Consider the following 66,416-nt stretch of genomic DNA (forward strand, 5'->3'; position numbering starts at 1 on the left):
TGTTAGACTGGTTAGCAGGAAGGTAGGTGACACAGAAGGGAGCAATAACCTCACCACTAAGGACAGTCTGGTCTGGCCATTCATGTCAGGAGATGTCAAGTTCAATTGTCATGCTTGTGCCAACTGGAAAATGGTCATCGGGATACCAACCAGAGGGACTCCACCATGGCTATGAGCGGGGCTGTGAGCACAGGCATAACAAGGGTGGTTAATCTTGGCAGCTATACTCTCAATAAATGTAAATATGTGTTTGAACCCCAACTCCCAGCAATTGGCTCAGGTGTGGTTGTGACTGCCAGTTTTTGACCCACATCTGGGATGCCATTATCTACAGGTGGGGAAGTAGTTTCTTGGGGACCCCATTTCTTACTAAGTTCTTTCATGGCTTTCTGCACCCAGGAGTACACTGGGTTGGTGCAAATAGCCCTATTTTTATTTGTAATTAATAACACGGCTTTCTCTCCTCTACAGAAAATATACTCATAACTTTGCAGTATGAGCAGAGAGACAGGTTTGACTACAAGAGTAGGGCATTGTACCTTACAGTTAGTAACTGCACGCGGTTGATCTCTGAACAAAATGGTTGGGGTACAGTAAAGTAACATGCTTAGGATAAGTGCTGTAATTTCAACTCGAGTCCATCTCAGTGTGTTGCCTGCCATGATGCGGCACAGTCCTCGTCTGCTTCTGGCGCACCCTTGTCGCGGTCAGGTGGTTTAGTGTTGCTCCCACAAAGTCCGTTGTCATCTGCTTCACTTCCTCCTGTTTCCTGGTCAAGGGAAGTGCGGCTTGATCCTGTGATGTCAGCTTCTTCTGGCCCTGATTCCGCAGGGCTGTCTGTCACATCCTCCCTGGCGATGGCGCAATGGGAGCAATGGATCCAGGAATCTCGACCTGCTACCTTGAGAGCAGTGTGTGAGACTAGAAGAACTTGGTATGGGCCTTTCCACCGTTCCTTGATGCCATCTGCTGTCCAGGCCCTCACATCTTGTCCTAGTCTGGGGAAGGTGGGGTTTTTGGCTACCCTGTTGTCATCTGCTTCTCATCCTGGTCCGAAGAAGGTGGAGGTTTTGGCTACCTCGTTGTCATCTGGTGGAACGGCACGCTTACATCGGGTATGATGGATCTAGGCTTCCTTTTCTTATATGGCCCTTCTCACAAGGGCTGAACTAGAACTTTTTAATGCTTTAACATCTAAAGGCAGTCCTTGAAAGGACAGAGTGTGTCTGTGGAGAGAGTTCTGGAGCTGTAAGACAAAGAAAAAGTAAGTTCTGCTTCTCCAAGCACTAAATCTGTAGCCGTGGAGTGTTTGACCGAGTAAATTGGGAAGTGTGCATTTAGGCAGGTATTCCTTCTAGCTTTTTGCTGCATGAGTGGTGAGCAGTACCAGCCGAGGGCCCTTCTACCTGGGCTCTAGGCAATTCTTTCTTTGATGTCCTTTCACGTAGACCCAATCTCTAACTTCCAGGCTGTCACACTGCTCATGATTGGGTGCAATGGATGCGCTTCTTCAAACTGTGAATAAAAGTTTTTAACACATCTCACTAATTTCTTACAATTGTCTGTGGTCAATGAATGAGCGCAGGCAGAGTCCTCAGATTCGGGAGGTGAGGACAAAAATTCCATTGGCCTGCCGGTGACAATTTCATATGGAGACAAGTGGTGTTTTCTAGTAGGAGTTACAAAGTTTCTTAGTGACTGTGGTAGCGTCTGCTCTCTTGCAAGGGGATGCCTTTACCTCATCCAGAAAACAGGCACACAATTTCTTAACAGATATCCAACCCTTTGACATTTGAATAAAAATCAATTTGCAGATGTAAAAACAAACCCTCAGAGAGACCTCTAGATCCCTGCACAACCTTCACAAGATGTCCTGCATTGTGGGACTGACAGGTGATGCAACAGAGACAGATGGCCAGACAGATGGCCTGTCCCTCCTTGCCGGCATGCGAAAAGGAATGAAGCATGTCAGGCAAGAGAAAATAGAGTGACCTAGGCGCTACCAAGTGGCGTCCTGGGGAGCGCCAAAGAGAGTCGGGCTGTAAGGAACAACCTGCGCGACTCCACTTGGATTCGTTATGTTTGGGGCCGAATCTTGGGCTATGCGGAGGTCCCAAAGATTAACAAGATATTTGTGCTGCAGCCTTTTGCAGCTGCGTCAGCATGGGAATTTGAGTGAGACACATCTTGTTCATATGTATGAGCTGCACATTAAATAATAGCAATGGAAGATGGCAGGAGAACTGCTTTTAACAAATCTGAAATATATTTCTATTTTCAATGGGGGTTCCTGCAGAAGTCATGAACGCTCTCTTTTCTTATAATTGACCAAAATCATGAACTACTGTAAAATCATATCGTGAATCAATGAACAGTCTTTTGATTTTAGAGCAATGAGCTCAGCTACTTGAGCGGAGAGACTAGCTGATTCAAGGCACTCATAAGCAGTTGCAACAGCATAGTCAGAAAGACATCGGCATATGCTCAGAGATTAAACTTATACAGCAAGAGCATAAACAAAGGAGCAATACAGTATATACTTGTATCAATGGAACAAAGCACACCTTCTTAAGCAACTCACTAATTTGAACTTTCCAGTTAGGGGTACATCCTGACCCATAAATGATTTATGGTTATCAGTTCTACACACAGAACAACTCCTCTCACTCCCTGTGCAACTCTCACTTGGCCTTTATTAGTTCACTATGCTTTGCAACATTTTTTATTACACTCTGGTTTTCTACAAGCCTTTACTCTAGCTTTCTCTAACCTGGTGTCCCCCTCCACTTTCTGTCTACTTGCTTCTCATCGGTGACTTTCAGCAAAAGTTTACACTTACTTTAACCATATAAAAATCCCCAGTTAATCATAACAATTTCAGCCCATATACTATCTCTTCACAAACATTCAGTTTTATTTTTATTTATTTATTTATTATTGCATTTATATCCCACCTTTTTTCCTCTTGCAAGGCACTCAAGGCCGCTTACATGATCCTCCTCTCCATTTTATCCTCACAACAACAACCCTGTGAGGTAGGTTAGGCTGAGAGTGTGTGACTGGCCCAAAGTCACCCAGTGAGCTTCCATGGCCGAGTGGGGACTAGAACCCGGATCTCCCAGCTCCCAGTCCAACACTCTTGCCACTACACCACACTGGCTCTCTTTACTCTCTTTACTTGCATTCTTTTGTTCAAAAATATCTTCTTTTCTGGTAAACACACAACTTTAGCCTAAGCTCAGCCCAATATGTTAAAGGGATGTCCCGAAGGGCTTCTGAGAGGAACATTTTGGCTCTACTCTTTCAGTAAGAGCCATCAAATGATGGCAGCGAAACCCACAAATCACCAGTATCACAGACAAAATTTCAACTTGAAATTTACTTAACAAATCTCTTCTTAATAAATTTACAGGACTGTGTTCCATTAGTATGAAAGCATAGTCTGGTTTAAAGGGACCCTACAGACACCATGACTTAAGGGGACGATAATTTTGGGATCCCATTAATTTCATCACCCACTCTCGGTGTCCCGAGAGGGGAAGTTCTTTGGTGTTTAGCATAAAAACAACTGGTGCCAGTATCAACTAAACAAGAGGACTCGTTTTCTCTGATCTTGATTTTTAAGAACGGGGCACTCAATTTCAGTTTCCAACTGTTAGTTGTTGGGGAGGGGTTTTCTACTTGTCTACTTCCTTCTCTTTCTGCACTTGCTATCCCTTCAAACTCTTCTTTTCCTTTCGGCAGGAGAGGGCAGTCCCATCTCCAGTGTCCAGTTTCTTTACAATAGAGACAAGTGTCACTGGGAACACTGGGGGGCTGCTGGCGGAAGCCTCTGTGCGGATTCCTCCCGCCTCTTCCCTGCCCGTGCCCCCTTCCCAATCTCAAGGGCGCCAATTACTCAGGGCGGTGGCGAGCATTGTTGCGCTTTCTTGGGACTCCTTCTTTTGCTCTGCCTTACATTTCTCCTCTTTCTGCTCCTCTCTACCATTAAACACATGAGTTACTAAGCTCAGAATCTCTGACACGGACTTTCCTTGTCAACCATGACAGGTGAAATACTCTTTAATGTCTGGGGCACTTTGATCTACAAACATGCTGATCACCAGAGGTTTCCTCTGCTTGGCCTCAGGGTCCATTCCGCTGTACACATGGATGGACTGAGACAGTCTGGAAAAGAACTCTCCGGGGGTCTCATTTTGACCCTGTTGGTGGGTTTTAACCTTTGACCAGTTTACTGTTTGCTGACCCAGCGTTCCTAAAATTTCAAAAACTAAATCTCTGAAGTCAGCAATGTTTCTGTCGCCTTTAGTGGTGCTGTAATCCCATCCTGGCTCGTCCACTGGCCAGGCAGTTAAATTGACAATGGGTTTCTTTGCCAATGTAATTTTTCTGTAACTTTTTGTCTCATGTTTGCAACTTCATCAGGGCCTAACAAAGCTTCCATTAGTTGGATTATGTCCACCACAACGGACGGTGGGTGTGAAAAATCGTTCTCATCTGAGAAATGACTTTGTCTGGGTTTTCTCTTAAACTGGGAGTGTTTTGCCAAAGCAAAATATTTTGGGGGTTAAAAGGAATGTGGTGGCAGGTAGTTACAAGATTGGTTGTGGCAGGTTGGGTGGGTTAGCCATCAGTGGCCGGGGTACCTGCAGTAACCACGGGTGTGGTAGTGTTTAAAAGAGGGTACTGGCCATTGGCAGGTGAGGTACAAAAAGCCAGTGAGCCAGTGGGTGAAGGGGTAGGAGTTAAGGTTTCCCCCTTTTGCCTCCGTTTATATGCCTCCTTTGCCATAAATACCAATAATCCATTTGGTCAGGAAATTTATCTTCTATGACTAGTCTTAAGTCTCTTAATTTTTGTTGGTTAAAGGATCCTATACTTGGCCAAGAATGAGATGTGACATTCTTCAGAACACAAAATACACATATGTTTCTTTGACAAACCAGCAGTAGCAGATATATTCCTGAAAGACTTCATCATCATATGTAGAGGACTGCCCAACGGGGCAGAACACGTGTTCCCCATTTTGGTTTTGAGAGTCCAACTCACAATTTTACTTTTTAGAGCTCAGGGAGTCCAATCTCCGTTTTGTTTTTCTTTCTGGGAGTCCAACCCCCAGTTTTGATTTCCATAGTCTAACTTGGAAATCTGATTCTGACCAGAATCTGTTCTGGGAGTCTAACTCCCAGTTTTGATTTTTCTGGGGGTCTAACCCCCAGTTTTGATTTTTCTGGGGATCTAAACCCCAGTTTTGATTTTAACTTTTATAGGGACATCTCTTTCTAGGATTCTGACAGTCTTTCAAAAACAGGCCTGGAAAATACACAACATATACTTTTATTCACCTGGTTTACTTGTGACCCATCTTACCCTTTATCTTGGACCCATCCCTTATCCAAATCTCCCTGACCCTCCAGAAACAAGATCCTTCAGGTGAACTCACCTAGTTGTGCCTGGGCATTGATTCCGGGTGGAGGAGAAGAGGGACACAAGGCAGATGGGTCCTGCCGCGGTCGCACATTGTTGTAGGAGTGGAACGTGCTCACAAGTTTGTTGTCGAGCTGGACAATGGATCACACTAGACACGGGTAAGACTCTGGATCTGAAAGTGCCTTATTGCATGGCCAGCAAGGCGCTCTGTCAGCAAAGGGGCAGAGAGCCCCGATTGTTCAGTGTGGTGGGCTTTTATACAGTGAACTATGTCACATATAGGGAAGAACTCTTTGTTGTTAAGTCATGTCTGACTCTTCGTGACCCCATGGACCATAGCACGCCATTGCATAGCAGCAACGTATGGCTGTGAGAGCTGGACTATAAGGAAGGCTGAGCGCCGAAGAATTGATGCCTTCGAACTGTGGTGCTGGAGAAGACTCTTACGACTCCCCTGGTCTGCAAGGAGGTCAAATCAGTCCATCCTAAAGGAAATCAACCCTGAGTGCTCATTGGAAGGACAGATACTGAAGCTGAAGCTCCAATATTTTGGCCACCTAATGTGAAGAGAAAACTCCCTGGAAAAGACCCTGATGCTGGGAAAGACTGAAGGCAAAAGGAGAAGGGGACGGCAGAGGATGAGATGGCTAGATAGCATCACCGATGCAATGACTATGAACTTGAGCACACTCTGGGAGAGAGCGGAGGACAGGAAGGCCTGGCGTGCTATGGTCCATGGGGTCACAAAGAGTCGGACACGACTTAACGACTGAACAACAACAACAACAAATGGAGTATTTGGGCTTATTGATATTAGTATAGAGGGTTGATTGATGTGCTCAGGAAGTTATGTGTTCTCCATTACAGAATTAAGGAATGAATATCTATACTATTTGAGATATATTTTTCCATATGGTCAGTGGCATATAAATCAATTAAACATCAATTATAATTTGTTTATTTTTGAAAAATATATAGGTGGCCTTCCTATGCATGTCTACTCAGTAGTAAGTCCCACTGAATTTAATGGGTTTTACTCCATGTAAGTGGGTATAGGATTGTCATCTAACAGAAAAGAGTATTTCCTAAATATTTCTTGTTAGCAAAGATTTCCAGTCCTAACAGCCTAAAATGAGAGTTTTTATGTAAGTACCAGGCTTCCTATTCAGCTGAGAATAGGCTGTTCAGCTGACAGGTACATGGCCTGGTGAAGTTCTAGATGTCAAAAAGCTACATCATTCTAAAATCATAACATCCTTATACAGTTTCTGCTGTGAGAAGATTACCTGACAGCTAATATTATCTTCTGTCACATAGATTAGAACTCACAGTCTTAGTTATCTCATTGTTATGAAGTATTCCTACCCCCCCCCCCCAAGCCCATACACCTTTTAGGCTAGATAAGATCAATTCTGAATCATACTTTTGAGAAGACAATTCCTTACTCAGAATTTGGTAATTGAACCTAAGCAAATACCAGGGCCTGCCCTACAATGACGTGGCCTAATGTGGGCAAATTACACCACTTTCTCCACCTAAGGGGCCTGCTGCTGCCTGCCCAGCTGGCCGGCCAGCCATTCCCTTTCTTTCTCCCTCCCACGGAACCAAACCATGCCACCACCGCTCCTTCCACGCCTGCCCGCTGGCGGGGAGAGGGGGGAACCGCCGCTGCCCCCCCTCCAGAAGAAGCGGGGGGGCAGCACTGCCGCTTCGCGTGAGGTGGCAGGACGCCTAGGGCCGGGCTTTGTAAATACATTCTTCTGGACATCTATGTATCAAGCTTTTTGAGGAGAATATGTTATACAACATGCCGTGCTCATTAATTGCTAAGCTTTAAGTACATTTGACCTTTAAATACACTTTTGACTTTGAATATCACCGTCTCATACCTGTTCATGATTCAAATAATTCTTTGACCCAAGTGACAGGGCATTACAATCCAACACTCTTTCTCTGGATATCATCCAGGTCTTTGTGCCAATTGTGCTTTGGTGCCAGTTACCCAGAATTCATCGTGAACCTGCTTGTGTCTTTGTGTGTCTTCCATTTAATACAGTTTTACTTTTACTTATTTACTTTTTCAAATTGCTATTTTTCATATAAATTAGGCGTGCTTAGTTGCTCATCAGTTGGCAAATTATAACAAAACATATTGTTTTGAGAGAAGGGTGTTAGCAGTTTCTCAGTAGCCTTACCAGCAGTTCCAATCCAATTTCACTTTAAATCTGTGCCACAGCTAGGATCATTGCCATTCAGCAGCCTGGCAACCCCACTGAAGAGAGAGCCACTAAAACCAGTTGTGTTTTTAAGGCTCCCCTAAAGGCCTGTTGTAGGTTAGAAATCAGGCTGGAGTGCTGTGTCTGAGGAAGGGTTTGATAGCGACCTATTGGATAAGGGATGCGTTGTGTGTCCTGCTAATTTCTGAATTGCATTTGGTGGGAATGAGAAAGAGGGCCTTTTCTGTGGCTGCCCCCAGATTATGGAATTCCCTCCCTCGAGAAGCTCATCTCACCCCCTTGTTCATGGCTGTTGGCCGTTGTCTGAAAGCTCTGCTGCGTAGATGGGCCTTTGGCCTGTCCTACGGGCGTCTAGGCACTGCTCCAATGCCAGAACATGCTGAAAATCCTATGCTTGGCTGGCAGACGCCCCGCAGAGCAGGAGGAGCGGCAGAGGCCATCTTCACCTCTCCGTCCTCCTTTCTGCTGGTATTGCACTAGATGTGCTTTTGAGTGCGTCAAGTGGAGTCACGGGGATGGACGTGGGGACAGGAGCTGGGAGGGTCCAGCATCCTGCTGACCCTCAGCACCTCCCCTCCCTTTCCGCATCCTCACATGAGGCCTGACAGGCGAGGAGGCCGGCGTGGTGCTTTCCACGGTGGCTGCGAGGAATGAGAGATGGGGGTGGGGAACAATCTGGATTTCCCCTCGCAAGGTCATAGCAGTATTTATGCACAACATTTTATGGTCCCTGGGACTCTTTCTCAGGGACCACAGGATTGCTCACTAAAACTATTTGTCTTATGTTCTCACTACTATTCATGTTAACACTTTATCCGCTCTTTTGTTATTTTAAAGCTGCTTGTTCATTGGTTTTATTTTTGAATGTGGTACTGTCGCTGTTATCTTTCATATTCACCTACCTGGACGTAAAGCTCATCATCTGAGGCCTTTCTCCAGGTGGCCCCCGCCAATTGAGGTAAGGGAGCCGGCTACAAGGGAGAGGGCCTTTTCCGTGGTTTCAACCCATTTATCTCCCCAGAGAGGCTTGCCTGGTGCTTACCTTACGGTCTTTTCGGTGCCAGGTGAAGACCTTTTTATTCTCCCAGGCAGTTTAAGAACTGCTTTTAGTACTCTATTCCACCGCTGGTTTTAATCTGGTTTTATGATGCTGTAATGGTTTTCTTTGCTGCTGGTTTTGTCTTGGTTTTATTCTGTGCTGATTTTATCTTTTTGTTTTAATATTTGTACTGTATGTTTTTAATGTATTGTACAGCACTCAGAGAACTTCAGTTATTGGGAGGTTTAAAAGTACAGTAAGGGCGCAATCCTATGGGGATAGGCGCCGCCTCCGAATTCGGAGGCGACTGCCAATCCAATGCAGGGCAGGAGAAGCATGGGGGATCATTTGCGCCGCGTTTCTCTTGCCCTGTATTTGTGGCTAGACAGCCGATTTGGCTGTCTAGCTGCGGGAAGGCAGAGAGGTGGAGGGGGCTGCCGGATGACACACAGGATGTGTTGTGCGGGCATTTCTGCCTTCCCCACCCTGGAACACCCCCCAGAATGCCCCATTTTGGCCAGTCCACGCTCCTCTTCCAGGAACCAACTTCGGAGCGTGGTCTTCGAGGTTGGTTCCCGGAAAACCACATATCCGATGGCTGTCTAGCCACTGACTAGCGGCCATAGGATTGCTCCCTCTGTAAATAAATAATTGTGAATTAATGCATTGATTTTTGAATTTATTATTGTTGCTGGCTGACTGGGAGAGAAGGTGGAATATAAAGTATTTATAACCAAACAGACAAGGGCTTGCAACCCACTTTCTTTCTAGGCAACATATTTTGCCTTTTTGTGCAACAGGCTGAGCTGTACTTGATGCATCAGGTAAAGCGAACATTTGAAGTAGATAGGGCTGTGTGAGCTGTAGTTTTTTTTTTACTTAAGCCATACCTGTGTTGCAGGAATTATTCAACTAGCTATGCGTTTTCATATATGAATTTACATAATTCAATTTACTCAGCATGCTTCAATCTAGAAAATGCCTTGAGCAGTTAAATATGGGACTGGGAGAGAGTGTTCTAAAGAGGGAGGGCAGGTGGAAATATAGGCGCTCTGAACAGGGCAACACCCATGGGAAAAACCTAGTAGATCAAGAGACTTCAGTGCACGTCGCCTTGGCACAGAGTGTTCTCTTTCTAGGAAGCAGCATGGGAATTCTGGCATTGAGTTCCGTTTTAATGGTGCTCGCTCTGTGCTTTCTGATTGTCCAATTTATAAAGCTGCAAATTCGAAGAAAGCGATTTCCTCCTGGACCAATTCCTCTACCTTATATTGGTAGCTTTTGGCAACTGAGGTTTTTACGGCTCACTCGTGAACTCCTGACTGAGGTATTCCTTTTCCAAGAGTTTAAACTGTTGACTGATTATTATTAGGACTGGAGGGGCGACAGTTAAGAGAAGTCAATTGGTGGTTTATTTGGTAAGGTGATAGGGTCACTCTGTGTATGCTAAAGGGTTTTGTGTATGCTCAAGACTTGGTTGATAGGGATGGACGAAAGTCCCTTACCTGGTCCCGCAGCTTGCTTCGCGGTGGGGGGGAGGCGCTCCGTTTCTCCCCCCGAAATTCTTGGCGGGGGGGGAGGCGTCCCATCCCTCCAGCCAAAATTCTGGCCAGGGGAGAGGCACCCCATCCCTCCGGCCACAAATCCTCTTCTCCTGCCGGGTCGCAAATGGCGGCGGCCGTAGCCGCCGCCGTTTGCGTCCCTGCAGTCAGCCGTGATAGGCTATGTAAATGTTTACGTAGCCTATCACGGCTGACTTTGGGGGGGAAAAAAAGCACGTACGCAAATGGTGGCGCCCATGGGTGCCGCCATTTGCATATGTGCTTCCCCCCCCCAAAGTCAGCCGTAATAGGCTACATAAACATTTACGTAGCCTATCATGGTGTTTTTTGACAATCTAGCTATGATAGGCTACGTAAATCTTTATGTAGCCTATCAGGTTTGTTTGTTTTTTTTACACTTGGAAATGGCGGCGGCGGCAGCCGGTCAGAAGACCGGCTGCCGCCGCCGCCGCACCGCCACGCCGCCGCACTGCCGCTGCTGCGCCGCCGCCGAACCGCCGCTGCCGCCAGGGACATTCGACCACGGTAAGTTCCATCCTGGGGGGGCGGGGGGGTGGACCGTTTCTCCACCTATTTCGGGGGGCCGAATGCATTGGCATTCGGCCTCCCGAATATTCGTGGAGAAATTCTCCGACATCCCTAGTTGTCAAGCTGCTCTTTAGTGGTGGCTACTGTGTGGCCACAGCTTCCTCATAATGGCTGCAAAGTTAACTCTTTGCAAAGCCATTGGGGATACATTGAAAGGCTTCCTTCAATTGTTCTTTTCTAGATGCAATATATACAAGTCAAAGGAGCACGTATATTCCATCATAGAACAACAGGGAAAAGTAGCACCACTTTTTTTTAAAGAGTAAAACTGAGTTAAATTTGTTCTGTCTGTTCACAGAATTTGTTCACAGATTGCCAAACATTTTTGTCTGTTTGTTTTTTACTTTCTGGAATTGCGCGTACATTTAGCTGGGGGGAAAAAACCAGAGACCAGAAATACACATTTCCCGCCTATAAGCTAAAGCGTGAAAAAGTGGAGTTTGGGAGACTGGCATTTTAAAGCTTTTTTTCCCTTCACTTTTGGGGAGATTTGCATACATTTGTATTAACTAATGTCCATTTGCAGACATGTGCATTTACTAAAACACATTACTTCATGCCAATGCATGGAAATTTCCCAAAACTGGAAAAAAGGTTAGAAAGCACAAATCCCCCCCCACCCCCATCTATCTTTTCATGCCTTAGCCTATTGGCAGAAATGCGTATATTTGGTCTCTATTGTTTTCTCTTTGCTGTCTAAATTTGCATACAGTTCCAGAAAGAAAGAAAAAACAAACCAAAAAAGAGAGAAGGCTGCATTTCTTTTATTGCCCACACAACTGCAGGGTGGAGTTGGGGTTGGGGAAGTGAATCCTTTTAGTTCCCTTCCCAACCCAAAAACCAGCTTTGATGGCATCTAGCAGAAAAGGCTCCGCACCTTCCATAATTTGGCAGGTTTCTTGTCTAAGGGGGCCATTCTGCTGTTTTCATGGCCATTGCCTACCTATCAATAGAGGGGATTTGTTGTTGTTCAGTCGTTAAGTCGTGTCCAACTCTTCGTGACCCCATGGACCATGGCACGCCAGGCCTTCCTCTCCTCCGCTCTCTCCCGGAGCGTGCTCAAGTCCATATTCATTGCATTGGTGATGCTATCTAGCCATCTCATCCTCTGCCGTCCCCTTCTCCTTTTGCCTTCAATCTTTCCTAGCATCACGGGCTTTTCCAGAGAGTTTTCTCCTCGCATTAGGTGGCCAAAATATTTGAGCTTCAGCTTCAGTATCTGTCCTTCCAATGAGCACTCAGGGTTGATTTCCTTTAGGATTGACTGATTTGACCTCCTTGCAGTCCAGGGGACTCATAAGAGTCTTCTCCAGCACCACAGTTCGAAAGCATCAATTCTTCGGCGCTCAGCCTTCCTTAGAGTCCAGCTCTCATAGCCATATGCTGCTACTGGGAAAACCATAGCTTTGATTAGATGGACCTTTGTCGGCAAGGTGATGTCTCTGCTTCTTACTATGCTGTCTAGGTTTGCCATAGCTTTCCTCCTAAGGAGCATCTTTTAATTTCATGGCTACAGTCACCGTCTGCGGTGATCTTGGAGCCCAAGAAAATAAAATCTGTCACAGTGTCACTGCTGCCATTTCTTCCCCTACTATATGCCAGGAAGTGATGGGGCCAGATGCCATGATCTTCGTTTTTTTAATGCTGAGTTTCAAACCAGCTTTTGCACTCTCCACTTTCACCCTCAACAAGAGGCTCTTTACATCCTCTTCACTTTCTGCCATTAGGGTGGTATCGTCTGCGTATCTGAGGTTGTCGATAATTCCCGGCAATCTTAATTCCGACCTGTGATTCATCCAACCCGGTGTTTCTCATGATGTACTCTGCATATAAGTTAAATAAGCAGGGCGACAATATGCAGCCTTGTCGTACTCCTTTCCCAATGTTGAACCAATCGGTTGTTCCATGTCTGGTTCTTACTGTTGCTTCTTGATCCTTGTACAGGTTTCTCAGGAGACAGGTAAGGTGGTCTGGTACTCCCATCTCTTTAAGAATTTGCCACAGTTTGTTGTGATCCACACAATCAAAGGCTTTAGCATAGTCAATGAAGCAGAAATAGACGTTCTTCTGGAATTCTCGCTTTCTCCATGATGCAGCGAATGTTGGCGATTTGATCTCTAGTTCCTCTGCCTCTTCGAAACCCAGCTTGTACTTCCGGTAGTTCTCGGTTCGCATACTGCTGAAGCCTAGCTTGTAGGATTTTGAGCATCACCTTGCTGGCATGTGAAATGAGCGCAATTGTACGGTAGTTTGAACACTCTTTGGCCTTCCTCTTCTTTGGAATTGGAATGTAAAATGACCTTTTCCAGTCTTGTGGCCATTGTTGAGTGTTCCAAATGTGTTGGCATATTGAGTGCAGTACTTTAACAGCATCATCTTTTAGAATCTTAAATAGCTCAGCTGGAATACTGTCATCTCTGCTAGCTTTGTGGTTAGTAATGCTTCCTAAGACCCACTTGACTTCACTCTCTAGGATGTCCAGCTCAAGTTCGGTGACAGCACTATCATGGCTATCAGGGACATTCAGATCTTTCCTGTATAGTTCTTCTGTGTATTCTTTCCACCTCTTCTTAATCTCATCTGCTTCTGTTAGGTCCCTGCGTTCTTTGTCCTTTATCATGCCCGTCTTTGCACAAAACGTTCCCTTGAGATCTCCGATTTTCTTGAAGAGATCTCTAGTCTTTCCCATTCTGTTGTTTTCCTCGATTTCTTTGCATTGTTCATTTAAGAAGGCCTTCTTGTCTCTCCTTGCTATTCTCTGGAACTCTGCATTCAGTTGGATATATCTTCCCCTTTCTCCCTTGCTTTTCGCTTCCCTTCTTTCCTCAGCTACTTGTAAAGCCTCATCAGACAGCCACTTTGTTTTCTTGCATTTCTTTTTCTTTGGGATGGATTTCGTTGCTGCCTCCTGAACAATGTTACGGACCTCTGTCCATAGTTCCTCAGGCATGCTGTCTATCAGGTCTAATCCCTGAAATCTATTCCTCACCTCCACTGTATATTCATCAGGGATATGATTGAGGTCATACCTGAATGGTTTAGTGGTTTTCCCTACGTTCTTCAATTTCAGCCAACATTTTGTGATAAGAAGCTCATGATCTGAGCCACAGTCAGCTCCAGGTCTTGTTTTTACTGACCGTATAGAGCTTCTCCATCTTTGGCTGCAAAGGACATAATCAATCTGATTTCGATATTGACCATTTGGTGATGTCCATGTGTAGAGTCGCCTCTTGTGCTGTTGGAGTGTTTGCTATGATCAACATGTTCTCTTGGCAGAACTCTATTAGCCTTTGTCCTTCATTTTGTATACCAAGGCCATGCTTGCCTGTTATCCCGGTGATTTCTTGACTTCCGACTTTAGTATTCCAATCCCCTATGATGAAGAGGACATCTTTTTTTGGTGTTAGTTCTAGAAGGTGTTGGAGGTCTTCATAGAACCGATCAACCTCAGCTTCTTTGGCCTCAGTGGTTGGGGCATAGACTTGAATTACTGTGATGTTGAATGGTTTGCCTTGGATTCGTACTGAGATCATTCTATCGTTTTTAAGATTGTACCCCAGTACTGCTTTTCCCACCCTTTTATTGACTATGAGTGCTACTCCATTTCTTCTAAGGGATTCTTGCCCACAGTAGTAGATATAATGGTCACCTGAATTAAATTCGCTCATGCTTGTCCATTTTAGTTCGCTGATTCCCAAGATGTCGATGTTCAATCTTGCCATCTCATGTTTGACCACCTCCAGCTTACCTTGATTCATTGATCTTACATCCCAGGTTCCGAAACAATATTGTTCTTTACAGCATCGGACTTTCTTTTCACCACCAGACACATCCACAGCTGAGTGTCCTTTCGGCTTTGGCCCAGCCACTTCACTCTTTCTGGCGCTACCTGGAAATTCCCTCTGCTCTTCCCCAATAGTATATTGGACACCTTCTGACCTGAGGGGCTCATCTTCCGGCGTCATCTCTTTTAGCCTTGTGATACGTTCCATGGGGTTTTCTTGGCAGGAATACTGGAGTGGGTTGCCATTTCCTTCTCCGGTGGACCACATTTTGTCAGAACTCTCCGCCATGACCTGTCCGTCTTGGGTGGCCCTGCACGGCATAGCTTATGGCTTCACTGAGTTACGCAAGCCCGTTCGCCACAACAAGGCAGTGATCCATGAAGGGGATAGAGGGGATTAGCAGATTGTAAAGACTCACTTTACAGCACAAAACCCCCTCCACCTATCTGTCTGGAATTTGGCTGGCTTTATTCCTACAGAAGGGGCAACAATGCTTGCAAGTGTCATCTCATTCTCTAAAAAAAGTTATAGGCAGGAACCATAGGATATTTTGGATCCCCCCCCCTCCCAAGCCTATAGACGGAGCTATGGCCTCAGGAGAGGGGAATTTGACATCAGGTCCCCCCCACTTCACAGCTGATGCAGAAAGCACCATGGTAGTTGCTTTCCGAATTTGCAACTGTGACCACAGATGACCTTGTAGAGGTAAAAAGGGGGGAATTCTGGTAGGCAGTGAAGAGAGAGGAGAGGCCCGGATCTACAGGATCCTATGGCTTCTGCGTCACTTGTTCCAGCCCAGTGCCGGTAAATGAGTTAGATGGGTTGACTTTTCTGTGAGGAGGAGGAATGGGAGATGAAATTGCCTCCATCCTCTTCTCACTCTGCCTGGGTCTTGCCAGCAGGGCATGGGATACCCAGAGGGTTCCAGTCTCAGAGCCCTCTGTCTCTTGGGAAATCAGCTGTGAATCTAATCATGCCGTTCTCCCCCCGCCCCATTTTCTGAAGTGGTACCATCTCAGGAGCATTGTACCATGTGCTTTTAATGAACAGGTAGGGCCGCGGTGGCTTAGTGGTTAAGACGCTGGAACTGCAGACTGGAAGGTCGGCAGGTCAGCAGTTCGAGACCCGAGTGCTGCGTGACGGAGTGAGCTCCCGTCTTCAGTCCCAGCTCCTGCCAACCTAGCAGTTCAAAAGCAAGAAATTGCAAGTAGATAAATAGGTACCGCCTCGGCGGGAAAGGTAACAGCGTTCTGTGCACCTCGGTGTTCAGTCATGCCGGCCACATGACCACGGAAGCGTCTTCGGACAGCGCTGGCTCTTCGGCTTAGAAACGGGGATGAGCACCGCACCCTAGAGTCGGACACGACTGGTTGGGGACACCTTTACCTTTTTAGATTGGTTCTAAGGGTGGTTTCAGATTACTGACCAAGGGAACTGCTGATCAGCACCAGTGCATTTTTTAGGTTTGATAACAGTTCTTGTGAATATTCTGATACTTTTTTTTGTAGTGTTTTATAGCATTTTATTATATATTTATTGCCTATTTGTATATTTTATATGTTTTTTTAAAACCCATATGCCTCCTTGAGAGACTTTTACCCTCAAAGGGGTCCTGAAATAATTTTAAATAAATAAAGTAATATATTTGCAGTGTGGCAGAAACAAAAGGGAGTGAGAACCATCCCTGCCCGAAGGATGAGGCTGGTGGTCATGTATCTGAAATCACACTTTATTCATAAGCATGTATACATGGGTAATTCGCCAAGGAACTACAAACTGGGGGAACAGGTTACATACTTTATAAAGAAAACCAAATACATACATAGAAAATACTAAGCAAAGGTCTTAGACTATCAAAAGTTAGCATAGGATACCTATATCCAGTCACATAGGGTTTAAGCTGGTCATGCACACATCAGGCATTTATCACATGTACAGGATGCTTCTTTCTATCCATGAATATACCCCTAAGCACAGCTTGAGCTCAAATACTTGCAAATTTTTGCAAGGAAGTTCCTTATCTCATGAAACAACAGGGTTTTGATTGTCCATTGTCCTCATGAGATAGCAGTTAGAGTCAGTTAGAGTCTTTCTTATCTGTGCTTAGGAATGTCTATTCCACTCTCTCACCCAGTTGTTTGTGTCCACATTCTTCATACTTTTCCATCTTGGGGACTTTGGTTCAAGCCTGGTGAAAAGGCCTTTTCTCCCACAGCAGTTAAAAAATGAATGGCATTGGTTAGAAATGCGGGTCAGCAAGGAGTTAGCAAGCTTGTCTGTGGAGTATGGCTGCATAGCCTCAACTCATCTAATTCCACATAATATAAAAATGGACATTTATGGGGATCCAGAAGTTGGAGCAACTTTTTTCTGTTAATGTGTCCTGTTTTGCGGTGATTCATTTCTTCTTTGGCAATGCCTAGCTGCTATCCCCGGGCCGGGCGCAGGTCTAGAGCATCTGTGGTCAACCAAACGGAATGCAGCCTAGCAGCCGTGCCTGGTGTCGCGCCCTGACAGGTACTTGACAATTCTCCCGGTTTTCGCATTCTGATGCGGGCAGCAAAGCAAACCAGGTTTACTGGGCCCCTTGTGGGGAATCCTACATGGCTACGATTGGTTTGGAGGGTTACAGGTTGTGCAGGCCTAGCCAAGAAAAAAAGGACAAGAGTCACGGAAAGGCTGGGTGTGGTTTTTAATATTCTTCTCCTGGGTTTTCCTGTTATTTTGCTACAGGAGGCCAAAACCTACGGGAACATCTTTACTTTGTGGTTTGGCCCAGTTCCTGCGGTCATACTGGTTGGATTCCAAGCAGTGAAGGATGGTCTCACCACCCACCCTGAAGATGTTGTGGGCCGGCCCCAGCTTCCTTTTTTCAAAGCTATGGCAAATAATACAGGTAAGGTTACCCCACTTTCATAGGAAGCCCAGGGCAATGTTGCTCATGTCCTTTATGCAGATGTTCTCATTATACAAGCTGCCTTTACATTAAAGTAAAAACCTGCAGTCCTCCCATTGTGGAGCCTTTCCATGTTTACCGTGGGCTCCCAGACAGTGACCGCATGATTGCTGAGGGGAAGTTTTTAATTTCCAAGGTTCTATAGAACCCAATGAAACAGCGCCATCTAGTGGCTGTTATAATAGCATAACAATCCGACTTAAAAAAAAATAGTTGATTATTTCCGGATCTTTTTGAGATGGGATAACCAGGAAATACCTCTGGATGTGCCCTGGAGGTTGATGAAGTCATGAAAAGGACCCACAAACTTCTGTGAGTGAGCAATCTCAATAGCAGGATAAAGCTCTGTGTGAAGGAGCCCACAGCTGCGGCAGTGTCTGTCTAGTAGTTAAAGTGGAATCCATTTTCAGTCCTCTATCTCTATAAAGTGCAAACATTCGACTTCTTATAAAATTAATATAATGTAGCCTATCAATATGAAACCTGGCATGGAGAATCTCCTTTGTGAGGTGTACAAGCTACCTAGATTTCTGGGGAGTTGGATAAAAATCATTGACTTACATTGACTGAAACCCAGAGCAGAATCACTGCCCCACTGAAATAGGAGCCACCAGCCTCCACTGCATATACCATTTACTGGGACTGATTCTGCAATCCAAATGCTAATAATTAGTAACTGCAGATGTCCATAGCTGATTTTCAATGTTTTCAGGTATTTTGCTGGCAACTACTAGGTCGTGGAAGAATCAGAGACGAGTTTCCCTGATGATCCTGAGGACCCTGGGCTTGGGGAAGAGAAGCTTTGAGTACCGGGTCCAAGAGGAAGCCTACTACCTGGTGGAGATCTTTAGGGATACTAAAGGTATGGCACAGCTGAAAAGAAATGGTGTGTCCTGTTTATTTCCCATTTCAGAAAGAAGCCTGTTCTCAAATACTAAAAAACAAAACAAAAACAAGTGCGTTTAGCTGAAAATGGAGACAAAACTTCCTGGTTTGGAGTCATCAGATTGGCTTCTAATAAGACGCACTAAAAAAACTGCACAAAAGACCATGTCATATACATATTTATGTTCATTTATTACATTAATATCTCATATTTCTTCCAAGTTGCTCAAGGCAGCATACATGATGCTACCTGTGATGAAATGCTATTTTGTTTTGTTGTTTAATTGTATATTTTAATGTTTATTTGCTTGATTTATGTATTCTAACATATCCTTTTCCCAGAAAAAGGTAAATAGGTAAATAGGGGAGAGGGGGAGTTAGAATGTTCAGGTTTAAATGGAGTCTCCTGTTGGCCGTTGCTTTTTCAGTTGGGGAGAGAGGGAATAACAGGCACTTGGTTTTCTTTCAAGGGGGACATAGGGTTTGGCTTTCTAAGGGGTAGGATTAAGGCAATGGGCTCTAGCTTTGGGGGTGGCTAGATTCCCCTGGGAGGTGGAGGGAGGTATATTTATTATTTTGATGTGTTATAATATTAGAAAGGGTAGAGTAGGTAAGGAGTTAATAAAAACTTGAAAAAAGAATTTTTACCACACAAAACTCAAACCGCATTGAAACATCTTATACCATGTAAATAAGGTTTTGTTTTTAATTTGTTCTTTCAAACCACACCATTCTAGGTCTCGTTTGTTACCAGTAAAAGGGTTAAATGGAGCTATGAAAGAAAAAGGCAAAAGTCTAGGAATCGACACCCACACACATAGAAATCGAAGGCTCTCTCCTCACGAGGAGAAAGGTGGTGGCAGTGCCATAATAAAGTGGTTGCTTAGGTTATAGTTGATGTATTCCCTCCACATACACACTCACTCTAAGGTATTACCTCAAGGAAGAAGTTGAGAGATTATAGAGATACTGAAATTCTGGGACTAGACTCAGTACTTGGTGTTGTAAAAATATTTATGAAGAGTGATGATGTTCTAATAATCACAGGTGGGGGAAGGGTCATATTACCCCTCTGTCAATTCTGTCTTCACAACAGCCCTATGAGGTAGATTAGGCTGAGAGATAGCATTAGTGACCAGTGGTGCAGCTAAGAAATTTTAAACCCTAGAAGTAATGGTGCTATGGGGGCCCTTTAGACAATCATGTGTAATACTTCAGTTCTGAATCATGCGTTCCTCATCTCCCCCACCATTCCACGCCCTACAGTGGCTTCTACATTCCTGATAGGTTAGCGGAAAAAACACAAATATGGAAAAGCTCTTTGCCAACCCTGACGAAAAAAGAAATATTCTGAGCACGTGCTGTTTTGTATTTTAAACTCACTGAAATCATAGCGCAACAACAATGACAGCAATAAAATGCAGTTTGCGTCTTCTACCCTGACGATAAACACATTTACTTGGGGAATAAGCAACATTGTGCTGCAAACAAGGGTAATATATTTTAAAAGTAAAAAAAGAATGAAATAAGCTGTTAAAGTGCTGCATTCAATATGCCAACAAATCTGGAACACTCAACAGTGGCCACAAGACTGGAAAAGGTCAGTTTACATTCCAATTCCAAAGAAGGGCAACGCCAAAGAGTGTTCAAACTACCGCACAATTGCGCTCATTTCACATGCCAGCAAGGTGATGCTCAAAATCCTACAAGCTAGGCTTCAGCAGTATGCGAACCGAGAACTACCGGAAGTACAAGCTGGGTTTCGAAGAGGCAGAGGAACTAGAGATCAAATCGCAAACATTCGCTGCATCATGGAGAAAGCAAGAGAATTCCAGAAAAACATCTTTTTCTGCTTCATTGACTACGCTAAAGCCTTTGATTGTGTGGATCACAACAAACTCTGGCAAATTCTTAAAGGGATGGGAGTACCAGACCACCTTACCTGTCTCCTGAGAAACCTGTACGAGGGTCAAGAAGCAACAGTAAGAACCAGACATGGAACAACCGATTGGTTCAAAATTGGGAAAGGAGTACGACAAGGCTGCATATTGTCACCCTGCTTATTTAACTTATATGCAGAGTACATCATGAGAAATGCCGGGTTGGATGAATCAGAGGTCGGAATTAAGATTGCTGGGAGAATTATCAACAACCTCTGATATGCAGACGATACCACCCTAATGGCAGAAAGCGAAGAGGATCTCAAGAGCCTCTTGTTGAGGGTGAAAGAGGAGAGTGCAAAAGCTGGTTTGAAACTCAACATTAAAAAAACGAAGATCATGGCATCTGGCCCTATCACTTCCTGGCATATAGAAGGGGAAGAAATGGAAGCAGTGACAGATTTTACTTTCTTGGGCTCCAAGATCACCGCAGACGGTGACTGTAGCCATGAAATTAAAAGACGCTTGCTCCTTGGGAGGAAAGCTATGGCCAACCTAGACAGCATAGTAAGAAGCAGAGACATCACCTTGCCCACAAAGGTCCGTCTAATCAAAGCTATGGTTTTCCCAGTAGTAATGTATGGCTGTGAGAGCTGGACTATAAGGAAGGCTGAGCGCCGAAGAATTGATGCTTTCGAACTGTGGTGCTGGAGAAGACTCTTACGAGTCCCCTGGACTGCAAGGAGGTCAAATCAGTCCATCCTAAAGGAAATCAACCCTGAGTGCTCATTGGAAGGACAGATAATGAAGCTGAAGCTCCAATATTTTGGCCACCTAATGCGAAGAGAAAACTCACTGGAAAAGACCCTGATGCTGGGAAAGACTGAAGGCAAAAGGAAAAGGGGACGGCAGAGGATGAGATGGCTAGATAGCATCACGGATGCAATGAATATGAACTTGAGCATGCTCCGGGAGAGAGCGCAGGACAGGAAGGCCTGGCGTGCTATGGTCCATGGGGTCACGAAGAGTCGGACACGACTGAACGACTGAACAACAACCATGTACATGCCTGACTAGCTGCCCCTGACTTTAAGAAATTTTTTAAAATAACAAGAAAGGCTGCAGGCAGTGGAGTCTAGTGGCTCCGAACGCTGAGATGTCTTCATTGCCTTTCAAGAACAAGTTCATTTGGCAACATTTGGGCCGCGACATCCTCTCATAAAGGAGCGTGGTAAGAGACATGGAGTGACGTCCCTGGATTAAACTGAGGAATCATCCCTGTTATCTGCACTCACCCAAATCCAGCAGGCATATATGTCGGCACAGTGGTTAGTTGTTGTTGTTCAGTCGTTCAGTCGTGTCCGACTCTTCGTGACCCCATGGACCATAGCACGCCAGGCCTTCCTGTCCTGCACTCTCTCCCGGAGCGTGCTCAAGTTCATATTCGTTGCATCGGTGATGCTATCTAGCCATCTCATCCTCTGCCGTCCCCTTCTCCTTTTGCCTTCAGTCTTTCCCAGCATCAGGGTCTTTTCCAGAGAGTTTTCTCTTCACATTAGGTGGCCACCATATTTGAGCTTCAGCTTCAGTATCTGTCCTTCCAAGGAGCACTCAGGGTTGATTTCCTTTAGGATGGACTGGTTTGACCTCCTTGCAGTCCAGGGGACTCATAAGAGCATCAGACAAAGATTGGGGAGACCCAGGTCCCCATCCCAACTCAACCGTGAAGCTTGCTGGATGGCTTTGGGCCAGGCACTGGCAGTGGTGCAGGGAGAGCTGGATCTTGGGGCCACAGCCCAGGGCCTGCAAGCAGTGCTGCTCTCTGTGAATAACAGCACAAAGGGGGCTGCAGCAATATGTTAATTTCAATAAGGTGATGGCATCATTTCAGAGATATACTCAATTTTATCATGGAGAGAAGAGGAGGAGATATGGAGCTGCTGCTTGCTGCAGCATTCACCCACAGGGCTGGGACGTGCAGTTCTAGTTTCAGTAATTGTCATTATAGCCCTGAAAGGTATATCACTATTATAATGCAGATGTAAGGGTTGCAGATTCAAGAAAGCAGCTTGTCTAAGGCCACTTTGCGAGTTTATGTTTGTCTTCCGGGATCACAGCTCTCACATGTAAATCCTGTACTGTATTTGCAAGATTGGCTCACACTCGGCACCCATCATTCCATTTGTAGGAAAGCCTGTGAATCCGTCTTATGCCATCACTCTTGCCATTTCAAATGTGATCTGTGCTGTGGTCTTTGGACATCGCTTCTCCCATGAGGACAAAACCTTTCATGAGTTGCTGGAAGCCATGGAGTGCATATTCACCTTTGCTGGTTGTCTCATACATCACGTGAGCAATTTTTTTTAAAAAAACCCATTATTTCCCCTAAAATATACAGAAATTAGGATGTTAGTGTTACTGGTCAGTTTGTGCTAAGGAAAGAATCTCTTGTGCGGCATTAGACACAGGACCGCTTTGGTGGTGGCTTGGGATTTCTAGAACTCCCTCGCATGGGATATATATCTGCCTCCCTCAGTACAGGCTTTTAAGCGGGCCTTAAAACCCCATCAGTTTCAGAGTACTTTTAGTTGGGATGCTGGACTGGGTTTTAACAATTTAATTATCTATAGTGTTGGTGGGGATGGACAGATCAGCCTCTTTCCGGTGTACAAGAGTTTTACATGTGTTCATTCATAAGCCTCTTTGGTCAGATTTCTGCATCAATCTGCTGTGTGTGTGTGTGTGTGTGTGTGTTTTTAATGCACAAAAATGTGCATTATTTTAATGCATTTTTTCACAAAATATACATCCCCAAAATACACTTTATAAGCATTTTACCCTAAAATGTTAACTTTTGTATACACTTCACTGTAAAATAGGCATCTTTATATGCATTTTGATTTGGGATGTTGTACGAATCCATTCAGGGGTGAAGGCTGAGCTTTCAGCACCTCAGCCGCCCATGAGCTAGCCGACTCAATTGCATCACGTGAGGCCAACTCGTGGATTTTCGGGGCCTTTTTTCCTTCTAAAATTGCCATTTGCACAAATTGTGACTGTAATTTGTGCAAATTAAGAGAATTGCAGGTGCAGCTTCAGCAAATTAAGCAAATTGCAGCCACAGTATGCACAAAGGAAGCACATTACATCCACAATCTGTGCATCTTAAGCACGCTGGGGATCCTGTGGAAATGGTGATGGTAGAAAAAAACCCTGATTAAGTTCTCAGAGTTTGCTTGTGGCTTGGCTCACAAATGCAAGCTGAGCCAGGGGCTCTGGGGAAATCTGATGAGCCCCACAAGAGTTGGATTTCCTTGCGATGGCCATCCCTAATTTTGGTACATTTTCCAGAGTTGAGAGCTGTTGTGCGAAATTTGGAGAAGTGTGAACACTGAAGGTTAACTGCATTCTGGTCAGCCCATGGGTCTGGGAAACATGAACCTGGCTTGCTTCAAAAGGCAGACTGAACGGCATCTTGGTGGCTTTAAAGCACATTGATCATGGGCAGAGCGATCCTATGGTTTCTGGGAGAGTGACCCAGGGACCATGCAATATTTCAGATTCCCTCTCCGAAGCCACAGATACTCCTTTGACCTCAGGGGGGAGAATCCTATATCGGATCCCTCCCCCTCCCCTGCCCCCTTGCAGCTATTGCAGAAAGAACCATGCCGGCTGCTTTCCAAGGTCACAGTAGCAACGCTGGATGCCCTTGCAGAAGTCAAAAAGAGGGGCGTTCTGATGGGCAGGGAGGGGAGGGGGAGTGGCCAGAATCCAGGAATGTGATCGCTAAATCTGATACAAGAATGTCTTCCTTCTTTGACGCTTACTTGTTCTTTCTGAAGACTTATTCCCCAACTTTCCAGTGCACAACCTATATAAAATAATCCATTAATACAAAAAGTATGTTTAATAAAAACAGAATCAGTTACCATGCAGTGCAATCTGAGGCATGTTTACTCAGAAGTCTGTCCCACTGAGTTCAGTGGGCTTTACTCTTGAGTAACTGTGCCTAGAATTGCAGATTGAGGTGTAATGGCATCTTCATACATACATACATACATATATTCATTTCCCCCTTCTGAAATAGGAACTGACAGCACTTTCTAGTGTTAGGCATAACAAACTCGTGCAGGTGTGATCCTATAAGAAATTATTTCTTAATATCATTGTGCTAAATCGTTGATGTCATTTCTTTATAAAGGAGCCCCCCGCCAAACGTGTTTGCCTGACAGTGGAAGGAAGCAACCTAGCCTCCTTTGAAAGGGAGTTCCAGAGCCTAGGAGTGGCCAATGAGAAGGCCCTACATAGGGTGGCCATATCTCCTACTTCATGGAGGACAGTCCTCTATCTGAATGGTTGTCAAAAGAGAATACTGTGTTTGAGGGCATCTGTTTGACTCTCGGTCTAGTTCACTTCCAGTTTAAAGATAATGAACCATAACGATAGAGAATAGGGGCACTGAAGTTGCTCATCCGCACTAAGTACCAGGTGGTAGACTCAGCAGACACACAGGTCACCTGTGGGGACTGTCCCCACACAGTCCCCACATAGTGGGGACTGTGACACACAGGTCACAGTCCCCACTATGGTGAGATGTATTAGATCTCTATTTAAATCCTAGCAATTCTTTCCAAATTGGTATCTATACATATACATTAAATATGCAAATCCTGTCCCTCTTTTGTCCTCTTTTTTGGTGATGTGTAAATGCCTCCACCTCCACCTAGCCTCCACCTGTTTGCCTCGTAGGCCTGGGAAAATTCTCAAGAAGAACAAGAAGACAATTCATAAGACAGCAGCAACTGCAGCAACCCACGATCTCAAAGGCTTTCTGCAACAGCTGGGCCTTAACTGACCCAAGGTTAAAAGAGAGTGGGCCTGTCAGGCCTGTGTAAGGAGAGATTTCCATCCAAGATGCACCTCCCTGTAGCCATCCTCTCAACCTCCATTGCCAGTGAGACCCAGAACAAGGCCTTCCCAGCTAGCCTGAGCATTCAGGGAGAAATCTCTAGGGTCGTGTTGACGTCAGCTTGTTTCTCAGCACCTGCATCTATTATGTCTCCTTTCCAGATCTATGATCTTTTCCCCTGGCTTCTGTGCCATATCCCAGGACGTCACCAGAAGGTATTGCGCGCCCGTGACTTTGTGCACTCATTCATAAGGAAGGAGATCAAGAAGCACCAGGACTCTGGTGTTCCAGATGAGCTGCAAGACTTCATTGATTTTTACCTTGCTCAGATAGAGAAAGTGAGTGGCTGCTCTGTTTATGACGAGAACTTTTACCATCTTGTCACTTAGTTATGACAGGCAGCAGTAGTGGAGAGATACTGTGGTACAGTGACTCTGAACCAGGAAGTCACTGGCTCAAATACTGGCAATGGGATAAACTCTGTGGGTGCAAGCTGTTATCTCTCAGGGTGCATCAGACAGAGGGGTCCTATCATTAACCGTCAGAAGGCGTGGTGCAGCTATTCCGACATTTCTTTCCTGATGGATTTTCCATGGCAGGAAAAAAGATGGAAAGATCACTGGGGGAATCCCCCAGTGCCACCTTCTGAAATCGGCCTTCCAAGGAGGACTAGAGCCACCACATAACAGGGCCTCCCAGACAGACACCTCAGAAGGATACAGTGTTTGATGGTAATGAAAGCTTCTGAAAGGTCCAGCAGAAGCATCAGGGTCACATTCTCGGTGTCCAGTTCCTGGCACAGATTTTCCACCAAGGTGACCCAAGCATTCTCTGTCCCATAAATGGGCCTGGTGCCATAATGAAATAGAATGAGATAAACTGCCTCATCCAGAAATTCCAGGAACTGAGAAGTCCCTGCATGCTCCAACACCCTGCCCAAGAATGGGATGCTGGAGACTGACCAGAAATGATCCAATGCCGTGGGGTTCAGGGAATTTTTGTTTTAACAGAGGTCTGACCACCAGGGTGGGCATCATGGGTAGGCATGGCTGGGCACTTGCCGAGGGCCCATGCCGCAGCAGGGGTGCCCTGACTAGAGCCCCCTGGAGTTGCTGCTGCTGCTCCTTCTCCTCCCAACCTGCTCATTCATCTGCTTCTCGCTCTGGCCCAGACAACAGTGGCAGGGAAAGGAGGAGCAGCAGCAGATGCCACTGTCTGCTTGCTCCTGGCTCTCTGCCTGTCATGCCAGTGAGCAGAAGCATGATGGGAAAGAGGATGAAGAGCAATCGCAGCTGGTGGCAACGGCGGGGAGAAGGCAGCCTCACCCATGGACGGGACCCATTGAGACTGACTTCCCAAGGGCCCACAAGTGTCTGCTCCTGGCACCGTTCACCACCTGCAGCAATTGGCACTCGGTGTTATGTTTTAAGTAAGGTTTTGTTTCAATCCAGATGTTATTGTTAGCTGCCTTGAGTGCCATTCCTTGGCAGAATGGCGGGACATAAACAAATAATAAATGAATCCAAGGGCTTGCTCAAAAATCTTGTTGCGGCCCACAAGTGTTACTCCGGAATGGCCAGAACCTCGCGAGGGGTGCCATCTGCAGAGCATTTGAGGTGCGATGGATGGGGGTAGCAAGTGGCGGAGGGCTCTGGTGAACAGAAGAGGGTCCTGACACTGAGTGGGTATGATGGGGTTGGGCTATAACTCCCATCTTCCCTTGCAGGATAACATACTCAGAGTGTCGTTTCCTGCAGCAGGAGAGGCCCGCCGGGGCTCTGAGGCCCAGAGGAGTGAATGGCTGAGCCTCTCCTCCGTTCTCCAGAGCCTTCCCCTGCCTGCTATCCCTTTCCCCGGGCAGAGGGTTTTTTCCCCCTTGGGGGAGGGAGAGGATGTAGGAGGTGGAAGAGGGCAGGGTGGGGTGCATGCAGGGTGCAGGGCTGCTCAGAGCGGGCTGAACCATTCCTCCCTGGTGTGATCTGAGCAGGAGTGCTCCCATGACAGAAGCACTCCTGCTGCAAGCAAGCGCCCCATCCTCAACTAACGTGTTTTCTGCTGAAAGATGCACCTTGTGAATGCCGCAAGCCACAGACATTTCACAGCCACATGCAAATGTCATGTGCCGCTTCCCTGTCTGTTCTCCTGCAGACGAAAGACCAGCCGAGACCACCCTATAATGAAAAGAACATGGTACATAGTATATTTGACCTCTTCCTGGGTGGGACAGAGACGTCCAGCACCACCCTCTACTGGGCATTGCTCTATATGGTGCTCCATCCAGACATCCAAGGTGAGAGAAGAACAAGGCGTCCTAATATTGTACCATTTTGGAATCCTGCAACTGATAATGCTATGTGTACAGCTGCTGAACCTTTTGAGTGACAGAGAGAGACTAAAATGCTACCACAAGTTCAAGGGTCTTTACATAGTAAATCATGTTATGTTTGGAAGAATGTGCTGAAGATGTTTTCCATACTAAATTATTTAGACTTTACACTTTGAGCGAGGTAAGGCATTTTCTATTCACTGAGTTTACTTGCGATCCTACTCATATTCATTTGAAAACTGGGACCTCATGCTGCTCTTAAATGTTTTAACACCTCAAGGTGTTAAATGTGGAAATGTGGAAGCTTCCATGATTCCTGTGCCCTACCAGGCTGAAGCTGGCAGGGCAGGAGGAATGGCGGAGGCAATTTTTGCCTCTCTGTCCTCCAAACTCCTTTATTTTTGTTAGATGGGCTTTTCAGCCCATCTAGTGTGGGTAGTAGGGAGGGGGAGGGAAGGAGGCCGGAGGAGGCTCAGAAGAAATCTTATTCTGGCCTCTCCATTCCCCTCCCCTCCTTGCTCACAGGAACACCCCCTTTTCCCCTTCTCCAAGGTTGATTTTGTTACCTTGGAGAGGCAGTCAGTGTGGTTCTCTCCATGCCTGCTGTGAGGTGGCTGTGGTGGGGTGTGTGGAACTTTGACTCCCCTGTCTGAGAGTGCTGTCTCTGACCTTGGAAGGGGTTTTCCAAGCTATCCTATGGTGCCTGGGATGTTCGCCCGGGGACCATAGGAATGCTGTCCAATATAGAGAGTTTTGGCTGTGCTGTAAGTATTATTGTCATTATTGTTTTGTGTTGTGTAATAAGGGATCCAGAAAATGACTAATGCTTATTCCAAGCAGTCACAAAGTGGGAGGTGGGTAGAATATGATAACTGCCATTATATCAAATAAAGCAAAGGAAACTGGGTCAAGGCATTAATGAAAGATTATTGTCTTGGGAATACTAGGTGGTTCGTAGTGCTTCCACCCCCTGTAAAACAGAGCTTCCCCTCTGAGTAGTTCGGCTTCTTCCAGCAGGCAACTGCCTCATTTTCCCCCTTCCTCAGGTAAAAAGACAGTAGAGCTCATGTACACAATGTTGGACTTTTCTCCTGCGCACCAGCATTGTATATATTTAGTTTATATATTTTTATCATGCTCTGCGGCTGACAGAGCTCCCAAAGTGGGTTACATAAAACTAGTAAATCTATAAAACCAATAGCAGTCAATAAAACTTCACAAAGCACAGCAATAAAAAAACAGCATTGCAGCCATATTTTAAAAATGCATGATGAAGTCAATACAGAATTAACATCAAAAGACCGGGGGGGGGGGGGGACACGACATTTCACCTGATGCTGAAAACAAAATAAAGGATGCACCAGATGAACCTGTCTGGGGTGAGAGCCCGATAACGATGGTGCTACAACTGAAAAGTCCATATCTCCAGTCACCACCTACCTTATTTTCATTTGTGGTAGCGGGGAGATGGAGCCGGGCTTAGGAACCTGCATTATATGGCGTCAGACCATTGGTCAAGAAGTTGACTTTCTTGATGAGAAACTTGTACTCCACCACTAAGCTACAAACCTTTCCCTCTGAGGGTGATCTTAACAGCTGTCCAGGTTCATGCAGGAACAAACTGTCTGTTAAGTATCCTGGTCTGAAGCCATTTAGGAAGTTACAGGTTACTTTGAATTGTGCTCAGTGGAGCTGTTCCAAAACTGGGCTTAATGCATTCCATGCAACTGATCCCAGTTAATAAATGCACTGCTGCACTTTGCACTAACGCTCGTTTCCAAATGGTCTTCAAAGACAGCCCTGTGCACAGCTCATTGCAATAACTTAAATGAGCATATAGGCAGCTAGCTACTATATTGTGCGCGTTACCCTTTACAGTTACCTTTCCTTCTGGGTAGGTGGTACTCAGAATGCAGTTTAATGGTTTATTGTGGAAGTGGACAGCTTGTGGCCCTCCAGATGTTTTGGCGTACAACTCCCATCAGCCCTAGTCAGCATAGCCAATAGTGAGGGATGGTGGGCATTGTAGGCCAAAACATTTGCCTACAGGTTGCCTACCTCTGCTTTATTGAATGCCCGTAACTAAAGGCACTGCACACATGAGTCAATATGTCTCTTGGTTGCTACAATTTTTACTAAATAACGAATCTAGCATTAAAAGCTACACAGATATCATGTTTGTTTGTTTCTTTGTTTATTACATTTCTGTACCGCCAAATAGCTGAAGCTCTCCGGGCAGTTCACAACAATTAAAACCATAAAATACTACATAAACTACATTATAAAAGTTTAAACATTTAAAATTACAGTATAAAATAAAAGTAAAAACCAAGATCAAACCTAGCAGCAATGCAAGGATTTAAAATACAGTGACACATTTAAAGCAACAGAACTAAAAGACCAAAATGCCTGTGAAAATAAAAAGGCCACCCAGTGCCAGAAAGAGTATGTAGGCACCAGGTGAGTCTCTCTGGGAAGCAGATTCCACAACTGGGATGCGAAGCAGAAAAGGCCCTCTTCTTGGTAGGTACCCACCTCACTTCCTTTGGCGGGGGCTCCCAGAGAAGGATTGCTAAGTATTATCTTAGTGTCTGGGCAGGTACATATGGGAGGAGACTATCCTTCAGGGAACCTGGCCCAAGCTGTTTAGGGCTTTGAATGCTAATGCCAGCACTCTGAATTGGGCCTGGACATGGGCTGGCAGCCAGTGCAGATGGAAAAGTACTGGCATGATATGATCATGTTGGCCAGTCCATGTTAACAATCTTAGTGCCCTATTTTGGACCAGCTGAGGTTTCCTGACTTTTTCAAAGGCAGCCCCACGTATAGAGCATTGCAGTAATCCAGAGGAGAGGTTATCAGAGCATGGATAACTGTAGCTAGGCTAACTCTGTCCAGCTAAGAACATAGCTGGTATATCAGCCTGAGCTGATAAAAGATGTTCCGTGCTACCAAGTTATCTGACTAAGCTTCTGACACCACAACTGTTGGGGTAATCAAGCCCCCCAAATGTGGAGGCAGATGTCTAGGGGTTGGAGGTGCATGAATGTGATCTTCAGAAGCCTCTCAAATTATGGATGGCTTGGAATGGAGAAACCTATAGGCTACTATTGGGCATTTTATACTGTTTGCTCCCAGAAAGATGGGCCAAGGTGGTCCAAGCGATGTGATATTGCTTACCTCTTAAGATACTGGGTGGGTCCAGGCTATGGTCGTCCACTCAGACCACTTGTGTTGGCACTTTATGGTTGGATCTTCACTGGTGGGTGATGATTAGGTGATGTATCAGGTAATGAGGTGCTTGAATTCACTCTGTTACAAAGCAAGCAAATACTAATATAGATCAAAGCGTGCATTACAGGTCAGCATGGGCCACTTGTTGTCTAGAAATGACATCCCAACCTGTCCAACCAAGCCATTGCAACCTTTGGGCATTACAGATGAACCCTCAGAACCCTACCCCGCTCCAGAATTTCTGAGCATTCAGGGGCATAGTTGGTTTTTCAGGGTGAGCACCTTCATTCTCATCCAACCCTAGCTGTAGTAGTCAGCCCATATACTTCTGTGTATAGCTTGGCAGAGACAGTGTGCTTTCTTGCCCCTTGTAGGGTCACTTCCTTGCTCTGCTTGGAACTGGGAGGCAGGTGCATTTTGGAAGCAACTCACCTGCAGGAGAAAAATCCCAGGCTGCCTTATAAATTTCAGCAAGCCAGAAGTTGTGCCTTCAGGTGCACAAAGTGTGACACAAAGCATGCACTTAGTGTCGCATTTGGAGTCGTGTTAGGGGAGACAGCTTTGGAGGAGGGCTGCATAGTTTTTTTTTAAATTTTAAGTAATTGAAATTCGTCTGTGAGGAGGGTAGAAATATTTTATTTGGCATTCAATTACATGTTTTGATTTAGATGTGTCTACCTGTAGTAATTTGTTCTTGTTAGATGACCCTGTTGTAAATGAACTCCATTCTTTTTTATCACCAGACTCTTGAGATATTACTTGTAGTGTAGACAAAATCTTAAATTGTTCCCCTAATAGTCTGCTCGGGGGGAATTTACAAGTACACTTAAGGCCAGAACTCCTTGCTTTGCACAACCTTTGTTTTTAGAAATATTAAGGAATTGGTGTGTATGTACAGCACACAGCTTTTTGATGAGCTTCATAGGGTTAAACTGTAGTTGTCAAGGGTAGATGCTCCCTTAAACGTTTTTGGTTTGTTGGTCAAGGATGTTATTTTGAAATTGGCTTCTCCGCAAGAAGTTTGCCCTGTACAGAGTGGGTCTCTGAACAGGGATATGAATGAAGATAGTCCTTAGTTGGCCACTCTATCCAATGATTGGGTGGGACAGCGATTAATTGGTTAAGGGACTCTCTAAATCTAGAAGATAACGGCGGAAATCCTGGGCTAAAAGTGGATAAAGTTGTGTCCATACCTATGTCTAATGAAAACCAAGATAAAAATGAAGAAGCTGATGTCACAGGGAATAAGGAAGTGTGTGGTCCAAAAGAATCTAGGTAAGACAATTACTGGTGTGGTGGATAAGTCAAAACATCCTAAAACTGGACATTCTTCAGGAAGAAGAAAAGATGAAATGGGTCTCACCCACCCCTATGAAACCTCCCCCTTACTCTCTAACTATTCATAATTGGATGGTATGAAATAATAGGGACTGAATTAAAGATCATAAAAGGGAGGTGGTGGATGTTCTGTTGATTACATATGGATCTTTGGTCTTACATGATATAAAGATCCATACTTCAACAGTGGTGAATTGGAAACTGGAAACAGATCTTGATATGGGAAGAAACACCATTCCAGATACCAGTTGGAAACTAAGTAAGATTTCTTGTTGTTGAAGGCTGGGGGTCCTACTTCTACACCTCTTCTTAGATTGTCTTTTGGTACTTCATCAGCTATGGAAGACAGTAAATTAAAAAAATTCCCCAGGTGCCAATATGTTACTCCTGAAACTGTTTAAATTTAGGGTAGTTTGGTGGGCTTCACTTTCAGCTAAATCATTTAGATACTTGAATGTAGATGGTTGGCATAGTAGTCAGTGGTACCTAATTTCAAAAAGGGAGATGCTTGTAATCCACAGAATTACAGATCAATTAAGATCTCTTCAGGCATTCTTCCTCCCATGTGGAACGAATGCATGAGGAGAGAAGCACTCTTCCCCATCCCCTCTATCGTCGCATCTCTTGTCCTGTACATGTGGAGGATGGTCGTCTGATCAGGTGAGCCCCCTGTATCCATGGATATAGGACACTAATTTTCCAGGCCTTGGACTATGTGGGGAGCCTCCATGCTCAGACCGTCACCCTCCACATGTACAGGGGAACAGAAACGTGTGAGGAGAGGAGAGGGGCAGGACTGGAGTTCCTGCTTCTGTGCTAAGAGTAGAACTGGGCTTGATTTCAATCTAGGGTACATAAGGTGTTAGTAAACCTGTCAGGGTGGAAACTGAGCCAATAGAGCCCCAGAGCAGTTCTGATTCTGAGGAGGAGCAGCAATCCGTGGGAGAGGAGCTCGCTCATCTCTCACAAGCACAGCAGCTGGCAGAGATTCCTCCTGCCAGCATTCCTGGGATAGATAGTGACCCTGGCAGTGAGAGAGCACTGGAGGGGGGCTTGCTGGACGCTCGGCGCAGATGCAGGGAGCGATGACAGATGGAGGGCGCCGAAAGGAGGTGTAGCGCTCGCTTGGCGCGCAAACAACGGTCGCGTCCCGAGGACCCAAGGGAAAGAGGGAGGATCTCTCCCTAGCCCATAAGTTCAGGGTCTTCCCGTGGTTCTCCTTTAAACGGGGACCAACTGCCTTACCTGGAGCTTAGGCTACTCTGCAATCTTTCCCCAGTGCTGTTCCTTGCTTTGTCGCTAGTGATTAGTATCTGAAAGAGTCATAAAGTAATAAAGGAATAAAGTCTCGGAAAGAATTCCTCGTCGTCTGTGTCCTGAGTTGGCTATTGGTGGGGACTGCAAGAGGTAGCTAGGGCGCTCCTGACAAAACCTTTGGTTTAGATTGGTGACCATGGATGATCATCAGCTCACAAAGAAATGTTGTTTTTTGTTTGTTTGTTTTTAGAAAAAATGATTAAGGGTAATTGGTTTCAGTCCAGTTTGGGTATTGTTAAAGCTTCTTTTCCTAGTTATGAACTGTCCTCTGTACACTTAAATAAGGATAAGATCAAAACGAAGATAATTGTGGCTGATGCAGAGTCTGATCTTTAAAAATCCCAGACAAGCTAGAAGCTCTTTCTGGTTTAAGCTGTTTATGGGTAACTCTGGTCTGGCTGTGTATTTCAGGATTTAATATGTGCCACTTTGACAGGCCTTTGTTGCAGCAGATTCCGGATGTTGCCCTCTGCTTGGTTGGAGGGTAAATATAATCAAATCCCCACAAAGCAATGTTTTTGTTTTTGTGGTACAAGAGAGATACAGTATATTGTCCATTATGTTCTCTACTGTCCTGCTTGTAGTGATCTGAGAAAGGTTCTTGAGGTATCTGATACACCAGTAGGATTATTTTCCTCATATTGTTAAACTTTGTCTGCTGTTTTGAGATGATGACCCTTACATTCCAAGGTACATGGCAAATCTTGCTCTTGCTGCTAGGAAGATCACGGGAATTTTTTGTTGTTTTTTGGGGTGGTGGTGGTAGTGGGAAACAGATTAATTCTGCAGATTGCCCTGTTAAAATATATTTCCCTTTGTTAAGGCCAATGGCTGCATAACAATAACATTTCTGATTCTATGTATAAATAATATGTTTGTTTTTCCTCAGCAAAAGTCCAGAAGGAGATAGATGCCATTCTGACTCCTGGCCAAATGATATACTATGAAAATCGCAAGAATCTTCCCTACACGAACGCTGTGATTCATGAGATCCAGCGCTTCAGCAACATTGTTGCAGTTGGGGTGCCCAGGTACTGTGTGAGGGACACAACAATCCGAGAGTTTTCGATTGAAAAGGTAAACAGATTTCCACTGCACACATCCAGCCCCCCTTCTAACACCTGAGACAGTGGTGCAGAGATGTCAGCTTCACCATCCCTCCTCTGCACTTGGACATAAGGCTGTAAACCAAATACAGGGAGGAATTTTCATGTGAGAGCCAAGGCAGACTTCCACGTCCACTGGACTGCTAATCACAAAAGCTAGGGTAGGCAACCTCAGGCCTGGAGACCAAATTTGGCCCTCCTGGGGTCTCCAGATGGCAGGGCTGGCCCTACCATTAGGCAGGGTGAGGTAGTTGCCTCAGGTGAAAGGTGCTGGGAGGCAGTAGTAAGGTGTTCAAAGAGAGAATTGTGTGCTTTGTGGCCCACTCTGGACCCCCTAAATTAGCTTGCTGCCTTCAAGTTCAGCGGAGAACATTGTCCCATCATTAGTACTGAAGACAGATTCATCTGCCAGTTCAGTCAGATTTTGTACCTAGAATGGGAGGAAGCGCCATCTTGTCCTTTGCCTCAGGCAACAAAATGTCTTGGGCCAGCCCTGCCAACTGGCCCCTCCCTTTTCCCTGGCACCACCCTTTTCCTCCCAGCCACTGATTGGTGGTTTCCTGGCTTTTTACAGTCCTTTGCCCATTCCAAAAAGATCTTTAAGTTACAATATGCTGGCATGCTTCGTATTTTGGGCCCCACGCCCTAAGCCCCATCCACCACTGGAATGAGGTCCCTGCAAGCTTCTCCAAAATGGAATTCGCCCCTCAGGCTGAAAGAGGCACCCCACCCCTGACATGGCCTGACATAGACCATGACATTGTTTGATGTTGTAAGCCACAGAGAGAACTTTTGTTATAGGGCAGCATGTAAACAAATAAAACATATTTAGCTGTCATGACTAATAGCCATTGAGACCAATAATTCTGTTTTCAAGCCAACTAATTAGTGCCTATGAATATACAGTGGAGGTGACGAATAGATTTAAGGGATTAGACTTTATAGACAGAGTGCCTGAGGAACTATGGACGCAGGTCCGTAACATTGTTCAGGAGGCAGTAACTAAATCCATTCCAAAGAAAAAGAAATGCAAGAAAGCAAAGTGGCTGTCTGATGAGGCTTTACAAGTAGCTGAGGAAAGAAGGGAAGTGAAAAGCAAGGGAGAAAGGGGAAGATATACTCAACAGAATGCAGATTTCCAGAGAATAGCAAGGAAAGACAAGAAGGCCTTCTTAAATGAACAATGCAAAGAAATCGAAGAAAACAATAGAATGGGAAAGACTAGAGATCTCTTCAAGAAAATTGAAGATATCAAGGGAACGTTTTGTGCAAAGACGGGCATGATAAAGGACAAAAAAGGCAGGGACCTAAAAGAAGCAGATGAGATTAAGAAGAGGTGGAAAGAATACACAGAAGAACTATACAGGAAAGATCTGAATGTCCCTGATAGCCATGATAGTGCAGTCACTGAACTTGAGCCGGACATCCTAGAGAGTGAAGTCAAGTGGGCCTTAGGAAGCATTAGTAACAACAAAGCTAGCGGAGATGACAGTATTCCAGCTGAGCTATTTAAAATCCTAAAAGATGATGCTGTTAAAGTGCTGCATTCAGTATGCCAACAAATTTGGAACATTCAACAGTGGCCACAGGACTGGAAAAGGTCAGTTTACATTCCAATTCCAAAGAAGGGCAACGCCAAAGAGTGTTCAAACTACCGTACAATTGCGCTCGTTTCACATGCCAGCAAGGTTATGCTCAAAATCCTACAAGCTAGGCTTCAGCAGTATGTGAACCGAGAACTACCGGAAGTACAAGCTGGGTTTCGAAGAGGCAGAGGAACTAGAGATCAAATCGCCAACATTTGCTGGATCATGGAGAAAGCAAGAGAATTCCAGAAAAGCGTCTCTTTCTGCTTCATTCACTACGCTAAAGCCTTTGATTGTGTGGATCACAACAAACTCTGGCAAATTAAAGAGGTGGGAGTACCAGACCACCTTACCTGTCTCCTGAGAAACCTGTACGAGGGTCAAGAAGCAACAGTAAGAAGAACCAGACATGGAACAACCGATTGGTTCAAAATTGGGAAAGGAGTACGACAAGGCTGCATATTGTCACCCTGCTTATTTAACTTATATGCAGAGTACATCATGAGAAATGCAGGGTTGGATGAATCACAAATCGGAATTAAGATTGCCGGGAGAATTATCATCAACCTCAGATACGCAGACGATACCGTTAGTTATCGATTAGTTAGTGATACCACCCTAATGGCAGAAAGCGAAGAGGATCTAAAGAGCCTCTTGTTGAGGGTGAAAGTGGAGAGTGCAAAAGCTGGTTTGAAACTCAACATTAAAAAAACTAAGATCATGGCATCTGGCCCCATCACTTCCAGGCATATAGAAGGGGAAGAAATGGAAGCAGTGACAGATGTTATTTTCTTGGGCTCCAAGATCACCACAGACGGTGACTGTAGCCATGAAATTAAAAGACGCTTGCTCCTTGGGAGGAAAGCTATGGTAAACCTAGACAGCATAGTAAGAAGCAGAAACATCACCTTGATGACAAAGGTCCATCTAATCAAAGCTATTGTTTTCCCAGTAGTAATGTATGGCTGTGAGAGCTGGACTATAAGGAAGGCTGAGCGCTGAAGAATCGATGCCTTCGAACTGTGGTGCTGGAGATGACTCTTACGAGTCCCCTGGACTGCAAGGAGGTCAAATCAGTCCATCCTAAAGGAAATCAACCCTGAGTGCTCATTGGAAGGACAGATACTGAAGCTGAAGCTCCAATATTTTGGCCACCTAATGCGAAGAGAAAACTCCCTGGAAAAGACCCTGATGCTGGGAAAGATTGAAGGCAAAAGGAGAAGGGGACGGCAGAGGATGAGATGGCTAGATAGCATCACCGATGCAATGAATATGGACTTCAGCACACTCTGGGAGAGAGCGGAGTACAGGAAGGCCTGGCATGCTATGGTCCATGGGGTCACGAAGAGTCGGACACAACTGAACGACTGAACAACAACAACAATTAGTGCCTATCACTGTGTGAACTCAAGGCTTTTACATTGCCATCACCCGGCCTTGTTCACAGAATTTTGTGTCATGTCATCTTCCATTCAGAAGCCTCCTGTGTTTTCCCACCACTTCCTTTGTCCCTTTTCTTACTACAGGTAATCTGTTAAGGAAAACAGAGAGCATTGCTGCACAGTGCCTTCTGACTTGTAGTGATATGAGCCCTCTGTCTAGATGCACCCGAAATTATCCATTATGTTGTGAAGAAATATCTAATTTCATTTTTCCTGAGCCTTTAAGAAGGATGCAGACAAACTGGAGAGGGTTCAGAGGAGGGCAACAAAGATGATCAGGGGACTGGAAACAAAGCCCTATGAGGAGAGACTGAAAGAACTGGGCATGTTTAGCCTTGAGAAGAGAAGACTGAGGGGAGATATGAATTTAGGGATGGCGGAGAATTTCTCCATGAATCTCCGGGAGGCCGAATGCGAGCGCATTCGGCCCCCCGAAATTGGTGGTGAAATTCTCCGCCCCCTCCCCCCGGGATGGGACTTACCTCCTTCGAATGTCCCTCTCGGCGGCGGGTCCTGGCGGCGTTTCGGCAGGGGCGGGGGCGGCAGCCAGTCTTCCAACCGGCTGCCTCCGCCGCCATTACAAAGTAAATTAAAAAAAACACACACACGTGATAGGCTACGTAACGATTTACGTAGCCTATCATGGCTAGATTTCCAAAGTCAGCCGTGATAGGCTACGTAAATCATTACGTAGCCTATCACAGGTGACTTTGAAAAAAAAAAAAAAAGCGTGTACGCAAATGGCGGCGCCCATGGGCGCCGCCATTTGCGTATGCACTTTTTTTTTCCATTCAAGATGAAGCTGGACAGCCAGGTGTCAGGAATGCTTTGACTAGATTCCTGCACAGAGCAGGGGGTTGGACCCGATGGCCTTGTAGGCCCCTTCCAACCCTACTATTCTATGATTCTATGATTCTGTTGGTAATCATTTGCCAATATGTCCCTTCCAGTGTTTAAAAAGAGTAATGCCCATTTGGCCACTTTCTCCACAGCATATACATGATTTTATAAATATCTAGTATGCCTCCCATTACTTGTTTTCCCTCTCCCTGTGTAAAAGAAAGAGGTTCCATGCCCCTAGTATTCCCTCCCCTAGGACTATGGTGCATGGAGGTTGGTGGCTCTGATGTCAGTGGGGCGGTCAATCCACTCTTGGTTTCAGTCGGAACTCTAAAGGACCTATCCAAGGTGCTGAACCCAACCCCCAGAATAGGTTCAGCACCTTAGATTGCTCCTTTAGAGTTCTGACTGAAACCTGGAGTGGATTCACCGCCGCATTGAGATCAGAGCCACCAGCCCTCAGTGGCTACAGTATCTTTTTTGGAGATGGAGCAACCAAAACTTCACACAGTACTGCCAACATAGTCCCGCCATATGTTTATTATTGGAGCCACAGTTGTGACTCTAATAGATCAGGTGATCAGTAGAATAAGGGTTCCATAATGTTAAATGGAAATCGGGGGTGGGGGATCATTCTAACATTAATAAAATTGGAAGGGTTTCACCAGTCTTCCTGAAATTTCCATGTTCCAGATAGAAATGTCTGTTTTACATAACCTGAAAATTTCAGGAAGATTGGTTAAAGACTGAGGGAGAAAGGGCAGTTCAGTTCAAGGACAGAAAAATGAAGAAAAATCTCAGTCACGCAAAAGTGTTCCTAAAAACATGTGTTGGCAACCTTTTGTGCCCATCATTTGCGAAAATGATGGCTCCTTATTTTAAAGATTGATGTTTTCCTATTCCCTTTATATTATAGTTGGTGGAATGGAATTTCTTTTTTAATTCAATTTACTTATTTTTAAAATAATTGCTATTTTATAATGAAAGTCTATGGGAGTCTTGTAACATGATGCTCAGAATATCGAGGGTTGGGGAGGAGGGGAATAACTGCCATGTGGAGGAAAAGCAGAAGCAGTGGTGAGTTTCTGGGACCTGTGTGTGTGTGTGTGTGCGTGTGCGTGTGCGCACGCGGACAAGCAATCCCCTCAGCATGACCGGACCCTACCATGTCTGTATACTGCTCTGTGCTCCCACCCATTCCCTTTCTTCCTCTGCTGCCCTTCTCTCCTTAATTGTTTGTGTTACTAAGGTCCCTCTTTGGGTTCAGGTGCTGGGAACAGAGGGCTTAGTGGGAAGCTATGGAATGGGAGTGAAACTTTGGTTCGTAAGCAAGCCTGTCTTTCCCTAAGAGCAGAACATTTTGCTGCCTGAAATCTGAGAAGCAGGCAGTCATGCTGACAAAGCAGTGGTCAAGCCATGGAACAATGGAGCAGTATGAGAAAAGGTTACAATGTCTGTTACTGCCTGCAGCTAGCAGCTCCAGGAGTCCAGGGTGTTCCCATAAGGCCTAGAGTAACATCAGCTGCCTAAAACAACGAGAAACTGGCCCTGTAAGTTTCTTCCTCCCAATATGTCATTCACCAGCCAAGAACCAAATTTTCCAGTTAGCAACTAGGGAAAAGAGCCAGTCAAAAAGCAGAAAATTGAAGGGTGTCAGGGGAATAAAGAAAGCAACAGCACTCTGTGAAAAAGACAGAGCCGCGTTTGTTCCAACCTGGCTTGCTTGCTTTTTACCTCTTGCTTAACTGTGAACTTTGTTAACAGATTTTGGTTTTGCTTCTAGAGGCTTTTTGTGCTCAGCCTGGTTCTTGCCTCCCTTTTGGGAGAAGAAGAATCCTCTTTTCTCTTTTGGAACATGTTTTCCCTTGGCTTTGAGACTATGTTGGGCTATCTTTTCCCAAGCCAGTTTCCCTGAGCCAGGCACCTGGCTGCTGAGCAGCTTGGTGTAGTTTTCGCCCTCTATTTTCATTTGCTGAGTGGCTTCACAACACTTATCATTTTAAAATATTTTCTTCACTCTCTACCTGGATTAATTTTCCCTATCTGGACTTTGCTGAGTTCTACACCTTGGATTCTAGGAGAGGTTTCTTTCAACCTTCCTCGGGGTCCATGAAAGCCTGGTCTTCAGATCTCTGCTTAGGTTGGGTGGCTATACCTTCCTTTTAATCACTTCCACCTTCCCAACTGCTCCCCTCCTTTTCTGTAAAAGTTTGGACCATACTGCTATAACATTGAAAGCTTCAACACTGTTTAACTAGTTTGGACTGCTGAGGTTAAGTAGAGCCAAGTAGCAATTCAAACTGCTGCTGCACCTACTAACATTGTTTTGGGCTTACTAACAGTGGGCCTGGCCTACTAACATGGGTTTTTTTTTAATAGGCCTTAGCAACAGTTAAACTGTAGTGTATTTTGCATGGTGTACACATGTATTTTCTTTGTAATCATTGCATGTTTCACATTTTTCTTCTGTATGTGATGTTCTTTTGCATTTACTTTTCTTTAGAAACCATTTCTATCTTAAGGCTTCTTGTGTTTCATGTTTTCATTCCTTTAACAAGTTTCACTGTTTTCTTGCTTGATATATTTTCAACAGGCCTAGCAACGTAAAGAGTTACAGAGTTGGGGGGAAATCGTCAATCTCTTTGTGACCAGAGGCACTGAGTAAGGGACCCCTGGAGATAATTTAGACTGACCCAACCACATAACGCTATTCCGCCTTCTGAAGAGGTCTGGACCCCAGACTACTGAAGACAAACAAACTGGCAGACCATAATAACAGTTTTTCATGTGCCCATTTGCTTTATGAGGCAGGTGCTCCTGCCATCTACCAAACAGAGGGCCTAACAGAGCATAGAGTTGCTTGGCTGGGTCTGCCGGAAACCCGGCCTCACTACTCCTTGCAGGTCCACATTCTACAGCAACCGCTCTCAGCTGAACTTGATGGAATCCCACCCTCTACCCCCGGGTTTAATTTACTGATCCCCACTGGCTCGGCCTTGCGGGGAACTATAGGGATAGAAGGAGCAGGCATACACAGCACACATAGATTGCTGAGGGTGGCAAATCTAAAAGCAAGTACATTGGGGAGATCTTTGCTTTTCAAAAACCAAGGACATTTAATCATCAAAAAAATCTGCCAGTTTAAAAGACCAGAAGCTATCTCACATTGGTCCAAACTCCACAACACCAGGAAACTGGAAGCTAAGACTGATGCCTTATCTGAAATGCTCCGTGATCAGTCATGGAGTTGTTGTGCAGTGTCACAAATTGTGCTTGCTTACAACTTACCCTCCATGTACCCACACTTTTCCTGGGTCTTTCAGTCCCAAATCCAGACTCAGAGGATGGAGTGCCTGGGACCAGCAAAGATGCTCCATGTTGTCCTGGTCCTGTATTGCCTTATGAAGCATCTGAGCAGAATTTAATTGTCGGCTTTCTCTTTGCAGGACACTCTCATTTTCCCAAACATAGCTTCTGCCTTGTATGACCCCAACGAATGGGAGATGCCGCTGAGCTTCAACCCAAGCCATTTCCTTGACAAGGATGGGAATTTTACCTGTCGGGAAGCCTTCATACCATTTTCTTTAGGTGCCTGCACAGATGATTAAAATCTCCTTTAATTGAAGTTAAAATGTTTTGGTGCTGCTTGTCTGGCCATCCAGTACAACTTTAAATATGCACTTACTGATGGAAGTTGTCATGATGTGGTGCTAGCGGCTTGTAGTCCACACCCAATATTTTGGTGTTTATTTCATGATTGATGTTGTACATCCAGAGGGGTTTTTAGTAGGAAAATAGGTATCACAGTAGGTAGTGCAAAATAAATACCAGCCTTTCTGGTGGACTGTTTCAATACACTTAATGACACTGGGACACATCCAAAAGCAGAATGATGCTGAATGAATATACACAATAAACCTGTTTACACAATAAACCTGTTTAGGTATTCAACTCATGTGATTGCGAGGCCAAGGAGTGGGAGAACAAGGCAGCACTTGCTGGCCTGTCCCCCGTAGGCCCCCCCACACACATTGCGGTGCACATCTATGAAGGGGAACCTGCCCTATGTTTGTAGGGTCCCCTTGTGGTGTGGAGCCCTGCATGAACATGCATAACTCCATGCTACAATCTCTTTCAATTCTTATTAAAACAAAACAAAGCACACAAAACTAGTCTATAATTGGTTTCTAGCTTGCTAAGCAACATCCGCATGATGAGCCTTAACAGGACAAACAAAGGGTCTCACCTAACGAGAAAATCTTGTGGTGATTAAAAATCTAGCATTCAAAGCTCTCTATTTCAGAGTGCGTGTTTATAGATGCAATGGTGTGCTAGTACAAATCTAACGTTTCTGCTCATCTAGGAATAAAAAACATCAGACTACTTACTTCTCTCCTTCCCCTGCAACTCCCCCATATTACCATTTAATTTAATTTTAAAATGTATTCTCCCAACTTGTCTTGTACAGTCTACAGAGGCGATCATGAGCGTCATAAAATACAATTGAACATTGGCCCACTGTCCTGCATTGGGGAGGGGGGCGATGTCTATAGAGCAGGGGTGGGCAATTTTGGGGGGCTCCGGGGGCCAATTTCAACTTTCCAGAGCTCCCCCGGGGGCTGTACCACTGCTATCCACTGCTGAATTTCAGTGGCAGTGGCAGAACGATCAGCAGTTGGTTGCTGAATTTCAGCAGCAAGCTGCAATGGTTCCCCCCAAAAGGGCCAAATTTGGCTTTGACCAGAATGGGATAAGCAGAAACATTAGATTTTACTAGCACACCTTTGCACCTATAACCACGTTCTCTGAACCAAAGAGCTTGTGATGCTGGATTTTGAATTACTACAAGATTTTCTCATTAGATGAGACCTCTTTTTGTCCTCTTATGCCTCATTGCACCGACATTATTTAAGAAGCTAGAGCCAGACAATAGGCTGTTTTAGTTTTGCTTAAATGAGAGCCGAAAGAGACTGGGCCAGGGCTAAAGCCACCCAGCAAGTACGTGGCATTACGTAGGCTTTATTCAGGATGTTCTCCCTCATCATCACCAGCTAACTCATGGCTGAAATGGCAAGATGGACTAGATTTCTCTAAGTAGTTTGGGAACAAGATAAGGGAGCAATCCTATCAATTGCACCTTTGCTGCTCAGAAGCCTCGAGATGTGGAGGCTTTGGAGATTCCTATGCCCTGCTGGCAGGGCAGGAGGAGTGGCAGAGGTGATCTTTGCCTCCCCGTCCTCTGACTTTTCAGCCCGTTTAGTGAGGGTGCTTTGGAGGGTGAGGGAAGGAGGCTGGAAGAAGCTCAGGATAAGTCATATCCTGACCTCTCTGGTCTCCCGCCCACCCACCAGAATGCCCCCTTCCTTCCTTCCTTCCTTCCTTCCTTCCTTCCTTCCTTCCTTCCTTCTCCGAGGTCATTTTCTGATCTTGGAGGGCAGCGGTTCTTTCTACGCAGGCTGCAAGGGGGCTGGGGAGGGGGATTGGATCTCCAACTCCCCCTTCCAAGTTTGGAGTGCTGCCTCCAACCTCGGAAGGTTTTTCTAAGCAATCCTATGGTCCCTGGGAAAGTGTAGAAGTGAAGAGGGAAGAATGCACCGTGAATGACAGTGAAGAAAGGGGAGACAAACTCTGGTGCTCGAGAAAACAAAATGTATTGCCCTCGATGCGTTTCGGAATGCTTCCTTCCTCAGAGCTGCTACAAACTTTTTGATCTCTTGCTCTGAAACGCACGAATGTTCTTACTTCTGGATTCTTGCAAATGCTATAGTTGAAGTCTATTGCTGTCAGGGGGACCATAGGATTGCTCTCTTAAGCAGTTATATGAAGGTACTTTTAACCCACCCCTGTGTGCCCTCCCAAGAAAGGGCAACCACTTCAATAGGAAAGCTTTTTTTGTGAATGGAGGGAAGGCGTATTGTGCCTACCTGCAGAACAGGGCCATGGTTAGAGTCTGTGCCATGCCATGCCAAACCACTGAATGTTTAGCGGCCTCTCTTCCAGGATTTAGTTTTCGGTTTCACCTTCAGGGCTTGGGGCATTCAGGACTCAGGAGTGAGATTGATTTGAACCAAGCCTGGGCTTGTATTATAAAGTGAATTCCTCTCAGGATAGAAAATCTGTTTTATGCCGAACAGAGTCTGAAACGCTTCACTATCTGCCATGCAGCCCTCCAGTTTAAATGTAGCACCATATCAGTAGCGCCCACCCATGCATCTTAACGCAGGGGGATCTACCTAGAGCTGCCGGATAAATGGCAATCATGATCAGCAGAGAGGTCTGGGGCCTTTTTAGAATGAGAACGGAGATTGTGCAAGAGCCAGACAAATGTATGTAAGTTTTTTGAATATTTGTAATGTCTTTCGAACTCAAAAGTTCCCGAAGTGGTAATAAAATTTACTGAGTATATAGAGACTTATTGACTGCCCTAAACTCTCTCTTTCTCCTTCTTTACAGGGCATCGAACATGTTTGGGAGATCATTTGGCGAGGACAGAGTTGTTCCTTTTCTTCTCCAACCTTCTGCGAGCTTTCACGTTCCGGTTACCAGAAGGAACCAAAAACATAAGCACGGAACCTGTTTGGGGTGGAACTTTGCAGCCTCGCTTCTTTGAGATCTGTGCGATGCCTCGATAGATCTTGTGTATTGTATCTGTGCGAGGATGTATTATAGCTGCATGGAGGTGACAGACAGTACTTAGAATCCAAGAATCTGGTTTTGGTTTTTTTGGCATAGCATTTTGTAGCTTCTTCAAAATCCTCAGAATCAAAACTTTCATTGGAAGACAAAGTTTCTAGCCCTCATGGTTGTAGACTGAAGTCCTGAGAACACATAAGCGGTTTCTGCAAATAGGTCTGAGTGTGGGGGCTGCAGCTTCAGCATTAGGCAGTTCACCCCATCCCTGCGTTTTTGGCCACCAGCTCCCAGTCACACACCCAGATCTGGGCAGCTTCTATCCCTTCCTGCCTCACCTGACATCATTCCAGGCCTACATGTACACCACTCCAGCTTTCTCTACAAAAATGGTGGAAAAACACATAAAACTTACTTGGGGGAAGGGGCTGTACACACATAGAGAAGGCTTCCCTCTTCAGAACTTTCCCCCAAGGTGTGGACAGTGAAAGGGGGGAGGGGGCTACAGGGGACATGGTGTCAATGGGTGTGGTCCCACTCCACATGATTTTATTCTGAATACTTGAATAGGGTTAAAAAGATGACTAAAGGCACACTGCTATGCATGTTTAAACAGGAAAATGTCCTACAACTCCCAACATTCCCCAACCAGCATGGCTGGCTGGCAGGATGCTGGGACTTGTAGGACTTTTTTCTGTCCAAACAGGCATAGGATTGTGCCCTAAATGTGAGACAAGAGAATGAAAGAGACTACCACTACCCTCAGTGTCAAAATGTCCCCTGAAGTCCAAGCTCTTTACAGGACCCATTTTCTAGATTTTTCTGTAGACTGAAGCATGCAGTGTGCCCAACCTGAACCCAGTGGCACAACCTGCCCAGCAGGTAACATGTTGGGGAGGGACCAGAGCTCAGAGGTAGAGCACATGCTTTGCATGCGGAAAGTTCCCAACTGAATCCTTGGCCTTCGCAATCAAACAGTCTTTGGTAGCAGGTGAGGTAGAAGACCTCTTCCTGGGACCCTGGAGGATGCTCCAGGATGAGATGGGCAAATACGCTGCCTTGCTAGGAGGCAGCTTCCTGTGTTTTCATCACCTTTCTAATACAGATATTCCATAGAATGGGTGCAAAACCTCATTCAGCCCGCCAAATTCCATTTTGGAGAACCTCTTGGGGTCTGCATTTCAGAGGTGGGTGGGCTGAAGGTAAAAGGGGAGGGCCCTCAAAACACCCAAACTACCAGCATATTTTAGTTCAAAGCTCATGCTGCCAGTAACTAAGCCGTAGGAGAGGACTTTTAGAATAGCTCTGTTCAAACTCATAAATCACTCACAGCTTGAGGATCTAAGCCAGGCATTTCTGAGACTACAATGTCCACCCAATGAAGTGATAAAACACATCAACTGAGCCAGACTAATTCCCAGAAATAATCTACTACAGGGCAGACCCAGAACAGAAAACAACACAACACCACTTGTCGTAGCCTATAGTTCTTGGCTAAGACCGTTCAAAGCAGGGCCAGCCCTAGGATAAACAGCACCTGGGTGATGAGGAGTGCCTTTGGTGCCCCCCCCCCCGAGTCAGTTTTGCAAGGCTACCCAGGGGATTTATGGGGCCTGGTGCAGAGATGTCCATCGAGAATGACATCGCTCAGAACCTCAGTCTCTCAGGTACCATGTTTCGGTTTGCACAAGCCAAAGTTTGAAAAGCCACACTCTGAGCAGTGTCAGTGCACTATGCAACACAGCAGAATTATCACAGGTTTTGCTTATATTTTTTGTTTTGTAGCACTTCCTATCTTTTGGTAAGCATTCTTTATTTTAGAATATCCATGATTTTTATCTTTAAAAATAATTAAGAAAAATTATAAATAAAAAAGGACCCAGCTGACCTCTCACAGTTTAAGGCTTTATTTTCTTCTTCTATGTATTATATTTTTCTTATCTTCTTATCGTAGATATAGATATATATGGAAGTATGTCCTCGATGGACTTGAAAACCATACATCCGATTGTTATGAAACAGGATTTGTTCTACTTCTGTCTGGGATGGTTGAAGGTATAGTGAAAATTTTGATCACCATCTTGAAACAAAATGGTGGCCAATCCATTTTTTTTTACAGATTTACTGCTTCAATACCATTTCATCGATTCCAACCAAACTTTGTATCATGATTCAGCACTGCAGCAAGCAGATTTTAACCATACAAAATTGTGTCTGGCATCTTGGAACAAAACCGCAGCCAGTCAAAATGTTTTCATATTTATAGCTTCAATACCATTTGATTGATTTCAGCCAAACTTGGCATGACAATTCAGCACTGCAGCAAGCAAATTTTAACCATACAAAAAGCACTATAAAATTAATAGCAATTAGTAAACAAAAACTGGAATTGGCAGGAAACTAATATAAATACAGTATGCAGGTAACGCCATGGCAGAGGCCATGCCTAGGGCTTCTAGTGCGCGGGGCTTCACTCAGACGGGGCAGGCGCTCTTCCCAATCCGTGTGAAGCCGAGTCCCTTTCGCTAGTTATTCATATAGTGCTTAAGTATTTGCAGTATTTGAAATTCTAAGTGCTCAGTAAAGCTGCGTTCCACTGATTTTTACCTAACACAGATGACATTCAAGTGGACATTGAAAAAGAAACATATTTTAAAGCTAACTGAAGGAAGACCATTTTTGTATTTAGTACCCAAACAACCTATAGTGCCTTGAAAGAAAGGTTACAGACACTTGCTTTTTTCCACCCGAGCTCACTGCAGACAGCACACTGAAAAAACGCAGCCACTGAGCTCAGTTGGGCACCCCTCCCAGCTCAGCTTGGTGACCTCGGCAGCTGTGCAGCTTGTCCACCCAGAAGGGTACCCTCAGTGAGCTACAACCCATCCTGACCAATGACACTTCCTTCTCACAGGCCTTGGGTGATAGGCCTGTACTGGCTTAGCTGCCCAACCTAAAAAGAATACTCGCCAGCATCAACAGACCTTGCAACAGAGATATGGACACAGGAACCAGATCCTATGGCAGACACAGATGCCAGCTCTGTCCCCATATCTACTCTAGCAACACTATTACAGGATCTAATAATGCCACCCACAACATCAGGGGTTCATACACCCGCTCATCTTCTGCTTTGACATATGCCATCATTCGCCAGCAATGCCCTACCGCATTCTACATGGTTCAAACAGGCCAGTCTCTATGCAAAAGAATAAATGGACACAAATCTGATATCAGGAATGTTCAGAAACCATGTTCAGAAACATTTCAACCAACCTCCCAGGACACTCCGTCAATGACCTTAAGGTGGCCATGCATGAACACAGGAATTGCAAAGACGGCTATCAACATGGAATTGCTGCAGTAAAATTCATTTAAACATTCAACATGATTTCCTGTGGTTTGAATAGGGACAAAGTTTTTTGGTTTTTAAAGCACACTCTGTAGGTCAATAGGCTCACCATTGCAATGATGTCTCTGTTGTCACCTAACAGTGTTTTGTGAATTGCAACTGTTAAGGTAATTATCACTTGTAGTGTACCTGATTAGAGCCTCATGTGGCGCAGAGTGGTAGGCAGCAGTATTGCAACTAGGGATGGCGGAGAATTCAGCATTCGGCCCCCCGAAATCCATGGCGGAACAGCCTGCCCCCCCCGCGGATTCCCCCTGGGACGAGGCTTACCTGGGGCGGATGTTCCAGATGGTGGCGGGTCCGGCGGCGGGTCTGGCGGCAGCGGCAGCTGGTCTTTCGACTGGCTGCCGCAGCCGCCATTTGCATTCTGGTCTTTGCTGTGACAGCTACGTAAGTATTACATAGCCTATCACGGCAAGCCAATAATAATAATAAAAAAATGGCGTACGCAAATGGTGGCGGCTACAGCGGCTGCCATTTGCATTCCCTATTTTTCGCCGTTTTAGTCTACATAAAAATTTATGTAGGCTATTACGGCGAAAAAAAGGGGAACGCAAATAGCGTAGTGGGCGCTATTTGCGTTCCTTTTTCGCTGTTTTAGTCTACGTAAATATTTACGTAAGCTATTACGGCGAAACGAAAGGGAACGCAAATAGCGCCCATTACGCTGTTTGCGTTCCCCCTTTTTTTTGCCGTAATAGCCTATGTGTTAGAAAAAGACTGTCCTCTTATTCATTGGTGATAAAGACCTCTAGGGGCCCTGCCCTGACGCAACTCTGTGGGATATAAAATCTCCTCCTGGGTAGATCTCCATGTGCCTCAACCCCAGCCAGCTGCCCACCCTCTTGTCTACATAGATGGGGAGACGGCGCAACCGCTGTATGAGGCACTGCAAAAAGATAAATTAGATAAATGGAAATGGACTAAAAAGATAAATAAGTCTTTCCTCAGTCTCAAAGCTGCCCTTGTGTTGCCACCTGCCCTAGCCATACCAAATCCCAGTCGACCATTTAGACTCTATGTGCATAAAAATAAAGGGGTAGCCTCGAGAGTACTTTGCCAGCGAAAAGGCCCCTCCTGGAGGCCGGTGGGATATTACTCCAAGGTCCTTGATGTCGTGGCAAGAGGCTGTTCGAGTTGCTTAAGGACAAATGAGGCCGCAAAGAGGGCAGCCAAAGAAAGAATCCAAGAGACATTTCTTGTCTTACCCAGAAGAGAGGAGCCCCCACATACTCCCCTTCCGAGTTACAGATGGCGCAAGAACACAGAGTAAGTCCCCGTGGCGACGGATGGATCCAGATGACAGATGGGAGACTGCTCCTACCGCAGACCCTGCAGGGAGCTATCTTAGAACAAGTGCATCACTCTCTTGGACATCCTGGGGCATCAGCTATGATTGACCATTGCAAGGGGCTGTTCGTCTCTCCTGGCCTAACTGTACGCGCCCATCGATTAGCAGCAACATGTGAGGTTTGCCAAAAAATTAATTCCCCCAGGGCACCCCCTCCACCAAAGGGAGGGCGACCATGGGCGTATTATCCTTTCCAGAGGGTGCAGATTGATTTTGCTGAAATGCCACCGTGTAGGGGTTGCAGATACTTGCTTGTAATAGTGTGTCAAATGACAGGGTGAATAAAAGCGTTCCCATGCAGAAACTGTCAAGCAAAAACTGTAGTTGTTAAGTTGTTACAGGAGGTGGTGCCCCGGTTCTCCCTGCCTGAGGTTATAGAGTCCGATCAGGGCTCACACTTCACCTCAGTTATTACACGGGGGCTGGCACAGGCTCTGGGGGTAGAGTGGCACTCACACTGCCCTTAGAGACCCCAGGCGAGTAGGCAGGTTGAAAGAACCAATTGGAGTCTCAAGGAGACTCTAACCAAGCTCCAGCAAGGGGTAAGACTCATTTGGGTAGAGGCTCTGCCAATAGCTTTGACAAAGCTTCGAAAAATGCCAGGAAAAGACATAAAGCTGTCCCCCTTTGAGCTAATGTTTAGGTTCCTGCCTCGGGTACACTGCAGAAGGAGGGAGGAAGTCAAGTGGGAGATAGGTAATCAGATGCTAAGAGATCAGTTGACTTCTCTACAGTCTGTTCTTTCACAGCTACGAGCTTATTCCGTTCCGTTCCAGAGATTGCTGTTAGATGCACCTATCCATCTCTTCCAGACAAAAGACGAGGTGTTGCTGAAAAAGTAGAATAAAAAAGCTTTAAAGGAAGGGTGGGAGGGGCCTTATTTGGTGGGACCAACCAGCCACTCATGTATAAAGCTTGTGGGTTCTAGCAAATGGACACATTGCAGCTGGATAAAGCCATTTAAGCGACCCTTGCTTCCTTCTGTCACCTAGAAAGAACAGGAGGACACGGGCAACGGTCCTCTGCTCCCTGGCACCCCACCGGAAGCTGCCAGGGACACAGGCGAAGAAACCATCCAAGAGCCACAATCGCCTCTCGTTTATAAATCCCAGCAGTTAATGGAAACTGCTCTGTCAAAACAAATGCTCTTGCTTTATTGTGCTGATAGAGAAACCCCGTTTTAAAACGCTTTAAGACATGAGTAAAGACTTAAAGGAGGGAACTGTTAGAAAAAGATTGTCCTCTTATTCTTTGGCTGTCAGCTCTTTGCTAGACCTTTGAGCTATTAGTCATAATTATGAGCCCACCGGACACATGTCCAGTGGCAGTGTACGTCTGTTAAAAAGGGGAAGTCTGGTGAGACAGTCACATAAGCATAATCAGAAATAAACATGTTGACACAGTCGTGCTCTAAGGAGTCAGCTAACGGCTCAGTCAGTTGACATGTCTTGTGGCTAACAGAAAATTGTAAAGGGGAGGGGGTATAAAAAGACTTATGCTTGCTTAGCTCGGGGTCCAGACTGCTGACTGCTCTGCACCCGTTTTGCAAAACGTTCAATAAAATAGTGTTGGATCCACTGCTGCCTGTCTGGCATCCTTTCTTTCAACCAGAAGCAAGAACTTTTTATCTAACATATGTAAATATTTACGTAGACTAAAACGGCGAAAAATAGGGAACGCAAATGGCGGCCGCTGCCATTTGCGTATGCCGTGTTTTTTAAATTATTTATTGGCTTGCCGTGATAGGCTACGTAAATACTTACGTAGCCTATCACAGCAGCCTGGCTGGACGCAAATGGCGGCTGCTACAGCGGCCATCATTTGCGTCCGCACCAGCCAGTCCGCGGCCGGAACTCCGGCTGCAGACGGCCCTGGGTGGCTGCTTCGCGGAGCGCAGCGAAGCAGAGCTGGCTGGGCAGGATTCTGGGGGGGGAGGACTGGATCGCCTCCCGCCCCCGTCGAGGATTCTGGGGGGAGGGACGGAGCGCCTCCCCCCCCCCACGAACACAATCCACGAAAAGGTAAGTGACTTTCGTACATCCCTAATTGCAACTGAAACTCTCCCCACGACCCGAGTTCGATCCCAGTGGAAGCTGGGTCCCAGGTAGATGGCTCAGGTTGACTCAGCCTTCCATCCTTCCGAGGTCGGTAAAATGAATACCCAGCTTGCTGGGGAAAAGGTAGTCACGACTGGGGAAGGCAATGGCAAACCACCCCGCTACAGTCTGCCATGAAAATACCAGCAAAAGCGGTGTCCCTCTAGGAGTCAGCAATGACTCGGTGCTTGCATTGTAAACCAATGAACTGATTCAACCTGACCCTCAGAAATTAGAACATAAAAATCTCCATGAATCAGGTAGAAAAGTGTCCTGGTTTAAATTAGCTTATCCAACACAAGAAATAGGAAGTGGGTTCTTTGACTTTTAAATATGCTCCCTTTATTATATATCAAATAATAACACAAAAGCTTAAAAGAATGGTATTCAATGGTCATCCCTTGTGTCCTTCACTCCAAACCAAGTAGTCTGTAGAAAACCAAACGGTCTTAGAGCATGCAGGAAGAAGAAATCCATCTTGGAAAAAAAATAGGCTTCTCTTTTGTTGAATCTCACAAGTCATCGCGTCCTCTCTATCTCCCAGGAAACTGGGTTGTCAGGAAAGCAAGGCTCCCAGAGGAACATCTGTTATGGCTCCAGTCCAACAGACAGAGAAATTCCAGTACTTTTGCAAAGCAGTGATGAGAAAGGACAGATGCAGCCTTGAATCTATCTTAGTATTTTGTAGGGATTTCAGAGGAATCCATCTGGGTGTGTCAAGCCTTAGTTCGGTCCCTGGTCTCTGGCTAGCTTTGTCCATGAACCGGCCAGACTTGCCTGTGTGAGCCGGGCCAGTTCGCGGACATCCGTTGGCCACCACCGCCAGCACTGCGCGTGTGCCTCGTGCTCTCCTGGCTGATGCCGGCCGCAAGGAGGGCGGCAAGGAGAGCGCCTGGGGGGGTGCTGGCGGCGCCGTGTGGTACCGCAGTGCCAGCAGCAGTGGATGGCGGTGGCAGGGAGGGAGTCGTCCCTCCCCGCTGCTGCCTCCACTGCCCATTGCTTGACACTGTGCATATACCCCTTGCGCTCTCCTTGTTGATGCTGACACAGCAAGGAGAGCGCGAGGGGTGTGCGCACCGTTGTGGGTGACAGGCGGCAGTGGCGGCGGTGGGAACTTTCCCTCCTTTTGCAGAAGTTTGTTCTTCCATAAATTATAGCCGTAATTTGCACAAATTCTGGCTGTAATTTGCGGAACAAAAGACTTCCGCAAAAGAGGGGAAAGTTCCCGCATTTGGGAAACAAACCCCCAGCTCAGCTCGTGAAGGCAAGGTGAGCCAGGGTGTAGCAGGAGTCTGTCCAGCCCCAAAAGGACCAGTCTCCACAGTGACGGACATCCCTGTATTTTTCCAGCTCACCATGGCTTCCAGTGTGCTTTCTATACAGTGTGCTCAGGGACTTTCTGAATTTCAATTCCCCCTGACAGCACAGTTTACACCCCCACACACACATACACACAACAGCATGTGCATATAAATCTGCCAATTTGTGGTTAACCATGCATTTGATGAGGTGGACAGTGTCCATGCAAGCTTATGCCAAAATAAATGTGTTAGTCTTTAAGGTGTCACAAGACCCCTTGTTGTTTTCACTGCAGTGAATCAACATGGTTATCCTCTGAAAATATTTTTTTGGTAGCTCAGTATTATACTCATTCTGTACCATTTCTCTGTATGGAAGTTAATTTTCATAATTATTTCTCTTAATTCAGACCAGCATATCAATACTACCGGGGCTGACATAGTTTATTTCATTGATTTGATTTCTACGCCGCCTTTCTACCAAAAATAGCACACAAGGCAGCTTACAAAAACACTTTAAAATAGATTAAAACAATAAAACACATGAAAACACACCACAATGAAATGCGATGGTCTCTCTGTTTGGGGGACATGCCGCAAACACCCCTCTAGAATGTCCTCTTTTTTGCAGTCTATGTCATTGGAGCGCTGATGGGAGGAGCAACAACAGTTGCCCACCCACAGTGGGAGGCTTCTGCGGGTGGACCTCCCTTTCGGCCTGCGGGGGGAAATCCAGGAAATTGTACGGCCACTTGGAAACCCACTCAGGGACCACAGGATTATGTCAGGATTCCCAGTCCCTCAAGCACACGCGCTCAGGCAATCTGACACCAGACACCCAAATCAGTGAGACTTCTTTATTGTAGGAATCCCACAGCCAAAGTTTAATGGCCACACTCTTGTCTTTGTTCATTTATACATTTAAAATTATAATTTCTCAATTTATATTTTCAGTACTTAGGAAACCCTAGGCTAGCAGTTTTATGTATTTATGTATGTATTTATTTATTTAATTTCAGAAATGTCTTAGCTGCTTGTCAAAATGCAGTATTTCCCCAAGGCCACATACAATATCTAGTCAAATCATCTAAAACATACCACAATATTAAAATTAATTACACATCAAGGATGAGCAGAAAAACTATAAAATTCTGTTTCAGCCAGCCAAGATCACAAAGAGGGCCTCTAAGAGCAAATTCAAGTGTAATAATGATAACTGGATGGGCCCTGGTCATATTTCTTGAGGGAGCGGGTTCCATAAATATGGGGTCACCACTGAAAAGGCCCTGTCACCTGTGCCTGCGGGTCAAGCCTCCCTTCCTGCCAGGCATACAAGTAGAATCTATGTAGCTGATTGTAATGCACTTCCAGGTTTGTGTGGGTGAACCAGGCTCATACCCATTAAGTAACTTGGCCTCAACCCATTACAGGCTCCGTCATTGCCGGTATTTATGAAAGCCTTAAAAATGTATTATTTTACCTTGGCCTTATCTTGATATGACTGCTGTTGTTGCTGTTATTGCCATTGTTGCTGCTGCTGGTTTTATATTGTTGGCTTTTATTGTCATTTTTATTGCTATTTTACTATGTTTTTATGGCTTTTAATATTTTAACTGTTTTATGTATTTTATGTATTTATTTATTTACAACATTTCTATACCACTCCACATCAAAGATTTCGGAGCGATGAACAGCAAGATAAATAAAATCCCATAATTAAAACAATTAAAACATTTTAAAAGAATGGATAAACATAATAAACCACGGCTGATCACTCAGGGAAGGCCTCTCGGAATAACGTCTTCAGGAGGCGCCGAAAGCAACACAATGTTGGCGCCTGCCTGACCTCCAAAGGCAGGGAATTCCACAGGAAGGGGGCTATCACACTGAAGGCTCTTTTCCTGGTGGACCAACCGGGCCATAGGTTTTCACCTTGGGATGAGCTGAAACAATGTCCTAATTTGACAGGTGGTGAATTTCGGTAGGGGCCATTTGATGTTTATTTTGGCTGGAGGCAAAAATGTTTTGCATGGTTTCAGATGTGGGTGTGTGTGTTACAGTGGCAGCTTCAGGCTTCCACTTTTTTTTTTATCATTTAAAGGACATGTGGTAGAAGACTAATGCATACAAAAAGGCATACATTGGGGGGGGGGAGAGTATACCCTTGCTGAGGTAGTCCTAGAGTTGCTACTCGTGAGCTGTTCTTTTCATAGATCTTTTTTTTTAAAGGACTTCTTTACTGTTATTTTATTTCCTTAATTTTTCTCAACCTTTGTGGATTTTTTAAAAAATAGTTTCCAATGTGCATCTGAAGTCTCCTGATCTAACTTTGCATTATTCATCCATTTTTGAACTGTTGCCTGGAGGTCCTTTTTAAACATGTTTTGGACTTTGGGGATTTTTTAACCTGGAAACCATGGGGAGTATCCAATGGGGGCAGTGCATGCCTGGCCAGTCCCACTGGGCCCTGTCCCACGTGTGCCCCTCCAGCCCAGGTCCGCAGATGGCCCCTACCATGCACAGTCGCAATATAGCACTTCCGCTACAAACGCTGACCCGCGTGAAAACACTGGTCTCTGGAAAGGGTGCGACCTTTGTGCTTGACCATTTGCCTGCTTACTTGGATTGCCTGTTGGAGTCACCCCTGCATTTCCCCAGCATAGAATCTGACCCAGCTCGAGTAGGCCATCAGTCCTTTTTCTTGCCCCTTTCAAAGAATGCTGACCTTGCTCTTTTTTCCTTTCCCAAACTTGGCTCATCACTGGACCCCTGAATCCAGATTCTCTCAATTCCTTTCCCCTCTTTCAGCACACAGAAACAATGGCCAGTCACCTCAGCAACTCCTTGACAAAAGCCCTCAAAGCTCCCCCTTCCGTGCTGCTTTGTCTCACCTCTGTTCAAGCTAATGCTGCTGCTGCTTCTGTTCCTTTTCCTGCAGACACGCTTGCTTTGCTCCAAATCTGCTTAAAACTATCGGTACGTTTGCAATCTTGTCAGGATACACAATCAATCCGTCAAAATCAGATCTTATGCCCCTTGGAAACGCCCCCACCCTGCTGCCTGTCTTCCAAATGGCAATTTAACAGGTGCCTGGATGGCATCACCATCCTCGGGACATCACAAAAACGGTTATATTGAATCTTGAGTCTTTGCTAATGGAAATTTCTTTGGATTTGGACAGATGGCTAAGCTTACTTTTAGCATGTATGGGAAGATTAACACCCTGAAAATGAACATATTACCCTGTATAATCGATGTACTCCAAGACATGCCCCTGTTTATCCCTAAGCTATATTTCTAGAACTTTAATATCTTATTCCAGAAGTTTATTTCGGGGATGTCCCCACCATGGTTTCCCCTCAAAAGACTAGAACTCCCACTTACAAACAGTGTTTTCTTTTTTTTTTTTTAGTTTTCCTGACCTAGATTCTTATCAGGAAGCATACCCTTTCACCAATGTATTAGAATGGTGCACCATTTCTTCTTCACAATCACACCCATGGGTGACCTTGGAATCCACTTATATTTCACCTCCCTCCCAATGGCCAGCATTGAGTTCTACTCACAGAAATACAAGAGGAATCATTCCACCCCCAATCTCGGCATTCAGGGAGGAGTGACGTATGGTGCCCCATCAGGTTAGTTTTGATCCATTTACACATGCAAAGGCAGGGAAGCCTTTTATCTGGAGACAGTGGGCAGGAAAGCAAATCATCACACTTGATCAGTTGATAGGTCCCAATGATCAGCTCCTCACATTTGCCAAGTTGCAGGGTAAATATTTGATTGCTAACAGTCTGGCAGGACTTATAGAATCATAGAATAGTAGGGTTGGAAGGGGCCTACAAGGCCATCGAGTCCAACCCCCTGCTCAATGCAGGAATCCAAGTCAGAGCATCCCTGACAGATGGCTGTCCAGCCTCGTCTTGAAGGCCTCCAGTGTGGAAGAGCCCACCACCTCCCTAGGGAACTGGGTCCATTGTCGTACTGCTCTAACAGTCAGGAGGTTTTTCCTGATGTTCAACCAGAATCTGGCTTCCTGTAACTTGAGCCCATTATTCCGTGTCCTGCACTCTGGGATGATCGAGAAGAGATCCTGGCCTTCCTCTCTGTAACTTGTTCTTGGCAAATCCATGCTGGGTTCCAGTGATCCCTGCATTAGTGTCAAAGTGTCTAGAGGTCAAGCACTTTATAACATGCTCTAGAATTTTCCCAGGTACTGATGTCAAACTGACTGGTCTATAATTCCCTGGATTTTTCTTTTGGAGCTAACAGATGGAACGTCTACTGTTCTCTTTGGGAAACCCAGGAGAATAGGAGAACTACTGGTGGAGGACAAATGCTTCCCTACCTTCAAAAAAGGCAAAAAAGAAAAATCCAGGGAATTATAGGATGATATATAATTAGAGCTACATCATGTGTTGAGTGTTATAAGCAGATTTTTACTGCCATGTCACTGTAAGCATTAGCAGCTCATATATGAATGTTTTGCTTGTAAAAAGGCTTTGATGTTGCTTCTAAAGAACTACTCAGGAACTGATTTGTATGCCCTCCCCCACCAGGCACTAAACTTTCTACTAGTGCTCCACCATGGCTTCTATGTCCAACAAGCCTCTTTTTTTTAAGAACGTAAGGAGAACCATGCAGTTTCAGACCAGGTGTAGGCAGTTTTAAGGCAATGGTCATATCAGACATATCAAAGAGGCCTTGCTAAAATGGCTGTTTTCTTTTGATCTACTACTGGCTGGCAGCATGGCCTGAGGTATCATGCCCCCACCGGAGGAATCCTCATTAGAGGTAGAGCTGGAGCTCCCAGAAACTGAGGGCACCCCAGATCAGTCGCTGTCACCAGACCAGAAGGAGCCTGGGCCCCCAGGGGAGATGGTTGCAGGTCCCTCCCCATCAGGACTCTGCCTCTGGGGCAGAGGCTGAGCAACCCTCTGGCCCCCAGGAGTGCCATCACCTCAAGCAAAAGGCCAGTAGGGCTTCAGTTAGATGGAGTGCTCGCTTGCAAAGAAGCACTCATTGGGGTTAAGTGACTTCTCAGGAGTAGGGCTCTGAACAGCAAGCTTTGGATATTGCAGCTGATCTCTGGGTGGGGCTCAGCAGGCATTGGGGTTAAAAGCCTTCAATGTAGACCTAGCCAGTATTGGAACAACATCATTCATTGGCTCCTATGCCTTGTGTCTTGCTTTGTGGACCTTGCCCTGTGAGTGACCTTCTGTGCTACTGACCCTTGGACTCCTGTTTGACTCTGCTTCTGGACTGTGTAGGGTAACTTACTGCTAAACTGGTCTTTGACCTTTGCTTGTATCTGGACCGCTCCTGCCTTTGCCTGATCCCACACTGGACTGGAACTTTTGTGCATGACCATTTGCCTGCTTTGTTGCCTTGCCTTTTGGATTGCCCCATAATTTGCTCCAACTCAGAGTCTCCTGCAGCCAATGCAGGACATGGGGGAAAGAGAACATTAGGATAAAATTCTTGCTCAATAAGGTTCATGCCCCAGCCAGGTCAATACCACAGAGAACATGTTGGCATATTTTTATAGAACTATAGGAGTGAAAACAAAATGACATCAAATATGAATAAATATGAAGAATGGGAATCAAAGTGTATAGCAGCCAATCACCTCACATATTATATTCAAGTGTAAAACTATAAAAGTAAACGGAAGATACTGGGTGGGGTTGCTTCCAACAGGGGGTAACCACTGCTAGCAGAAAGCTGTGTTGCTAATGCATGTTCTATACTTCACCTTGTTCTCTTTTCCTGTTTTTCCACAGGGTACGTGGTGTGCATGTAAGTATGTTATTTATTTCTTAACAAGCAATGTGTACTCCTTCTATCTAGTTTTGACTTGTGGTTGATGTGGACAGCTGGATGACCCAGTGCGCGGCTGCTGTGACAAAGGTAAATTCTATGTTAGGCATAATTCTAAACTAATCCAAAGGAGTTGGCTGATGGACCAAGTTATCAAGTCTACTTGTGACAGTGACAGGATCTTGTTTTCATCTTCCCTGTAGCTCTATGAAATGTCCCCATGGTTGATGAAACATCTCCCAGGGCCTCCCAGGAAGGCCTTGTCCTGCCCAGAGATGGGGATTTCATTTACAAAAGAAGGGACAGAGAACCATAAAGAGCATCAGAACCTGCATGAGCCACAGCATTTCACTGATTTTATCTACTTCAGATAGAGAAAGGAAGTATCCATTTTTTATGCAAATATTGCTCCTTCCTGCTAGGATTGAACAGTGACATCTGCAGAACCATTAAGAGGGTTTTCTGGGCTTCGGATAAAATTTCCATTCTGTCCACCATCACAGCATTTCCTCCATATTAAAGTCAACCACTCAAGTGGATTATAAACCTTATATGTAAAAATGCATAGGAATAGCTGGTGAAAATTCTTTTTGTACCCCTGGCTGCGAGTACAATAGGGTGGCTAATGATATGACACGGCAATGAATGTGTGTTCAGGGCTCATGCCTATGGAGCCCAGCTTCCATAACTAGAACTAATGAGGATTAGTGTCCATTCCATTCTCAAGCCTGCCCCCCAGAGTGGAAAATGCCATTTTATAACCCTGATTACTTGGGTTTTTTTAGGCTTTACACATTCATCTTACTCTTCTCTGTTCCCTCTGTTATCAATTAATCAATTAATCAATCAAATCATGCCATTAACATGCATGGTGATTTACAGAGTACAAAAGGAGAGGTTGCTGCCCCAAAGTGCTTACAATTTATTTATTTACTTAAGTACTTATTTACTATTTCATATCCTTCCTTTCAAAATGTGCCTAGGGCAGCTTTAACGCAGTACTAGGGATGTCAGAGAATTCCTCCACGGATCTCGGTGACGCCGAATACCAGTGCATTTGGCCCCCCAAAATCCATGGCAGAACGAAATCCCCCTGCCCCCCCACCCCACGAAATGGGCCTGGAACAGAGCACCTACCTGCTGCCGTCCGCGCTGCATTGCGAATGGTGGATGCATCTGCGGACACCATTCGCTTCTTCCATATAGCCATGATAGGCTACATAAATACTTACATAGCCTATCACGGCTAATGCAGGGATGCCATTTGCGTCCCTGCGGAAGCCGTGATAGGCTATGTAAGTATTTACGTAGCCTATCACGGCAAAACTAAGGGAACGCAAATGGTGGCGGCTATGGCGGCCGCCATTGGCGTTCCTTTTTGTTGTTGTTGCTGTAATAGGCTACGTAAATATTTACGTAACCTATCACAGCCAAAAAAAAAGGGAACGCAAATGGTGGCCGCCGTAGCCGCCGCCATTTGCGTTCACTGTTTTTGTTGTTGTTGTTGCCGTGATAGGCTACGTAAATATTTACGTAGCCTATCACGGCAAAATACAGGGAGGCAAAAGGCGGTGGCTACGGCCGCCGCCATTTGCGTCCCCACAGGCTGCCCAGCGGCTGGATGTCTGGCTGCGGGCAGCCCCAGCCGGCAGCTCCGCGGAATCTCCGTGGAGTGGAGCCAGCCAGAGAGAATTTCGGGGGGAGGGATGGAGCGCCTCCCCGCCACCGCGAATGTCACCCTTTGAAAAGGTGACTTTCATACATCCCTACACAGTACCATCTGAAATTTGAGACAGGGGAAACCATAGAGGAAGAGGAGGCTGGTATAAAGAGGGGAGGAATGTGTGATGATTTCAGTTACCCTCACTTAGGATGTTTCTACATTAAGAACCCCCCCACACACAAAAATCCACATCCTTTCCGGAGCTTCCTGCTTTCGGTTTCTTTGCAGGATTAGGAAGGGCTCCTTTACACGGCAGACACGTGGTTTGAACTGAGGGAGTGCCTTCCTCCCTCCCTGGCATATGTGCAAAGGTGGTGGTGGTGCTTGTTTTTGTAGCTTAACTTCTGCTGTACTCTTTTCTCTCAGCCCCCAGGAAACCTCTGACTTACTTCTGAGTAGTCATAAAATGTAAGATTGTGCCATAAGTCTGCAACCCCCAGCACACTTACTTGGGAGTAAGCCCCATTGAACTTAATGGGGTGCTCTGAATCAACAGAGGACGTTGCTTCTGAGCGTGGTGGGCTGGGGGATCAGATGTGTCTCCCTTCGTTGCAGGGAGGCATTTTACCCTTTACCTCCAACTGAGAAATGTGCTCAAGCATTTACATGGCAGATACCTGGGAATGGAGGAAAGTCCTTCCTCAGCAAGACTTGAGCGGAGGCAGGAGTTGCAAGTGGCGGGCGATTCTTGCCTTGCACCTGTCAAATCTGCTCCTGCCCGCCCCGCTCCCATCCTCAGTGCCTTCGTCATCCTGACTGCGCGCGCCCCCAGCAACTGAAAGCAAACGCCCACAGCAGGCAGACACAGCAGTTTCTCCTGCTATTGGAGAATTTCACGGGGAGGTCATAGCGCTCCTGCACCGTGGGCTGGAAAAAATACCACATTTATTGTGTTTGGGGAAAGCATGGGATAGGCTGGGGAAAATTGCAGGAGACACTCTGGAGGGTAACGGCGTCATCTAAAGAGCCCGCAAACTTCCATGACAGAGCCATCTCAATAGCAGGATAAAAGCTCTGTGTGACGAACCCCTCAGGCTTAGTAACAGCATGGTGTGGAAACTCGGTGGTTGTGCTCAAGGCTTCACAGAAAAGTATCCTGCAGGTACTCTGGGAGGCAGTTTGAAGCACACAGGACCATAATGCAGAACAGCAGATTCTTTTGAGGGAGTAGGAGACCTTCAGATGTTTATCAGCTCATCACAGTGCTCAGAGGGCCCAGGGCGGCTTTTTGCACTTTAAGGCAGGGTCCCCAAGGTGGCACCCGCAAAGCTCTCCACTCCCTGCCCCCTTCAAAAATGTATCTTTAATTTTAAAAACCTTGAAAAATGTTAGGGCACTCGGTTCTCTGTACTGATTTTGGGAATGTGATTTACTTGGGCCCTAGCTAAACTAGATTTGAGGGTTGCCAAAATGAAATGAAGTCACAGATGCATCAGATTTACGGCTTGTTGATTACACACAGGTGATAAATGAATGCAGAAAGAAATCCAAAGGTCGCTCGCATGTCTTTTCAGCTGACCGTAGTAGGCCTTCATGCGCTGGGGCCCTCACAGTGCGCAAGACATCACTTCACAGACCAACAAAGCTCTCTAAGCTGACTGTGCACGTTTCTTCTTGGAGCGAGACTCGGTTTGCTCTTAGCACCAGCTTATATAGCTCTCTCTCGCCTTGCAGAAGGAGCCCGAAGCATCCAGGCTGGGAAATGGGTCTTCTCTTCTTCAGAGAACAGCCCTCAGCGTTCTAGCATAAGAGGCAAAGCTTCTCAGCTTTTCAGCAAGACAGGGCAACACATCCTTATCTTGGAGGATGAGGTAACGAAGCAAAGGCCAGGTGGCTGCAGGACTTTTGACAGCTGTGAAGCTGTAAATTACTTTGTGTGAGAGGCCAACTCAGAGCTGCCCATTACGTGAGAGGTCTACTTTAGTTAACTGAAATCTGCCCACTATGTTAGGCTATAAACAAAAAAGGTAAAGGTGTCCCCAACCAGTCGTGTCCGACTCTAGGGTGCGGTGCTCATCTCCATTTCTAAGCTGAAGAGCCAGTGCTGTCCGAAGACGCTTCCGTGGCCATGTGGCCGGCATGCCTGAACACCGAGGTGCACGGAACGCTGTTACCTTTCCCGCCGAGGCGGTACCTATTTATCTACTTGCAATTTCTTGCTTTCGAACTGCTAGGTTGGCAGGAGCTGGGACTGAAGACGGGAGCTCACTCTGTCACGCGGCACTCGGGTCTCGAACTGCTGTCCTGCCGACCTTCCAGTCTGCGGTTCAGCGTCTTAACCACTAAGCCACCGCGGCCCCACATGTTAGGCTATACAGGTCTCTATACACTCAAACAGCACATAGGATGCTGTGCAAGTTCATACCTGACTCCCCACCAGTTCTTCTGGTGTCAGACTCATGACATTCTCTTTCTTGTTTCTCAGCTTGTCACTGATCAGCAGTTCAACAGGCAGGAAAAGAAGGAAAACCTTTTCCCTTTGCTCTCTGTTTTTCACTCCCCACCTTTACCCTTGCTCTTTCTCTCCACCCAAACCTTTTCCTCACAATTTCTGTCCCTTCTCCATCCCTAGCCTTCTTCTTTCGCTCCTTTTCTAGCCCCTATCGTGCTCTTTCTCTCCCACTCACCCCTTTGTCTTGCTGTTCTTTCCACTACCCGCCTCTAGTCTCACCATTTCTCTCCCCCCACACCTCTTTGCAATGAATGTGGGCTTGAGCACGCTCCGGGAGAGAGCGCAGGACAGCAAGGCCTGGCGTGCTATGGTCCATGGGGTCACGAAGAGTCGGACACGACTGAACGACTGAACAACAACAACAACAAATGTATGGCTGTGAGAGCTGGACTATAAGGAAGGCTGAGCGCCGAAGAATTGATGCTTTCGAACTGTGGTGCTGGAGAAGACTCTTACGAGTCCCCTGGACTGCAAGGAGGTCCAGTCAGTCAATCCTAAAGGAAATCAACCCTGAGTGCTCATTGGAAGGACAGATACTGAAGCTGAAGCTCAAATATTTTGGCCACCTAATGCGAAGAGAAAACTCTCTGGAAAAGACCCTGATGCTGGGAAAGACTGAAGGCAAAAGGAGAAGGGGACGGCAGAGGATGAGATGGCTAGATAGCATCACGGATGCAATGAATATGGACTTGAGCACGCTCCGGGAGAGAGCGCAGGACAGGAAGGCCTGGCGTGCTATGGTCCATGGGGTCACGAAGAGTCGGACACGACTGAACGACTGAACAGCAACAACAACCCCTCTTTACCTCACTGCCCCACTGCCTCCTGCTAGCCTCTAGCCTCACTCTTTCTGTCCCCTCTCGCCTTGCTATTTCTCCCTCCCTCCCTCCCGTCCTTTAGCCTCGCTATTTCTCTCCTCCCCACCTCTTTTGACTAACCAGGCCCCCACGGCCGCCATTACGTGACTCGCCACATCCTCCAACTCGATGGCCTTGTAGGCCCCTTCCAGCCCTACTACTCTATGAGTCTACGATGCCCCATGGGAGCCATTTTGTGGTGTTGCCCACAGCAGTTTCTCAATTCCCAAATCTGCCCATGGGTCAAAAAAGGTTGGGGATCAGTGTCCTCAGAACCATTCCCCACAGCCTCTCTCTCCTCTCCTCTCCTCACACTGTCCTCAGACCCTTTCTTCACAATCTCTCTCTCTCTCCTTTTCCCCAGTCCCATCAGAAGCTCTGTCAGAACCACAAACGGTAGATCCTCAGAGTCAAAATGGCTGAATTCCACACATTCCACCAGAGGGCTGCAAAGCACAGGGTTTCATCTGTTCAGTGGTGAATGGGATGGGTAAAAGAGAGATTGGTATGCTGCGAGGAGTCACTAGTGGGGCAATGCCTCTTAGATTGATTCATTCTTGAGAGCTCCCCAGAGAGCTTTGGCTATGGGGCGGTATAGAAACATAATACATGGAATGGATGATTACTTAGAAGTTGTTCAAATTGGGTGAGTGATCTTCCCACCAATCCTCAGACTGCAGTTTTGAGTCAGGAACAGAAAGACGCATAGAGCTGTTTGGGGCTTTGAAAGCAGCTTAGAGTGCAATCCTCTGGGTTGCAGCCTCGATGATCGAAAGCCCACCGAACCCGGAGGCTGCTGATCACCATATGCAGGGCAGGCGGAGCGGCCTAGGCAATCTTCGCCGCCCTGTTCTCCCAACCTGCAGTTTTCGCTGGACAGTCTTTTTTTGCCCATCTAGCGAAAGCATTTCAGAGGGGAGGGAAGGAGGCCGGAGACACGCCAGGATGGCTCATATCCTGGCCTCTCCAGTCTCCTCCCCTCCTTGCCCACTGAAATGGCCCCTTTCCCTCTCTCTGAGGCTGAGTTCCCAACTTGGAGAGGCAGCTGGCATGCTTCTGTACCAGCTGTGCGGGGAGGGAGGTCAGATCGCAACTTCTCCCCTCTGAGGTCAGAGTACTGTCCCTGACCTTAATTCTGGGAATCCAAAGTTTCCTAATGGCCCCTCAGGTGCTGTATGGGGGCCATAGGATTGCTCCCTTAAAGTGCTGGCTGTCTCCCTGCAGAAGCAAAGTGGAAACAGAGACTGCAGAACTCCAGATAGGCCTCCAGAGACCTTCTGTAATGGCCCCTGGTGTGTTTAATGTGGGGAAGAGGGCACTCCTAGGCCCTGCTCTCCAGGCAACCCACTTCAGACCCAGGAACTGATCCAAACTAGCCTCAACCTCATTTCTGACTTGCAATATAACACCGGACTACAATGTAAGGCTGCTGAATCAACCTCTCTCTCTCTCTCTCTCTCTCTCAGCACAGCCCTTCAACCTGCAATACTTCAAGGTGGTTGTATACTGCTCTCAGACCAACCTGGAATGTGGGGAGAAAAGCAAAGTTTATTGATTTTTTCCAGCTTCAGCCCAACCTCCAAACTGCAATAGAGGTCCAATGCCACTGCTCAGCTCCGCAAGGTTGTTGTAAACCACTCAAAGCCTGACCTGCGGTACTCAGTATAAACTACATTGCAGGTCCACTTTCTCTGAGCTACAAACCTTGCAATATTTGTTTATTGTTTATTTATTTCATTTCAATACCATCCAATAACCAAAGCTGCCTGGGTGGTTCACAGAAATTAAAACCACAAGGTACAGCGTAAAACCATATAAAATATGGAAGCTTAACGCCACAGTATAAAAGTACCCCTGTAGGTGCTGCTCAGTGAATGAGAGAGTTGTTCCCCACCTCTGTCAATGCTCCCCGGCTCAGGGAAGTTTACTGGAATCACTTAATTAAGCCCCTGTAGTTTACCTAACACCTCTCCTTCTCATCCAGCATTGGGGTAAATCCCCACCCTGTATCCTCAAGAGAAAGCAAACCTCAGTTCATCCTTCCCAGTCCCAATCCTAAACATAATAGTTACCCAGGAGTAAGTCCCACTGCCCCCTGTGACATTTACTTCCAAGTAAACATCCATTGGGAAAGACGGGATCCAGACGAACTTGGGAACTCAATTTACTTCTTACTGAGGGGAGCGAAACTTACTTCCAAGTAAACACGACCAGGGAACTTTTGGACGCAAGCTCCCTTTCCCACTTCTTTCTCCCTTTCATCAGACAGCATCAGTTAGCTGTTCTCATCAATAAAGACGAGCCTCTGATCAAG

General features: G+C 45.9%; 1 protein-coding gene across 2 annotated transcripts; it reads left to right on the top strand.

Moving 5' to 3' along the window:
• The first annotated feature begins 16,803 nt into the window (after positions 1-16,803).
• On the top strand, positions 16,804-46,976 carry LOC146351723 (cytochrome P450 2J4-like). 2 transcript variants are annotated; one of them, XM_084842097.1, is made up of 9 exons: positions 17,141-17,158; positions 17,375-17,537; positions 18,310-18,459; positions 22,551-22,711; positions 25,433-25,609; positions 27,420-27,561; positions 34,376-34,563; positions 41,907-42,048; positions 44,914-46,976. In XM_084842097.1, the coding sequence occupies exons 2-9, from the start codon at positions 17,522-17,524 to the stop codon at positions 45,090-45,092; spliced, it is 1,155 nt and encodes a 384-aa protein (XP_084698223.1). In that variant the 5' UTR covers positions 17,141-17,158; positions 17,375-17,521; the 3' UTR covers positions 45,093-46,976. The 2 variants fall into 2 exon arrangements, with proteins under 2 accessions (XP_084698224.1, XP_084698223.1); XM_084842098.1 differs by lacking the exon at positions 44,914-46,976 and having other exon boundaries at positions 16,804-17,158; positions 34,376-34,517; positions 41,907-42,388.
• Positions 46,977-66,416: the final 19,440 nt, after the last annotated feature.

This window comes from Heloderma suspectum, chromosome 3 (assembly GCF_057233095.1).
Source record: "Heloderma suspectum isolate Gila_16-S chromosome 3, 16-S_ref, whole genome shotgun sequence".
Taxonomy (NCBI): domain Eukaryota; kingdom Metazoa; phylum Chordata; class Lepidosauria; order Squamata; family Helodermatidae; genus Heloderma; species Heloderma suspectum.

Coding starts and splice junctions, on each gene's coding strand:
- LOC146351723 (XM_084842097.1), top strand. Junction 34,564..41,906: donor GAGAGTTTTCGATTGAAAAG/GTAAACAGATTT, acceptor TTCTCTTTGCAG/GACACTCTCATTTTCCCAAA. Junction 42,049..44,913: donor CTTCATACCATTTTCTTTAG/GTGCCTGCACAG, acceptor CCTTCTTTACAG/GGCATCGAACATGTTTGGGA.